We start from the raw sequence: 72,089 nt of genomic DNA on the forward strand, positions 1-72,089 counted from the left end.
ACTTGAACTGTATATGCGGCGTCCTGCGGGAACAGTGCCCATGCCATGAAACCCAGCTACAAGACCTGAACTTGACAGAAATGTGTACTTCTGCCCACATCAGTGAGAGTGACTTGAACGGTGTTGAATTAATCCCAGCGAAACCTGATGTAGTGGTGGATGAACATTACAAGGATGCTTCATGGACATACCTTACAGATGAAGCTGAGAAAGACTGTGCGCTTGAAAACATGGCTAGCTGTGGGCCTACAACTGTGTCACGACACGTCCATGGAAAAGGTCCGCTGACTCAGCGTCTTACAACAACAACCCTGGAATCTACGGTGATCGCCACAACATCCATTTGTGTTACGTGGCTGGCAACCCTGACCTCCACTAACTCTCCATGTGTCAGCTGGCTGGCATCAGCGACTATCGTCATGAGGCCGAAGCAGCGACCACGATATCACCTCAAGCGTAGACTGGCCAACTGGAAGAAGAGGAAGCGACGACCACGGAAAACTGTGCAGATGGCTTTGTGGACAACAGACACCCTAACGTCTGTGGTTCCCACCGATCGACCTCCACCTGAACTGTCAAAGCTCCACTGCACTGTTTCTTTTCGGAACGAAAAGTGCTAAGACGGGGGCAATGTTATGACTTTGTCATGCGCACCGCCATCCAAGATAGTGCAGAAAGAAGGTGCGCACTATCTGTGACTAAACAAGTCGGATGTTGACATTAGGGACTAACGATTTCCGCCCAAGTGGAGAGCCAATATGGAGATGCTGTACTCAATGCAGATGCCCTTTGTGTTTGTCATGTCTCTATGTAAATAAACGTCTATGTCCTCGTTGAGTCCCTCACTTAAGTTATTACAATATATATATATATATAAATATATAGATATATATCTAATATATATATTGTCTATTTATCATCTTCATTGTACATACACATGTATCAGTTTCATACAATTAAATTCATTTAATTTTTGTTAGTTAAACTATTCACATAGTTGGTAACTCTATGTATAACTGTGTGTGAGTGATGTCTTGTCCGGGGGGGGGGCCCGGGCCCTTAATTGTACACAGCTATTCTAAACCTGACACTGTCCTTGTCCAATAGTCCACTCGTACACCCCACAAACACCTGTCCTTGTCCAATAGTCCACTCGTACACCCCACAAGCACCTGTCCAAGGCATGACTACAAAAAATACTTTAACATAAAGGGTTTTTAGAATCACTGAAAAAAAGCAGGTGGAAAATGCGTCATGCTGTTTTGCTGTATCGGCTGCTTTTGCGGAAAACTCAAAGACTAATTTTAGCATTCGCTTCCGATTTCTTTACTCGGTAGATTACGTGGGTTTATAGACTCGACGTACACAAGTGCGTTCCTAGAATGCATAAACAGAGTGTTATAGTCATATAGTCACTGTGAACGATGTTACTAAGTGCGAAATTGTTAATAAAGATCGACCAAAACAAGTGGCTGCATTGTCACACCATCCCTCGTAAGTGTGCTAGTGAATTTACTTGTTTAGTGAGCGTACTAAAGATGAACTAAAAAAACAACTTTTGTTAATTGGGCAGTACTAGGACCAACTCCCCTGCTATGGGTCCTTTGCGCTTATCACGTGACAAAGTAATGCCGTCATCACCTAATTATCGGCGTGTATAAACATTGGCTGACAAAGTAGAAGTAGTTAGAATATAAAGCTAAAAGAATATTTCTGAAATGGAAACTATTGATCCACATAGACTAGTTTGAAAACAATGCAGTGTAGTAAGAAAATAATTTGAACACTCTGCCTTCCGTGTTTTTTTCAAACTAGTTTCTAGTCTTAGCGTCTAGAGCGCTAGATTCTGGAGAAAGAGCTAGAGTCACATAGATCAAGATATAGATCTATTATCAGATTACAAACTATAGTCACTATATGCCTACTAGAATCTTACTAGATCTACATTTAGACTTAGTATTTTATCTGGATCTATCTATACTATAGTGAAACAAAAATTATTGATATTTATTGATTTATAGCTCCTCCTTCGTGGTCGGAGCACATTTCTCATTTCCTATGGACTCTAAGATAACTGTAGAGCCCAATCCTCGCTTTAAATAGCCGGCGCATATGTGGCTTGGGTGGGTTAGGTCAGTTACAGATGGGCCTGCTTCTTCTCTCAGCTTTTTGTTGGTTCGGCGCTCTTTTGCCCTGGCCACTCTCCTTGCTTCAAATCACGAGACTCCGAGACTCACAGCTTCACGCCATGAGGAGCGATCGAGAGCTAGTGCTTCACAGCTGTGAATGTCGATATCGCATTCCTTGAAGGAACTCTTGGGATTGTCTTTATAGCGCTTGTATTGGCTGGCCTCCATGTGAGCGTTTTCCTGCACACAACTCCCCGTACAGATGTCGTTTGGGAAGGCGATTGTCTGGAATGCGGACTACATGTCCCGCCCATCGAAGTTAGGACCTTTTTTCAGTCGCATTGATACTGTACATGTTGGACAGCTTTAAGATTTCTGTGTCTGGTATGTGGTCGGATTAACGCACCTTATGAATACTCCTTAGATAGCGTAGGTGGAAGGAGTTTAGCTTTTTGTTGTGACGGGAATATAGGGTCCACTACTATGATGCATATAGGAGTAACGGGAGAACTACAGCACTGTATACATTAGTTTTGCGGATATGTTGATTCCTCTCCGTTACCACACTGAGCTGGGCTAATTTTATTGAGATAGACACCTAGCAGAACCTAAACCTATACGCTGCCTTTGTGGACCTTACCAAGGCTTAAGACACGGTCTGTCGCGATAGTTTGTTGAAGATTTTGGACAGGCTTGGACGCCCACCTACGTTCCTAACAATTCTTAAGCAGATTCATGTGGGATAAAAAAGGCCAGACCAGACACAATGTTGACCTGACTGATCATTTCACAATAGAAAATGGCGTGAAGCAGGGCTGTGTACTTGCTCCTACTCTATTCGCTATCTTCTTTGGCGTAATGCTGGGTCAAATGAGACAGTGATTGCACGAAGGCATCTACATCAGGTTTTGTTCGGAAGGCAATGTGTTCAATCTTCGACGTCTACTATCCCATACAAAAACAAAGGAGATGGTCATAACGGAGCTTCTCTATGCCGATGATTGCGCCCTGCTAGCTCCGAAAGAACATGACCTCCAAAACGGGGTCAAATGTTGCCACCTTTTTCGTTTTATTAATAAACCTCGGGAAAACAGAAGTCATGTACCAGAAGTCACCCAATAAAACCTACTCAAGGATCGAGGATCACCGTAAACGGACAGTCTCTTCACGTGGCAGACCACTTCACCTTGCCTTAGCTGACATAAAAGAGAGCACCTGGTTGCATGCGGCCTCACAACGAGACAGCTCGGGGTAACTCACAAAGGCCGCGGGATACACATTTGAGATTAAAAGATAATCCGCTACAGAGGACAGACGGAGACGGCGAAAAGAAAATCTAAATCGACCACGTTCGGACAATGGTTATGCTTGCCCTGGTTTTGGCAAAATATGTAGGTCACAGCTGGGACTGCGCAGCAACGGGAAATACTGCATTCCTCACTAATCTTCGAACTCATAGACAAGTCTTATTATCATTTCTTATTTAAATTAGCCATAGCCACATTTCATACACATGTGACGATTTTCTGTAATTAGACTTGATAATGAACAGGCTGTTATGCAAATAATGTATTAGTGTAAATTGAAACGGCAACACAGACAAATTGAGACATGACTGCAAACGATTGATCCAGATTTGTGTAATTATAGAGACATTTTTCGCTGCATCTGTATTAATGAGTTCAATAAACTATTTCTGTCTCCTACACATCTTCAACTTTGACTTTCATTGGAGTTTTGGCAAGTGAAAATGGAATGTTAAGTTTGGAAAGTTTGGTGTGTTAGCAAATGTTCTTTCACAAAATGATCACTTGCACTTGATCCTTGCAGTGACCTTTTTCATTGCGTTTTTGTAATTTTAGTAGCATTGTCCTCGTTATTAATATTCGACGATGAATCACAGAGTTTCGATGACTTTTGTCGACTCATTCTGTTGAAATTCAGACCAACATACATCAATACTTGGAGCACCATCTGTCCAGTCACCACTAATATTCTTAAAAATATTTTACACTTTTAAAAAAATGAACTAATTTTCTTTAACACGTACTAACGATGTCGTGGGTTGCAACAAGCTTGAAATGGCCAACAAGTATATGTCTAACTATTCCTCTAAACTACTGGGTATCCATGACGACACTTGTAAAAAGTAATATCAAGTATAATTATATAAACATTTGGAAAAGCGTAATGCAAGCATACTGATGAGTTCGGATGCTAGCTATCAAAATGACATTTCAGTTATTTCGGCTCCATAGACTTAAAGAACTTCGTTACAATTGACGTACTGGAGCTGTTCATTCTTCCTAATGGGTCAGACAGAGGAAACAGTGGCGCAGGTCTCACGAGAGTGTCCAAAAGCTGAGGGGAGATAACTGAAGGGTCACTTGAATTGTATGAGAGCTATGAGGCATTACGTTTAACAACAGTTTCTTATTAGAGCTCTACGGGAGGCCCATGCTGTCTTGTCCTGTTACCATCAGGAGTTCATGTTAGGTATTTCTATACAAAGTTTACGTATTAAAATTGAAATTTATGGATGCGTTATTCAACCTTTTTCAAAACATACACATTTTGGGTCACATATTACAGTTTCAACATGTTTGTTTCGACAAGATATAGACGCGGTGGAATTCAAACGGCGGACTTTATACTTAACAAATATCTTGACAAATTAGTCACTAATAATGTTGACTCCTGACCCTACAGACAACAATCCAATGCTGTACAACACGACCAGACGTAAAGAAACGTTATGCATTAATGCACATTAACTATTGAATATTTCTGCTGCGATAATTAAAATATTAGAAATGAATTCTGATTCGGTTGTCTGCAACATCTATCCTCGAATAAAAGTGAAAATAGTAAATTCCAAGGAAAAAAAACTTTGCATGTGTCAAGTTTTACATGTTAGAATTGACCCCCCAAAAATCCATATTTTCAAATGAACTTGAACGACCCCTGACAAATCTTCAATCGATCCATAGGTCGGGAGCCCCTGCTCTACATTGTGTGATACATTTCTATGAAGGATTATTACTTCTTACAGTCTTTTTATTCTTGAAGTTTTATAACATTCATAAAGTGGTGTTAGGATGTTGGCTATTTTATGAAATACATATATCATTATTTGTGCCTGCCATAAGAGGTGTTATTTGGTCATTCACAGTAGATGTATGAGAGTTTCAGATATATTCATCCTGATTATGACGTCACCATAACTCCATATTAATCATGAACTCAATGTCACCCAACATGATCATCTAAAATAACATGGTGACATTTTTTGTCAGAAGTGGGATTTAAATAAGTCAAGAATTGTTTTCGATCGGAGACATTTATTAGTGTCGAAGCTAGATTTCGATAAGTAAAATAAATAGTAGTGTAAAGTTATCTAAGAATGGGTGTGGGAGAAATAACGTGTACACACATTTTACCAGACAAAGAGATTTGTTAGAAGTTTGCGAAAAAAACATATCTTTTAAGGGGAAATAAATCTTCTTATAAAGCACTTTTGAAACTAATACATCTTCACTAGGGGAGACAACTGAATCTTCCTTTACAGCATTTCTGCAGTTCTTTGAGCATCACAAGTTGAAAACAGCGACTACAGCATAAAAAAGTCCATCTCATATCTCTGTGCATGCTAAACAAAAGTTGTTGACTTGGAGAGGATTCATCGAATAACAAACACGAAACAAAACAAGAAACTTTAACGTCGACAGTTTATTTCTCCATACATATGACCTTCACTATTGCGAAACATTGTATAGTTGTGTATGTTATATAGATAATGGGAATACGTTTTCAATAACCATACATGTATATCAATATGTAAACATTTGATCAACTATAAGCTAATCTACAAACAATCAAGAAATACTACAGTGTAAACGATACGTACATACCAGTACATACATGTAGGTAGTGAACTGCATTAAAGTGACGATTGAATTATAAAATACAGTTTCACGGGAAGAAATTTATTATTAGGAAATAATACTAAAATTTCTTGAAGAGTTATTTCCCTTTAAGTGTACATACATTTCTAAGCATTGTAATTGGCTTTTTTTGAAAATATATTCATTCATGAACAATACACAGTTTTGAATTATTTTAAAGAATTTTTTTTTGATTTTCCGAAAAACAAATATGATTTACATGACACTCCTGTACACAGATACAATATTACAATGAGATCTGGTTTTAACCTAATCTTTTAAGGTCATTGCGTACTTGCATAAACTGATTTGAACTTTAATATTTAATAATAAACTATTAATTTTGTTCTGGTAATTTTTTTTTTCCATTTCCAAAGATAAAAATTGAAACATTGTTAAAATGAATAGCTTTTCCATGAAGAAATGAGCTGTGGTTATAGCAGGAGCTGTGTCTGCTGTGAAGATATAGATTCCAGAATATTTTTTATTTGTAGAAAGATTTTTTGTAAAAATCTAGATTTGTTTTGCACATGCAAAGTAATTTTACGGTTGTTATTGTAACAAGTAAAGTAATAAGAAAGCAAAGACCCGATATCATAATCATGTCATACATTTTATTTGCTACATGCATTATAGTGACTTGAGCACTATTGCATTATCTATAGAAGGGCTTAGTTTGCTGAAATGTTATTTTAAAAAATTATAAAAGTAATTTAACTGGCTCCCTGCAAATCAATTACCTTAGCTCTGTATAGAATAATTATCTTAGTTTAATTGATTAGTTTAGTAGGACTTCATATGATGCAACTATTTTAGCCCTACAGCCTATCTTGACTTATAGATTATAGTTTCTGGTCTAGATTTATTACGCCCTACGAGTAGAGGCTTAAGCCTTATCATATAATGTATTTTCTTCAATCCATTCTCTGCTCTAATGGCGTTTGGCAGAAGAAGCACCTGTAGGAATTGGTCCTTGTTTATAGAAACATGACTATCCTTAGTTTTTGTCTTTCAGTGTTTTATTAGGTTGTGTTGAATTATGGTTCTTTGTTTTAGGAACAGTGCTACTTAATGTTTTAGTCTTCAGTCTCGAAATACCGTTTAGTTTTTGTTTATTTTACAAATGGTTTTATCTAACCAAACGGGAATATTTCTTTGTTAATATTTCTTTGTCAATAGCCGTTAGGCTTGGTTCTAATTTGTTGTTGTTTTTTTTTTTCATTGAAGGATCCCTAACAGAGGACGCATAATCTAATACTAGTCATACCAAAGTCAAGAAACATTTTAATTGTGTCTCCTTGTTGGACTGAACCAATGCTTTGTTTGATTTACTCAATAGTTCCATCAATATGAGGATTCCATGAAAGCTTTTTATTTATTACAACACTCAGGTCTAATTAGTTTTAGTTCACTGGTTTACCATGGACATATTTTCATTTCTTTTAGCTCTTTAGTTTATCTTTCTATGTGACATACAATAGAACAATTAGATAGGCTTGACATTCTTTGGGAATCTGTGGATTTGGTCCTAAATCAAAATAGTTTTAATATGTTTATTTAAAACAAAGAATTAAATGTCATTGAAAGACATTGCTCACTACTAGACCTAGACCTGTCCATGCGCATCTAGAACACGTGTAACAATTAAATGCAGAAGTGGTAGAGAGTAAAGTCATTTAAGGTCTAAAATGTTTTGAGGTTTCATTAGGAATTAAACAAAAAAAAATCAAACTTTATCAGACCATGGTCCAAGTATTGGAAGAGGATTAAATCATAAAGTCTACAAATAATTTAACAAAGATAAACGTTTACTTTCAGAAGTATTCCAGACGTTTTTATTTTGGAGAAAGGTTTCTGTGTATACAGAACAGAACAGCAAATATTATATGATATTGACAATCATGAGGGCTGAATGTTACAAATACATTCCATACAATTGAAACTGTTTCATTGTCAATATACGTGGCAGTTTAAAAGAGGCATAATTTTTGTGTGCTGCCAAGATACTGAGACCTACTTGCCTTGGCACATTGGAAAATGTGTTGCACCAGACTTTGGGACTTATGTTACCCAGACTTTGGGACTAGTGCTGTTAAAAACTTTGGGACTTATGTTACCCAGACTTTGGGACTAGTGCTGTTAAAAACTTTGGGACTTATGTTACCAGACTTGGGGACTAGTCCTGTTAAACAATTTAAACCTTGTGTTGCCCAAGACTTTGGGACAAGTCCTGCTAAAAACTTTGGGACTTATGATACCCAAACTTTGGGACTAGTGCTGCTAAAAACTTTGAACCTTGTGTTGCCCCAGACTTTGGGACTAGTCCTGCTAAAGACTTTGCACCTTGTGTTGCCCCAGACTTTGAGACTAGTCCTGCTTAAAACTTTGGGACTTATGTTACCCAGACTTTGGGACTAGTCCTGCTAAAGACTTTGAACCTTGTGTTGCCCCAAACTTTGGACCATGTGCTGTCTCAGACTTTCAGAGAGATAAAAAGAAAGTTTAAATTCATCGACATGAACCAATAGTCAAAATGTTTTCCTAAAGAACCTAAAAGGAACTCTTTTATGGCAAATTAAAATGAAATAAAAAAAGCGTATCAAACAAATTTTAAAGAAAAAGAGACACAGAAAGGTTCTCAATTCTAAACCTAATGAAAGTTTGATGACTTGAACACATGGCGACTTTGTTATCCACATTTGTAAGAGTCCTTACAACAAACTTTTTTCTTTTCAGGCAGCGATAGCATCCACCAGTTTCTGTTTCAACCATCCACATTTATAGTCGTGGTTGTATCGGATAATGGACAATCCTTTCAGCACATTTTTGATCTCTACATTTTTGTCAATCTGAACAGGGATAATGTTTCTCTTTCTGGCATCTGGACGAAATAGGGAATAAATATATACATATATGACATAGAATAAAATAAAGCAGAAAAGTCGAAAACATTTGTTTCCCTTGAGTAAAACATAAAAGAAACAATAGAACGTTGGGATATTATGTAGCACAGAAAATCTCTTTGTAACACTCCCCCCCCCCTTTGTAACAAATTGTAGAAAATCTTTGCACCCCCTCCCGAAAGAATATTGAATATTTTTATTTGTTTTGTTATGTAACAGATCTTCAGACCCCCCTACCCCTTGTAACTAATTGTAACCAATTCTTATACTCCCTCTCCCCGTAGTCATTACGTCATAGCCTCAATCGTCTGCAAATTGTTTTAATTAAATTAGATACATTTTAATCTTAAAAGAAATGCATACCTGATGTGTTTGTATATTGGGAAATGTTCAATAAACATAAAGCTATTACTTCAGACAAATATTGAATGAAAATAAAATAAAGATCTGTTTGAAAGCTTACCAGGATCTAAGACTCTGGCGAATGAAGTTAAAAAGGAACATTCTTCTGAAGCCTCATAGTTGACAGAGAGTATAACAATGATTTTACCATTACACCTGTGTAAGACACATTGTTTCTTACTAATAATGTTAACAAATATAAATATTAAAAAATATTTTAATGAACATTCTAAGAGACCTTGTATTCATAATTCAAAGAGACAAGAACAATCTTACTAACGATAAAACTATTGTTTTGAAGTATCCCTTGAATGGGTTTCAGAATGATTTACTGAGCATTAGCATTAGTAGTATTACGAACAAAACCTTCTTCTCTTAAATGATTGGAATTACGCAACGAATTTGAACAGTGAGTAAACATTTAACACTAGACCTATGTAGAAAACAAAGGTTTAGGGGAGACTCCATTATAATTTCAGTAGCCCGCAGTAGGAAAAAGCCGAAAGTGATTTCTGTGTTGTCTGAAAGTCTGTGTGTAAGGTTCAAATCTCAAAAAGCAAAAGTGTTATTGACAATTTCACCTCACCATCCTGGTTAAGCCAACCTACTGAAGATCTACTAGACTTTATAATATTCAAATGATAGGCCTTTAAATCTAGATTTCGAAGACGCTGTGCAAAATTTTCCTGAACATTAATTTAATAAATTAAACTCTTAAATTGTCCGTTCAAGATAACTATTTTCCTGTTCTCTAGCCAAATTTAAATGTATTTCTTTTTTTACTTTCAAAAACTATTTGAGCTGAACTAGAGTTTTTCCATTGTGGTCAATGAGCTAGAAATTCTTCTCCAAATGATAAATATTAACTGTCAAATAAATAAGAAAGTCGTAAGAGCCCTTTTCAAGATCCGTGTCCACCAAGAAGTTTTTTCCCAACCATATGGTTTTTCCTACTCAGAAGTTTCCATGAAGTTACGAGTTGAAAAGAGAGTTTGTAAACAAAAAGTCCAATTAAAAAAAAATCTATGTAGATTTTATTTGGCTAATAAAAAAACAAACAAAAAAACTACACAATTTGGGGATCATATCCATGAAAAACAGACCGGAGAGGTTTTATTTGTAAGTTGTTAAATCTTCAACTCAGAAAAGATTTTTTTCGAGCTATTGCATTAACAGAAAACACTAAATGACGCACCTCTCTTCCAGCGCCCTGGACATGTTGTCAAAGTTGCACCCTGTTAGTACAAGGTCTCTTGGGGGTAAAAATATTTTGAAGCCCCATTCCTCAAGCATGGAGTGAAAGGACAAGCCGAAATGCTGCAAGTCTTCAGGGGCGCAGCATAGGAAGGCTGAGTAGTACTGTCTGTATCCACTGGGTCCATCTGAGGGTAATAGAACCAAACATTATGTAGAAAGAATATTAACAAAATGTTTAAGCATTGATTTATTTGTAAAGACTTTATATTTCAACATAGATTGACATCTTAAGTTATCTTTGTACAGTCAATCTGGTTAATCGAGCCTCAGGTTAATTTTACCAGCTGCTTATGTGAACCGAATCCTAATTTATGAAATAAATCCTATTCTACATTTAAATCAGATTAACCGGATCACTATTAAAGGTACCACGGAGAAAGCACGAAGCAATGGTCGTCGAAATAAGGACTGGCTGGATAACATAAAGGAATAGACCAGCTTCTCACTTGATATCCTAAGAACAGCAGGTGACCGGGAAAGGGAGGAATTTGCTTAGGCGGACTGTCACAACACCTATACTACCTAAGTCCTGTCACAACACCTATACTACCTAAGTCAAGGAACAGATAAGAGTCGGATCTAAACGATCGCGTCCAGATGAGGTCCGATTTAAACCACAATATCCCGTATCAATGTATGCGAAACTATTTCTCTTTCACATCAACACAATAATAATTTTCAGGTCAGGCATACCATGTTTCGATAGATGAAAGTATGCAATAGTGAAGTGAGTCCTTGTGGAGTCTCACCAGCGAATTCTAATAACTCTTTCAAAAAAAATCCATATTTTCTCAATAGACACAAATGAGAAACTGGCCCCAGACATACTGTAGGACTGATCTGGAAATCGTTGCGCATTTGATCTTAGATAAAGAAATGTCTCACTAAAAGCTTCAACTTGAAAATGATGACAAGGAAGAAGAATCACTACTGATAGAATGTTGGTAAAAGAAACAGTTGAGGACATTCGGTTATGTATTGAAAGAATTTCTTTGGCAATACTATTGCTTTGGAGAGCAATCAACTCAGTCATCTCTATGCCGTATGCTATTATTACAATAAAAACAAAATCGTTCTTAATTCACTCCATTTGTGACTTTCATTTTGTTCGAAAGTTCCTCTTTACTTGTACTGACAAATACATTAGCTAATACTAGACGTGCTCTAGAGACCAGTGGTTCCCAGACATTTTGCTAAACGGAAAACTTCGCACATTGAGTATTTAACGGAACACTTTGTTGTTGTTGTATTTTAGACGGATTAACTTACGCGGTGACCTACTAGTTAATTAGTCCAGTAGTTTGTGGAACACTTGTTCAGGCCACGCGGAACACAGTTTGGGAAACACTGTGCTAGAGCAGCTAGACAAATAGGTCTTCCAAATGAAGTGTCAAACTTCTACAAGAAAAATCTCGTTCTCTTAAAGATATTCAGCTTTTTTTTAGTAACTGTATTTTACTATTGTGGTTCATGCTAGTCCCTACTCTATTCTAGGGGTCTCAAGGGGGGTGGGGGAACTTATAGAGCGACTATCAGAAACGAAGTGAATATAACTGGCTTGGGTCATGATATTCCGTTTCCTCGCTATACTACTGATACAATAACTGAATGTAATTTTCATTTTTCCCCTCTACCTTTGATGAGCCTGTAGTTCTTCGACACAAACTACAATGATAAAAAAAAGATCTAAGTACCCCCCCCCCCCTTTCAGACCTTACGATCTATGGTGCAGATGATGTAAAGGTCATGTGTTTCGGTGGCCCATGGTTAACGAGGGTGTCATGTGGCCAGCACAATGACCAACCGACTTCACTTTTGTTACAGGTCTGTCTGACGTGGCCACGAGCTAGTGAACTCCACTGCCCAAAGGTTGCGACCTCGCAGGTCAGTGTTGAAGCCTATTCTAACGAACTATCTCAGGCTGTGGGCTAAAACTGCTCGGCTTCCTCTCAATGGCGGTAATATTTTTATTTTTTTAAGAGCTGAGTTGTGTTTGCAGAGTGCCAGGAAATAGAGTATCCTATAGCTTACAAGAAGTCATAAGTAAAAGCAATTTAAATACAAATCAAAATTAATTTTTTTCTTTTACATATGTAGATTTTCTACGATCATTACCAAATATTGATAAGGCATCGTTAGCAGGTTCAGCAAAATTAATATCAGCTGGTTCATTTCTTTTGACTTGAACATCTTGTATGGTGGGATTTGTGTCTGAAAATGTACAAAAAAAAAAAGTCTCATTTATACAGGTTTAAAAAATACATGAAAAATGTCAGTGAGACCAAGGAATTATAAACTTATCATGTCTGAAGTATTGCAAAACAAAAATAGAACTTCCTTCGACTTTAATTGTAAGGATTAAGGCGAGGATACAAAGGATTACGTTTATAAATCTTTAGTTGATCGGCAATATAGATTTATATTGACAATGTTATTCTGAGTAAAAGAAAATAGCAACCCATTTATCATAAATAGCTATCTACCCAGTTATCATACAAAGCTATATACCCAGTTATCATACAAACCTTCTAAGTCTGTGTGTTTTTTGCCGGGTGAACTTGGCCTACTAGCAGGTGATTTGGATCTACTTTGGGGCGACTTCTGTCGAGTAGACGGTGACTTGGCTCGTCCAGAACTTGACCGAGGTCTAATAAACGGTAAACTGGGGTCAGCTTCTTGTATGTTTCCAAAAGATTCATATATCTCTTGCCTATCCTCCATCAGTCTACCAGATCCTCCTTGGGACGCCTGCCGGAAGTAGCTTTTTACAACTTTGTCAGTGAGTGTGACAGAGTCATTGTTAGAAGACGAAACACTACTGGTAGATTGATGAAACACTGACTTATTAAGACTTTTGGTAGAGCTACTAGAGGCGGGAATATTACTGGCAGAACAATGATCAAACGATTGACATAAAACTTTACTAAGATTAGCTTCAACTTTCGAAGACACGGATCTTGTTTTTCTATCAGATGCCTGGAATTGAGGATTTAATGAAGAAAGTGTTTCTTGCGTACATGCTAAATAATCTCTCTTTAAACTGTTCCTTAAATTGCTCCCACTTCCGCTCCGCACTCTGTTGGTCACAAATGGCAAAGAATTTGAATCTTTTTGATTTGAGTCCAATCTGCTTTCTCCACCGGGCAATTTAGCAAGCGCTTCCTGTGCACAAACAGAATCATCAAGAATACTTGGCTGAACAGTTTCTCCGCAGCTGCCATTTTCAGCCCAAAACCCCAACGAACTCAAACCTTCTTGGGACAAAGAAATTATTCTACTACATCCACCAAACCTTTTTGGCATTGCTTCCTGTGAAGAAAGAGAATCACCATTCAGGCTGTTCCGTAGAGTTTCTCCGAAACTGCTTGTCCGTCCTCTCTGGATCACAAAACCCAAAGAATTTAAACCTTCTTGCGATAAGGAGATCATTCTGTGTCCGCCACCAAAAGAAAAATTTTCTTCACACTGACCGGCTGTAAATCCCAAAGATGTTATTCCATTGTTTTCTAAATGGTAAGTTGTTAACACATGAGGTTGATCGCACGATGCCCTATTAGAGGACTCAATGCCATCACCACAAAAGTGAAATTCTTCGGACGCACTGCAAACAGAATGGGTTGATATGTCAGTACGCGTATTATAATTGATAAGTTCTCTGTTGAGTTCATGTGTATTGCACAGATCTGTGGGATAATACGAATCAAAATTATACGAATCGTAGGAATTACTATGATGGGATTCATAGACTGGGAACGATCTAGTATCGCCAGCGTGGACACTGTTAAAGCAAATACTAGCCTCAGCGGGTACACCTTGCAGTGGACCAAAGGAGCATAAAGAAGGAGCAATGTTTTCAGACAATGGAGCCAGTAGTGTTGAACTGCAAAATGTCAAATCTTCAATGTTCAATTTTGAGCAAGAATTATTGGTATTGTCTTCCTTTGAATTTCGGTAACGGTAAAAATCCTCGACAATACTATTCGGTTCTTGTTGATTAAGTAAGCTTGCACCCTGCTCGACAGTAAAGTTTCCCGTGTTGAAATCGTTATTTAACTGGACGTTAAAGTGACCAGACGTGTGGTCATATTCCAGTTTCCCGGCAGACACATTTTCTGCAGAGCCACAGCGCGACTGTTCTGGTGTTTCCCGAGTCATCTGATTCTCTTGATTGTGGGACATGACTAGGTCAACGTTCACCCATGTGATCACTTGCCCTTCAAGAAAATGAGCTGTAGGATAAGGAGGAGTTACATTGATATGGCATTCACTTTGCTCACTGGCATGGTTCACACCGAAACATCTCCTCACATTCTTTGCTGGCACTGGTGAGCTTTGCTTCTTTGGCTGTGTGGATGTTCTCGAGGAAGAAAGCTCGTTTTGCCCAACGCCATCTGTTAACTCAATAGAGCTTGGCTCCCCAGTCGCGATGTTAGCGGCTAGCTGAGACGTGGGCGATGGTCCTCGTTCTCGTAAAATGGGGTCTGAACCAGAGTAATTGTGATCGATGCTCCTCTGGCTCTGGAGGAAGGAATCTGTGGAGACTAGTGAGCTCTGCCTACTCCGTTGTTTGTTGATGAGTGAGACAGTGGGCACAGGGGCAATGTTCATGGAAATTGGTTCTGTGGCATTTCCCATCACGAGATTACCTCTGCAGATAGAATAATGCAGCATATTAGTTAAGGATGCCTCAAAGAGACACTCAATCCAATTGTGAAAAATGTAATACTATAAAACAGAGAGTGGATTTACTTCAATCTCATTGTAAACATAGTTATATCTAATACAATATAAGAAAGGGAGCCCAGATTTTAATTACTATTTTTGTTGTAACGGGACAGTATTTAAATAAAATTTTAATATGGAGCTAATGTTAAGTGCATCTTTGACCTAGTCCTAGACAATAATGACATCATATTCCCGAATCTTAGAATTATTTCGATCTAGGATTTTTTAAACATTATCTCAATGGAAACTATCAGGAAATGGCTTTGTTTCATAAATAAATTTGCTTAAATATATTTCTAAAGAAAATCCGAGAAATGATTTTGCATTATTTCTAAACTTTGAACACTAAAGATCATTTCTTATATAAGACAGAAAAGATTGATTGGGGCGACTTGCCTTACAGCTTGAAAAGGTGTTACGTACATAAAAAATCTATATAAATAGGTATGTGAATGGATCAATCGCAGATAGGAATTAGTTTCCGATTTCCAGTCTAGATATAATATATATTTAAGTCTATGATCTATATATTCGCTTAACCAGGATTTTCACTCTGAGTGGGAATGGGGAGGTGTAAAAAATGTTTAATTGCTTTTCAAACTAACATTTATAAGTAATGCAGAAAAAAACAATCTCTCTTACAGTTGTATAAAGGAAGTATAATCTTTTTAAACAGTATTTGTAATGTTTTTCTTGTTTTCTTAAGTCCAGAAAAAAGTACGTAAAGCGAGACTTATATCAAACTTCAGAATGTACGAGAAATTGACGTTACTCGAACGTTAGAATCAACAGAACGACTAAAACGAGAGATGTGCAGTCCGATTGCCTTGCGAGCGATGTCCCAGAATGAAACGGGTATTTTCCGAAGTAAACTGAATGCACCGTATTGATCGACTCTGAGGCGAAACATTTAATGGTGTGCTTATTACGTCGCTTGGTGAGTTTACAGAAAGGAAAATTACAATTCATAGTGACTGCCACATTGTACCATTGGAATCAATTAACCACTAAATGCTAGAACTTAACTTAACCTTGAACTTTGACCATTTATGACCTTAACCTTAAGGCCTTAGGCCTATATTTGATGGCAAAAACAAACATAAAAAAAATCGCTGAAATTATTTTTGGATCTAAAAATATATAATAATATTGGAGTATACAGCTATTAAAGGACGGTATAACGCTATACCTCGCTAACCAATGAAACAAGTTACTAGCCGTTTGATGTATATTAGGTATCTCTCTACAAAAGCATATAGCTAGCGCATTCGAAATGAATGCTACGTACTATACAAAAGTCACTGTACAGAGTTGAATAAGAAGATAATAATTCATTGGATTCATTCTTATAGGTCTATATATGCTCACACGACGCTATTTTTATCCTTCCTCGGGGTTAGGGAAATCACGTGACCTAATCAAACTTGGTAAGGTTATGGACTTTGTATTGTTTTTCGTAGACCTCGGTTGTCTGACTGAATACCATTGTTTTTTTAACATCCCTCTTTTTTTTTCCCTCCAGACAATACTCAGAATAACAGTCATGTCGAACTAATCTGGCTGATCCGTGAGTCTTGAAGTGCGGCTAAAAATAGAAGCAATATAATATTTAACCATTCGGCCAATGCCAACGATGTATCGTATCGGGAATATCCTATACATTTCCTAAGGTTCTATGTCATGGACGATATTTAAGAAAGAAAAAAAAAACAATTATCTGGCATCAATATGAATTATGTTAATGGTCTGAGGACAACAACGGGAAGGGGAGAGAATGTGTGGGTGATACGGTGTTAATAGTTATAGAAACATTTCAAGAACTTTAATTTTTTTACTTTTAAGAAACAGCTAGATAGTTTTTAAAAACAACAACAACAACAAAATAAAGCCAGGAATGATTCCGTTCATTATTTTTTAAAATATAACAAATATTTAATTTTTATGGTGTTTGCTCTAATGACATTAATTGGGAAAAAGTAAAGGCATTTGGTCGTAGTGCTGGCCACATGACACCCTCGTTAACCGTGGGCCATAGAAACAGATGACCTTTAACACAGTCTGCACCAAAGGTCTAAAAGGGGAACTTTATTTCACGACTGCATGCAGAGATGGGAACTGAGGCATCGGAAAAACAATCGAAGGGGGGAAAAACTCTCAAATATTTTAAGGGTGAAATTTTTTTCCGACGATCTATCTTGTCTACATCTGCAGTGCCATGATTCATCTGATTCTCTTCTCTCCGAGAAATACAAATTCAATCTAAGTGCCGTTATTCCAACCTCTTAAGGATAACCTGTTTCCGATATTTTCCGTGGATAATGACAGAAACTCAGTTCATCTTTAAGTCATAAATAAATCCACGAACAAATAACGCCATAAAAAAAAATAATTAGAGTAATATACAAATTCAAGCACTTTTATTTTTCTATTTTTTCATATAGGCCATCTTCTTTTATCTCAAATAATTAGATCTCTTATCTACGGCATTCAGTCCTCCTCAAATTCCTACTCTTATTTCGGACATTGAAGCCTTCTATCGTCACTGACATGAATTTCTCCTATAATTTCAAATGTCGAATCCAAATAGCCTATTATTTCACAAATGTAACCCTCCTCTTATTCTATACATTAAATCCTCCACTTATTATACGCATCTCTTATTTCACACATCCCATCCTCTTTAATATTTCACAAATCTAATTTTCCTCTTCTCACATATTCATTTTAACCATTGAAAAGAAAGCTTGTAAATATTGCTTCTTAAACGACAATTTCTAAGACAAAGTAGATAGCTCAGATATGTAGACCGTCACTTTTTAAGAGAATGTAGATAGCTCAGATAGGTAGACCGTCACTTTTTAAGAGAATGTAGATAGCTCAGATATGTAGACCGTCACTTTTTAAGAGAATGTAGATAGCTCAGATATGTAGACCGTCACTTTTTAAGAGAATGTAGATCGTTTAGATAGGTAGACCGTCACTTTTTAAGAGAATGTAGATAGTTCAGATATGTATACCGTAAGTTTTTAAAAGATTGTAGATAGCTCAGATAGGTAGACGGTCACTTTTTAAGAGAATGTAGATAGCTCAGATAGGTAGACGGTCACTTTTTAAGAGAATGTAGATCGTTTAGATAGGTAGACCGTCACTTTTTAAGAGAATGTAGATAGTTCAGATATGTATACCGTAAGTTTTTAAAAGATTGTAGATAGCTCAGATAGGTAGACGGTCACTTTTTAAGAGAATGTAGATAGCTCAGATAGGTAGACGGTCACTTTTTAAGAGAGTGTAGATAGCTCTGTTATGTAGACCGTTACTAATGATAAAAATCATTATTATTATTAATATTATTATTATTATTTCAAGTGCAATACTGATAACAACATGTCTTTGAGAAATTATCCTGCGAAGAAACAAGTAATAATATGCACTTAAAAAATTTAATTGAAAGCGTCGCATATTCGCCGGCACTACAACTAAGCAATGAATGGTCATTTTAGGAATTACATTTTAAATGACGAAATGCAAAACTGACAACGATGAAGTGTATTTACACTTGCGATAACCTCGAAAGTCATCTTAAGACACATGTATTTACAGTACTGAAACTTGACCCTTGGCCTTTGAATAGACATCAAATACAAAAAGTCTTTTGTGTTCGTATCATAGCGTCATTGTAACAAAGTTGTATCCGCCTGGTAAGTAGTTTTGTAGAGCTACATGAAATCACTTTGTTTTGATTCCGCAATATGCAATCTGGTCTGCACCACACATACCGGTGTTTATGACATTATCATGTGCTTTAAATTCAAGTAGATTTAGAAATTCAGTCGCAAATAAAACACTGAAGCAGTTGCAACTTTTTTTTAAAGTATGTCATCCCTGTATAAGTGTAACGCGATGTAACCTAAAAGCCAAAGCCTTAGTTGACAACTTCACTCCTTACAACTTCTCTCATTTGTGGGTGACAAAAATAATGCGACATTATAATTTGTTAATACTACCATGTACTAGGAACAACTAAGCGAACTTTCGAAAAAGACCTGCAGTTTTCCCCAATCGAAATTTCCATCATTTATTCGTCCTAATAATTTGTATAAATGTCAGATACCGTTTTTTTTGTGCTTTTTGTGTTATATGCTTTGAAGATTATTAAAGCTTAGCCCAAACCTCCTGTACAGCAGGGGATGGTGGCGGGCAGGGCTCGAACCCGGGACTAGCAAGACGACAGTCCAGAACGCATACCACACAACTGGGCAGCCACGCTAACCCAAAATGATGCTTCCTTGTTTTCCATTTCAATGCATTGCTCATTAAGGTTCGAAAAAATACGATTGCAATACCAAGTTTGTGCAATGATATGAAACTAGCCGAATATAACCCGCGGCCTGCGGGCCTTAGTTTGGGTATTACTGATCTAGTGGATTTGATCTATGTCAAACAAGGCGAATGTTCCCTTCATATTTTTTTTACCCGTTTTTTGAAAATGGATTTACCCGTTTAACCGACATATTCATATCAAATATAAAATACTGTGATACAGATTTGTTCAAAAGTGTCGTTCTTTAGTAGAAACAAATTTAGGTACTTTTTTTTTTATTTTTTAAGGCCCTCCGTTGTGGGAGATGCATTAAACGTATACTAAGGTCTTTGCCATGATCTAAGGAACATTTATGTCAAATTTTATCAAGATTGGTCAAACGGTTTTGATTTGTATGTGGGACATACATGCATACATACATATACCTAACATTCAGTTATATATATTAGATTATAAACTGAAATTCATCCATTTTAAAATGTGTAATTGCTAAATAACTTCTTTGATTAATGAATTCTAAAAGAGATTAAAATAGCGTAAACAACATTTTTCAATATGTCGGCTTTAAAAAAAAATGTGTCGAAATTGCGAAGATTTAAATGTAACCACTGAGGTGTCGATCATGAAAATATCTTAGTTATCTTAAATCCAAGGTAAGAAATGTCAAGTGATATCTTTGCAAATGTTTCGTCCAAAGCAAGTAGAAGAGTTAGCGATGATAGAAAAATCAGTCAGAGCCCTAGCGAAAATAGAATAAATTAGCAGCGTCTTACTTGTTTTTTTTTTGGATAAATACTTCATGCCAACTCCCATTTAACAGGTTTTCCCAATTAATTTATCTATTCGTCATATTCAACGCATGCGTTTTCCGAATCTAATTTTTTGCACCCATAAAACAAAATCTTGAAGTATCTGTGTCTGAATTTGCTAGAAATATTCTACATATAGACTACATTTTGAAAAACACAATACAAGTCATCGTATACCAGACACTTGTTCATTGTTTCACCATGGATTATCTAAATGACCTAAATCTATCTTTGTAATCATTTCCATATTATTTTATTTTTATTTTTTTTAGAATTTGACTAAGCGAGGTCCGGATTTCAGTAACACATGTTATAGCTTAGGGTCCCGCAAGAAGTATTTAGCACAGACATATATAAAGACCGCATATTTTAAATAACTTACAGCATTTATAAGTATAAATCTGGCACTGAGACCAACCCCTGTATACATAGTGTATGCATACCGTGGAATTTCTTTCATTAAAAAATAATGTTTATAATATTATTTGTTTTACTTAAATATCTTCTCCTTCAGAGCAGTAGAGAGGGGAAGTAAGCATAATGTTTGAGACAACTAGACATGTGAAGGCGAGACTTGTTTGTTCACAGACTGAACAGAATAATAATTCCGACCAAACGTACTACCCAGACTTTAGTGTGTCTGTGTGTGTGACACTATGCAATGTTCGTATATGTGTGTGTGTGTGTGTTTGTGGAAAGGACAAAGCTGTGACTATTAGTCAGACCCGTCGGATCTTTGTATTTTTAGTTCTTTCTATCTAGTAGTTAGAAGAGTCATTTAAATTCGTTTTACTAGTTGTTGTCCCTTATTGCTAATTAGTACATTATTTTTACTATAGGTAACATTTTGTACTTTGAATAATGTTTTTTTATCTGCGGGTGCGTGTTTACACCAAGGCTGAACAGTGACTGCTTCGACCTGACCGTGGATACAACTTAATAGGCTAGTTGTTATTTCGTATCACATTATCTTTTTTCTATTTTCTATTAAGCATTCGTATGATACATTAGGTATTCATATTTTAGATTGTTTTTTTTTATTATTATTTTATTCGTTGTCTCTCCTTGCTAATCTTTACATAATTATTACAAGTAGAATTAGTTTGCAAATAAAATAATTTAGATTTGTATTTCTATTCTACATCTGCTGTGTGTAATAAAGTGCTTACAGAAGATTCTCAACGTAATTGGCGACTTAACACCATTAAGTTATCATCCTTTCCATGGCATCAGACCAACAGAGGACGAATAAGCTCAGTTTTCTTTTAGTGTCTGTTGTACCGGGCATTCTAGGTAGAATCGTGCGGTACCTTACCAGTAAGGAAGTTATCTAATTTTAACCAGTCTTATTATTTAAATTAACATAGGTCAGTGATATTCCTAACTAACCTAGCCATTTTACATAGTTGTGTTAGTTATAACTGTTAGCATTTTTTTTTACTATAAGAGACCGTAGAAGCCAGTAAGGCTTAAACTGGAAGAGATTGTTTCCTTCCAGACTTTTATTATCATAGACATGTAATGTGTCATTTATTGTCCTACTATAGTTCTAACAAATTACATGTAAATCTCGAGACCAGTAGACCTATGTCAAACAGTCATTTTGTTGTTCTTGACACCTTTTTATTTTATGTTCATTATCATTCTTATTACATGATTGCTCTAGCTAGGCATAATTTTTTTTGTTAGCAATATGGGTTACTTTACATAAATGTTGATGCACTTTGATATATATATATATACAATAGGCACTACCCAATCTCCTGTTGTGGTGTTGGTTTATTTGAATACATATAGATATATGTGTGTGCATATAAGTGTAATATTTGTGTATGTATATGTATATAAGCATATATAAATCTATTTGAATGACTGTTATGGTATGGTAAGAGTGAATGTGTCATTTCTTTGTTACCATTGAAGTATGAAAGAGTTATATGCCTTTGTTTATTTTCCCCAGGCATAAATGTGAACAGTATATAAGTGATGTTTTTGAATGTGAGTGTTTTCTTGTATGATAGAGTGAAATTAGTAGGCAGTTGTTTTTCCTGGACTGATGCTTGTGTACATATATTTCTTGAGAGTGACTGTCATTTTTGTGCTCTATCGGTTATTAAAGTATTATTGTATTTCCATGGATATCTGGAGTTCAAGTTGAATTTAATCTACCATTACTTTATTGTTATTTAAGTAACCCCCTAACCAGCCAAGAAACCCGATATAGAACTTGCAAATAAATTGCATGTATTTTTTAGAAAAACATTAATAGATAATGGTGGACTCGGAATTTCACTTTTAGCTTTCTTAGATGACAGACGGACAGAGAGACAACACAGGCACAAAATGGATGTTTTATTCTAAACAAGAGCCGAACCAATACCACATAGATAAAAGTACAGGACCAGATTGTTATAGTCAATTCATACTTTCTTATAATTATTACTTTGAATTTAGGGTAAATGAAATATAAATGTTGAAACTACAGTCACTTAAAAAAGAAACTGAAATAAATAAATCCAAATTAATAAAAGAAAAAAAAAAGGTGCAAATGATTGTACAATGGTTTCTCTTTCCCTGCAGTCGAAAACAAAAGGACCACAACCATAAAAAGATGTTTTACGCAAACTCGTAGGCGGCTCCTGAGGGTCATAATTATTTTAACGTTGCACAGTGACATGTCAAAAAGAAGCTGCTAATCAATAGAAACCGCCTAAAATTAGGCTAAAATTATTTCCTTACAAAATATTGTATGCATGCGCTAAGCCAAAGTGCATGATTTTAGACACCTTAGTTAGCTAATCACACAAATCATCGTGATATTTAGATAACACACACACATATTGACATCTCTGTAGTCACACTGGTAAGATTATAACCCTTCTTTACAACAATCAATCATTGCACGGAGGTATTACTAAACAGAACATATTTGATAGTTTTAAGTTATTTGAAATCTTCTCCTTCAGAATATCATATGTAATCACATCAGAAGAACATAAGTATAAGTAGTTCTTGTACAAATGTTAAGCGCGATACTGATAATTAGTGAAATCGAATTTTCAAAATGCTATCAGACTGTTTTAGATCTAACTGACGGACACACGAATGGACATACAGGCTACACAAAATTAATTGCTGCATTTCCTAAAAAAAAAAAAAAGAAACAAAAACCTGCTCGTGTGTGTACGACAGAACTGCCTCTTCATGATTAACAAGTAGAAGTATTATTCGGAAATGTAGCTCAACTTTCAGAAATGTAGCTCAACTTTCAGAAATGTAGCTTAAATTTCAGAAATGTAGCTCAACTTTCAGAAATGTAGCTCAACTTTCAGAAATGTAGCTCAACTTTCAGAAATGTAGCTCAACTTTCAGAAATGTAGCTCAACTTTCAGAAATGTAGCTTAAATTTCAGAAATGTAGCTCAGCTTTCAGAAATGTAGCTTAAATTTCAGAAAAGTAGCTCAACTTTCAGAAATGTAGCTCAGCTTTCAAAAATGTAGCTCAGCTTTCAGAAATGTAGCTCAACTTTCAGAAATGTAGATCAGCTTTCAGAAATTTAGCTTAAATTTCAGAAATGTAGCTTAAATTTCAGAAATGTAGCTTAAATTTCAGAAATGTAGCTCAACTTTCAGAAATGTAGCTCAACTTTCAGAAATGTAGCTTAAATTTCAGAAATGTAGCTCAACTTTCAGAAATGTAGCTCAACTTTCAGAAATGTAGATTAAATTTCAGAAATGTAGCTGAACTTTCAGAAATGTAGCTGAACTTTCAGAAATGTAGCTGAACTTTCAGAAATGTAGCTGAACTTTCAGAAATGTAGCTGAACTTTCAGAAATGTAGCTCAACTTTCAGAAATGTAGCTCAACTTTCAGAAATGTAGCTGCTCAACTTTCAGAAATGTAGCTCAACTTTCAGAAATGTAGCTCAACTTTCAGAAATGTAGCTCAACTTTCAGAAATGTAGCTTAAATTTCAGAAATGTAGCTCAGCTTTAAAAAATGTAGCTCAACTTTCAGAAATGTAGCTTAAATTTCAGAAATGTAGCTTAAATTTCAGAAATGTAGCTTAAATTTCAGAAATCTAGCTCGTGTCACCGAAATGTAGCGCAACTTATGGAAGTGTGACGCAACTTTGAAAATGTAGACCCCCAAGACATGCAGCTTAGACCAATTAGTCTGTTTATTACAAAAAAACTACGGGAATTTCTAACTAAGCAATGTTCTACATCTAGCTTCCGCGTTTGTTTGTTATTTAAGTATTGAGATTATTTTTTTAAATGTTGTAATGATATTTCCAGACACAAATTGTAGTTTATTTGATATAAAAACAATGATCATCCAGAAGAGGCCACTGCTACATTACCTTAACACGACATATCCATGGAGAATTGAAAACGGCACAAAATAAAAAAACTATTTCCGTTAATTTCCGTTGAATATGACGTTTTGATTTAACGCACTACGTTATAATAGGCGCCCGTCAAGTTGACAGAAACTCCTTCTAGAATATCGTCTTGTGTTTTGGAAATGTGATTGTGTTTTGGAGATGTGATTGTGTTTTTTAGATGTGATTGTGTTTTGAAGGTAAGATTGTGTTTTGAAGACGTGATTGTGTTTAGCGTTAGTCTCCAGTCCAACGAGGAAATCAAACAGACGAGAGTACACACGACTAAAGTGGATCACTAAAACTATACTTCCAACACACCCAATACCATGGCCTACAAAATTAAATACAGGGGTTCCAACAAATGTATGTTTCACCACTATGTTTATAATACTAAGTTTTTAATAATATTAGAAGTTGCTTAAAATATCTTTGTAAACTGCTATACTAAGCATATGTGATTTATTTTAATTTACAGTAGAACTAGCAGTAATTTAAATTGAAAAGTAGATGTCAGATGTAAAAAAATGAAGATAATAGCTTATAAAGACCTTTTCAATATATATACATATATAAATAAATAAATATATATATATATATATATATATATATATATATATATATATATATATATATATATATATATATATAATATATACTATAAAGTAGAAAGTAAGGCGTATATATGTATGGGTGTAGGTCCTGCATAGAAATCACAATTGTTTCAATATCTTTGATAAAACTTGGCATAAATGGTCCTTGGGTACTAACTGAAAGCGTAACGATATAGTAGTCCTTAAACAAACTTAAGACCCTCAAGAAAAAAAAAGTTGCCCACTCTATGAAAGTATTACTATTTCATGGATCTAGGCCATGTTTACCATGTTTAGATCGAAACGATCTAGATCTAGATCTAATTTTTAAAACTACACTTTGCACAGATAGTTTTTCACTCTGACACCTGGAAATACAAAATATAGTCTATTGATTTCATTATTTAATAAAACTAACCTTCAAATTTGTGTTTCAAAAGCATTTTACATAAATTCGTTACTTATATCTGCAAATTTAGACGTCCTCACGTACTTTATATTCCCCTTCAATTTACAAATCGGGTAAACCCGTTTTAATTGTACTTTATATCCCATTCATCTCGTTCTACTTTCATTTTAATTGCTAAAGTTATCTCTATTCGCTTTTAAAAAATCGGGTAAATCGGTTTCCATAGTATTTTATATTTGATATGGATCTAAGCCCTTTTTCGCAAAACAACTTTTATTTTCGTGTCGAAAGAGAAAAACTTGAAAGGAACATTAACTAAGATTGACATAGATAGAACTCCAATCCACTAGATTAGAAATGCACAAACTAAGGCCCGCAGGCCGCGGGTAATGTCCGGCTAGTATATGTATATATATATTAACGACGAGGTTAAGCTTCCGTCGTCTCTATTAGTCAATAAACTTCTTCTCAACTGCTAGTCTCCCAAAGATGATCCGCTCTCTGCTCTTTCTGACAGTTGAAAGCACCTCAAAGACAAGAAGCTTCGGGACAATGCTTTAACATTAAAAGTGGTCTTACTGACAGGTAAAGAGCTGCATAGAACGTGATCATTCAGGCAGATTTAATTCGTCAGCTATATGGCGCTATTAATCTAGAAGAGAGGTTCCTGATTACAAACCCAAACTCCCGCTTCGTTTGGGTCTTATGCTTGTGAATTTGATCTCGAAAAATAGATCTCGAATAATGTTTGTATTATTTTGTACCCTCGATAGCGACTTTAATTGATGTCTCTTTATTAAATTTGTGCGTAACATTCTTGTGGTTCCCGTCAAAAGAGATGGTGACCATGACGCTTGGACATCCCAAGATTCCTTCATCTCTTTTGGCCCAGCGCTCTGGAGTATCGAGATCCAGCTTTTGTGATCACTTTGTTGCTCAAACTCAAAATTAAATCTTCAGTTCTTACAAATATTTTCAATAGCACAACGTCTTATTGAAAAAAAAAATTAATGTTTATTTATTACAAGAGATTCATTTTAAGAGCTAGAGAACCATTCAGATAGTCGACCAAACTACTTGAGGGTATCTTATACAAAAGGCTAACTGGTTTTGTCACTCTTGTTTTGTGTCGACTGAAATACTTCCGTTTAGAACGAATTAGCTTTGCGTTTTAGTGTGTTTCTGTCTGAGCTAATGCTAACATAATTTAGTTTTGGCGTGCAGTATTGAACAGTCACAAATCCATGAGTGTGTGTAGAAAGGTATCGGAACTGAGCACAGGAAGTTCTTATCAGGCATTCTAGGGGGGTTTTAATCTTAGTTCATTTCTGTCAATTATTTGAGCATCTACAAACATTATGTCTACGTAGGTCCTACTCAGCGTACTTAATGGCTCAAGAAGATGGGCAACCACTATAAAAAAATTGTTGCAAGAAGATCTCCACACTCTCTGCTCAAACACACACAAAAATGGAGGCTATAAATAAACACCTCCAAGACAGTCTATTCTCTGTTCACGCTCGGGACTGGCATTCTCAGGCAGACTTTCCGGCTCTCCCACAATGGAGTGACTATCGGCATGGAGAAGTTACCCAAGTACCTTGGGGTAACTTTAGATCACAAACTAAAAATGTCTGAACACATCCAGGAAGTTGCAAGAAAGGCCTCAGGGAAACTTTGCATTGTGCGAAAGCTGGCATCCACGGAGTGTGGAGCCCGAGCAGACATCCTTCGATCACTCTATTTAGGAGCATTTCGATCACAGATTTACTACAGTCTACCTGTGCAAATCTATGGCTCTAGGACAGTTCTTGAACAGCTTGATAAGATACAGTCCCAAGCACTAAGATTTATCTGTGGAACCTCTAGAACAGCCCAGTAAATGCAGCTGAAATAAAGAATTATATAGTTCCACTAAACCCTAGGATTAAACGGTCAATATTGACCTGCTTTGAGAACTATAAAAGGCTGGAAGAATACCTCCCAGCTAGAAAACTAGTGAATGGTTGGAGATTCAGAAGACCTATCAAGATGCAGTCTTTTATGCATCATGACACTAGACTATCCGATAAAGCTGGTCTCTCCACCAACCGACAAAACATTCAACGTTTTCATCGCCTTCCCCCTTGGTGTCGCCCAACGACCCTAGACATATGTTTGAAACTAGTAGACCCTAACACCACTATGCTAACTTATTCATCTAACGACCTTCAAATTCTAGCACTGGCGACCATTAATGCCTTCAAGTCCAGTGTCATTTTAGCATATAATGATGGATCGGCATCGATAGACTCTGGAAGAGTTTCTTGATATTTGGAACCAGTTGTAGTATTTACAGTTTTGTTGCGAGGCAGTCTGTGAAGCCTTAAAAGTCATTGATTCTCAATTCGGCGACGGACATTTGAGGGCAACACAGATTGTTGTGGTCACTGACTAAAAACCTGTACTATAAGCTTTGCAAAGTTCTGGACCATGGCCCCCAATATCGAAACTGTCATCATGGCTTCACACAACATAAAGCAACGCTATGGCACATCTGTAATAATGTAGTGGGTAACAGTCACAAAGATGTGATTGGCAACACCATTGCAGACTTCTTAGCCCACCAGTGAGGGCTAACATCAACCACCGGGCAGGCTGCGAGTTTTCATCATGCTTTGGATATAATCCACAAAAAAAAAAAGAAAAGGAAAAGTAGCTTGAGTGTTGAGACAAGTCCCTAAAAACCATGTGGAGTCTGGGAGCGCATGAGAGGTTTTTAATGTTGAAAAATTCTGGAGGGAAGTTTGAAACTCACCCCCGCCCCCCGGGTGACTGTCGTTTGCTTTATTTTTCGTTGTAGCCCGTTTAGGCTTTTCCAAATAAAGGTAATTTTTTTCAATAGGCATGAATTCCTGATCCAAGATCTGAAACGATGTCTTGATGTAGACTCCTGACATAAATAGAGAATGAAAATGGGTTTACCCGTTCAGCCAACATATTCATATCTAATATAAAATACGGTGAAAACGGGTTCACCCGATTTGTTTAAAACGTTTCGTCCTTTAATACAGATATAATTATGTTCTTTTTGTCTACTTTTAGGGCCTTCTGGTTGTGGGAGGGACATTAAACATAGACTACAGTCTTCGCCATCATCTAAGGAACATTTAAGCCAAGTTTTATTTAGGTTGATCAAACGGTTTTGACATAGCATACATACATACATACATGCATACATACATAAATACATACATTCATACATACATACATACATACATACATACATACATACATACATACATTCATACATACATACATACATGTATACATCCATACATGCCTTGTATTGTAGACTGAAACCACTATGTTAATCATTGACGTAGAATTTTCTTGTTAGTTTGTCGATATAATTAGATCTGGTAGATCGATATCAGCTGCATGGTCTGTTCATTCATTGACCACAGTGAAATCAATATCATTATCTAAATAACTGACTACATTTTAATCATACATCAGGTCAAATTTATTGAACACATATAAATTATTGATCATATCTTAATCATTGACCATTTCTTAATCATTGGCCTCTAAATCATTGACCATATCTTAATCATTGGCCATATCTAAATCATTGACAATATCTAAATCATTTACCATATCTTAATCATTGACCATATCTTAATCATTGATAATATATTAATCATTGATATTATATTAATCATTGACCATATCTTAAGATCCCTTTTGATCAGTGAATATATTTAAAAAATGACATATCTCCAGAATAACAAAGCCAAATGAGACGCCTGCATTATCAGAACAGGTTAATCAAGCAGCATGCACAATAGGCCAGGGAGGCAGCTTCGAGCTTGTGATACACACCCGCTCTTGTGCTTCACAGAAAAATTAAGTCACTAGTGTCGCGAAGTTTTTCGGGGGAAGATTTTAATAGTTATTTTTAAACTTTCATTCACAAACCGACTCTCTTGCTTATTATGCCAGCAAGGGGAACTAATCTGTTGCTTACTATGCCAGGAAAGGGAAATAATCAGCATGAAGTATTGAATTGACTACAGTTTAAGTTTAAACCCAATAAATTACACGCCCAGGATATGAAACTCGACTACGCAAGAAAACTTTCAGATGCAAAGACAAATGATTAGCAATAAAAATGTCACAGGAACTATCAAAACATCTCACGACCTGACGCTGACTCCAAGATGGTGTGTTTGAGGGGGGGGGGGGGAGGACGTGTGGGCGAGGAACAGAGGGGAAGGGCGTGTAGGTGTGGGGGCGTAGGAAAGGGACCCGAAATCCTACTAAAAGAAAAATATAATGACTACAACAAAAAGTCCTGAGATAGGAAATGAACATCGAATTTATGGATAACAATGAAATCACCTTCCTTGGGGGGCGGGGGGGGGGGGGGGTCGTGGACGAAGTGAAGGAATGGGTGAGGGTGTAAAATACTCATGAAACACGAGATGCATTCAAAAATGAAACCAAAAATAATCCTTGTTTTTGAAGATATATATCACCTTCAAATTGTGTGAGATACTGCATCTAGAGGACAACTTGACCATTAGGCGAATGGCAAAACGTAAGTAAGGCGCATAAGCTCAATACTAGTCAATACTAGGTATTATCAAAAGACAAGAGCTAAAAGTTAAACAAAAAAAAATTTTGCTAACTATAAATTTTTACTTGCTCAAGAAAAAAAATCCACAGCTATTTAAAAAAAAATACAAAAAATCCTTTTTTTTAGATAATAATAAATAATAATAATAATTTTATTTATAAAGCGCTGTTAACAAGCAAAATGTAGACTCAAGGCGCTGTGATAACATTACAAACATAAACACGGAGGCTAAAATGACAAACCAATCTAAAAAAGTTTTAAACAGGTAGGTCTAAATGTTCTTTTTGAAAGTGGTGTAGCATGTTGTCTGTCTGAGATCAATGGGGAGTGAGTTCCAAACCTTTTATCTGTGCACTGAAAACGCCAGCAGACCGTAGCTTTGGAGGATGAAACGCGGCACCACTAGAAGCGTTGAGTGCATTGAGCGCAGGGCTCTCTGAGGGACATATGGAGTGATCAGTTCGCTAAGATACAAGGGCGTCTCATTGTTGTAGATACACTGATGACAAAGTGTGGCCACCTTGTAGATACAGTGATGACAAAGTGTGGCCACCTTGTAGATACAGTGATGACAAAGTGTGGCCACCTTGTAGATACAGTGATGACAAAGTGTGGCCACCTTGTAGATACAGTGATGACAAAGTGTGGGCCACCTTGTAGATACAGTGATGACAAAGTGTGGGCCACCTTGTAGATACAGTGATGACAAAGTGTGGCCACCTTGTAGATACAGTGATGACAAAGTGTGGGCCACCTTGTAGATACAGTGATGACAAAGTGTGGGCCACCTTGTAGATACACTGATGACAAAGTGTGAGCCACCTTGTAGATACACTGATGACAAAGTGTGGGCCACGAGTCTCGCTGTCACAGGAAGCCAATGGAGCAATAGATAAACACAAAGCTTATCTAAGGGAATACTGTGAATACTGGAGGATTAGTCTCCCTTGTTGGTATCAATTAAAATAATATTAATAACTAATAACTAATTGACTAGTTGGTTAATGTTTTGAATTGATTCGTGTCTTGTCTACACCAAATGAATAATTGTGCAAATTTTCAATTTGAACTGAGAATGGGAGTCAGAGAAATAACGTGTACACAGTTTTGACCAGACAATAACTTACAGGTGCACGATATGTAACTCGACTACGCAAGAAAACTTTCAGATGCAAAGAAAAATGATTAGAAATAAAAATTCCCAGGATTATAAGCTTCGTAAAATTTTTAGCGTATATCATAATGTCAAAGGAGTGTGCTAGAAACACAAGTGAGTGGTGTGTTTATTGTTGTTCTATTTATATGACAGCTGTGGTTTTACATGTGCTAATTAAACATTTATGTAGTGTGTTGTGTTAAATGTGCTTGTTATATAACAAGTTGTTGCATAGTGTTGTGTTTAATGTACAAGTTAGACGAGATTTGTGAAGTATGTTCTATCAAATGTGCTAGCTATACGACATATGTGTAGTGTGTTGTATTCAATGAGCTAGTTAAACGACATATGTGTAGTGTGTTGTATCAAATGAGCTAGTTAAACGACATATGTGTAGTGTGTTGTATCAAATGAGCTAGTTAAACGACATTTGTGTAGTATGTTGTATTCAATGGTGTTAACCCATGTTACATCATTTGTGTTTGTGTAGTATGTTGTATTCAAATGAGCTAGTTAAAAGACAGTTGTTAGCGTGTTGTATCAAATGTGCTAGTTATACGACAGGTGTTAGTGTGTTGTTTCGAAAAAAAAATGTTTTTATGAGCAAGTGAGACCGTAGGGAAGTTTAACGAGACAGTCTCCTCTCAACAGGAATAAAAGAACGACTTAGGACATAGTCACGTCATGAGTCACCCTCTCACTCTCCTCGACATTTTAATTTTCCAAGAAGTCCACGCTACTTAACGTTTTTGGGTTTTTTATTTCGCGGTACAACGACTCAGGGGCGCGAAAATATTTCGGCGAGGAGTTAAAGGTAAAAATCCTAATACATTGTGAACTATAAAAAAAAATGTGTAATATATCACTTGAGAAATGTGCCTGTTTAAAAGTGGACGGAATGGTGAATCTTTAAATTACAATATCTTGATACTTCGGGACGAACTATAAACAATGCAATGGCTAACCTACGATAATGATCTTGAAGATTATCTGAATTGGGCTCGTTTTTTTTTTCTTATTTTAATTATAAAAAGTTTCATAAGTTCTTTAAAAAGTTATATTTTAATGATTACAGGCAATTACATGTAGTAGTGATGAGGGCTTCTTATTTCTTTCTTTAATATTTGAGGACTTGGGGTGTTACGTTACACAGGGAAATTCTAATCCTAGTTGAACTATTTTACAGCCTCTTAAGAAGCAATCGTCTTAATGTCACTTAATGAAATAAATGTTCCTCTACCTTACTAGTTACTAGCTTGTGTACATCGAAGTCTGCATCTTCTTGTGCCATGTTTGATCAAGTCATTGTAACCTCTCGACATAAGCACATCGAAGTCTACATCTTCTTGTGCCATGTTTGATCAAGTCATAGTAACCTCTCGGCATAAGCACATGCTAGCAAAAGTAAAGTCGCCTTCTCATATCATGAGATATATAGTGCAGATGATGTAAAGCTCATCTGTCTCTATGGCCAACTGTTAACTAGGGTGTCATGTGGCCAGCACGACGACCAACCGCCTTTATATTTCCAAACTTAAGTCAGGTGCCCATTAGAGTTGAGTGGACTTATGGCGCCCTAGAAATCCCGAAATTAAAAATCCCAGTCTTCACCGAGATTCGAACCCGGTACATCTCGTTTCGTAAGCCAAGCGCTTTAAAAAACATCAAAAAAAATCTATACTTACACAATCAGAGTGTACGGCGTTTAAAGTTGCTTTTAAATGCACGAAATGAAAAACACCAAAGGATCTTTTCATGAATGTATCATCCAAGATGTTGACACTGGACATTTAATAAGCCTGCATTGGATAGTGAACAGCACAGCTGTATGTGTTCAATACAGTCCGAGTGAACAGCACAGCTGTATATGTTCATTACAGTCCGAGTGAACAGCACAGCTGTATGTGTTCAATACAGTCCGAGTGAACAGCACAGCTGTATGTGTTCAATACAGTCCGAGTGAACAGCACAGCTGTATGTGTTCAATACAGTCAGAGTGAACAGCACAGCTGTATGTGTTCAATACAGTCAGAGTGAACAGCACAGCTGTATGTGTTCAATACAGTCCGAGTGAACAGCACAGCTGTATGTGTTCAATACAGTCAGAGTGAACAGCACAGCTGTATGTGTTCAATACAGTCCGAGTGAACAGCACAGCTGTATGTGTTCAATACAGTCCGAGTGAACAACACAGCTGTATGTGTTCAATACAGTCAGAGTGAACAGCACAGCTGTATGTGTTCAATACAGTCAGAGTGAACAGCACAGCTGTATGTGTTCAATACAGTCAGAGTGAACAGCACAGCTGTATGTGTTCAATACAGTCAGAGTGAACACGATAATTAAATAACTCACAGTTTTACATATTCGATACTAAAAGTATATTCATTACAATGTATTAGGTCAAAGCAAGATCTAATACAACAAGATCATTAAAGGCTTTGAGTAATTAGTCATCAGATCAATGTTTCGATTTGGCTCAAGAGTGTCCCGGTTTGTATTGAAGTAGATTCTTGTACAATAAACTAGATCTAGGAATCTTACTCTATTAATACAAGGCGGGAACAAGACAGCGGAAATGATACTTTCGAAACCTAAAGACTAAATGACCGCCACGTCCCAGTGAGCTGGAGACTTTTCTATAATTCACGACTTATGTAAAGACAACAAATGTTGTTCAACCATGTTGAACCAAATGGTGTTTAACTATTGTTCAACCATGTTGAACCAACTGGTGTTTAACTATTGTTCAACCATGTTGAACCAACTGGTGTTTAACTATTGTTCAATCATGATGAACCAACTGGTGTTCAACAATGTCGATACAGCTGGGGTTTAACCAAGTCACACCAACTATCGCTTCATCTGGTGTTCAAACATATAACATCAATTGGTGTTCTAAAATGTCACATCAAAATGTTTCCAAGAATGTCACGCCAAATGGTGTTGTCAACTGGTGTTCAACCACATCATATCAACTGTTTAACCATATAGCATCAATTGATATTCAATTATGGCAAATCAACTGGTGTTCAACACTATTACATCGATTGGTGTTCAATCACGTTACATCAATAGGTGTTCAATCACGTTACATCAATTGGTGTTCAATCACGTTACATCAATTGGTGTTCAATCACGTTACATCAATAGGTGTTCAATCACGTTACATCAATTGGTGTTCAATCACGTTACATCAATTGGTGTTCAATCACGTTACATCAATTGGTGTTAAATCACGTTACATCAATTGGTGTTAAATCACATCAATTGGTGACCTATATACTTTCATTGGCTTGCTTTCCTTTGCCCCTTTTCAATCCCCCCCCCCCAGAAAAAAAAAAACAAAAAAACATTCGTATGTAGATCTTCGTCCTAATGCAGGGGTCGGCAACCTTTTGAGTCGAAAGAGCCAAAAATTACAATGTACAAACTTTCAACGTTTTTAAAGAGCCACAAAAATGTCTTCTTCCAAACAATAAATAGTACTCGCATAAATAAAGTTTTTCGATTTAAAAAAACGAATCTATTTACTCATAAGAAAAAAGATCTAATTATCTTTATATCAATAGTGTTTTCACACGCCAACTTCTGACTGTAGTCATTTGGAAGACTATTCCATGCGAGGACTAAAAAGCTGTCCACTTTTGTGGCGTTACATTTCTGGACCTTCAACTCTTCCAAATGGATTTTCAACTCTGTACATTTTCCACTCCACACAACTTTACTTTTTAAATCAATCAATTGCGACTGTAGAGATCCAGTACCAATTCCAAATGGCTCAATGTGTATTTCGTAACTATTTGTGTTGAGAGGATTTTGTATAAAGGCGACAAATGTTTTGTTTGTTTCTCAAATCTGTCATCAAATTGTCTTTAATTTTTCTTTATAACTGTGCTGAAGTAACTCGTGTCAACAGTTGCACTGATTTTGTCGCAATATTGCTTTACAAATTGAAAATGAAGTAATTGACCGCTCTGAATATCTCCTGCAAAAAGAAATAATTTTTCTGCAAAACAAACGAATTCTTTTACCAAATTATAGTCTGTGTTTTCCTTTCTTTGCAGTTTTAGATTCAGCTCATTTCATTTCATTGTTATATCCACCATAAAGTAAAATGCTTGCAACCATTTGTCGTTCTCCTATTCAGAGTGATCAATGTTTTTTTTTCATTTAGAAATGTATTTATTTCATTCAAGCACAAAGCAAAACGTTTCAACACCTTATCTTTGGAAAGCCATCACACTTTATTGTAAAGAAGGAGGTCGAAATACCGAGTCTCCGTTTCGTTAAGAATTCTTTAAACTGACGATGTTAGAGTGCTTTTAACAAGATACTGATCATACTTTTGGCTCCATCAGTTGCTATTGAAACTATTTTATTATATCGATTATATTGTTTTCTATTATATTTTTGCACGACATTAGATGTATCGTCTCCTCTAATTTGTCATGAGAGCGGTATCGATCCTAGAGTTTCCTCTGTTAGACCTTCGGAAGACATTTACCTGACAACAAGTCAACTAATGCCGTGTGGTTTATGTCGCAAGACTCATCTATATCCAGTGATAAGGCAGAAGAAAGTTGCAAATATGTTACATTTCAAGACTCGGCGGAGGGGTGCGCTGAAAAGCGATTACAAGTGGCTGAGAGATCGGTGCTTAATACTCGTTAATCAAATCAGAATGATTTTTAAATGTTTTTTTTTTTCTTTTGATAAAATAAATAATTTTTGCGCATGAAATTAAAGAGCCGCAGCTTAATATCCAAAGAGCCGCGAGCCGCCGACCCCTGTCCTAATGAGATTTCTTACAGTAAAGGAAGCCTGCACCTCCCCGCCCCTTTTCAACATACACGCAACCAACTAATTGTAAACATTTTAAACTAAAGGTTCTCTATAGACTACCACTGAGCTTAATACAGTCATATCCATTTTCTTGTTCTTTTTCCTCTTCATTGCAATGTGCATATATAATGTGAATGGATCAACAACATTATGAAGTTACAAATCATGAGTGTTTTACAGCTTACGGCCACTTAGAATAAAATATGGTAAATGTACAAACACATAACTTAAAAAGTCTAATAGGTCACTTACCATCTCCTTATTACACATGTGAGATTGAAATGAACACGTCTGTCGTTACCACGTAAAGCCGCTCAGCAGGCCAACACTTCTCAGAATTCAACAACAGCACAGCAAGAAAAGAAAGAACTTATAACATAAGGGGACCAGCTCAACAAGCGGGAAAACCCGAATCTATATTTGGACATAGACACGTTCTTGACACAGCTTTGAATACAGCGTTTGGTGCACTTGTTGTTTTTTAGCGGCCCACAAAGGGAAAAAAACGATAGAAATTTTATGTTGTCTGTCTGTCCGTCTGACATGTTTAGGTCTCGGAAACTAAATAAAAAAATCAAATTTCATATTTCAACCACATTTATAACAAACAGCTCAACAACGAGAATGACACTCGTGGGTTTATGACATAAAAACACCGAACAAAAACCGTCAAGTGGTGTGTTTAATTTTCCTGAAAATTGTATGTAAGCCATGGTTCGCGTTTGTGTCAGAGTGTCAGAAGAGCAGGGAAATGTGGTTGGCCCTGGAGTTAGTATTTTCATGTGTGTCTCTTTCCACTTAATAAAGCTCATAGTTGCATCTGGACAATTCATCAATGAATGATCATTGATAATTAATCAACTAATGAGCTACCGCCCACCACCTTATTTTGTGTGATTTTATTAAATTGTTAGTCAACCAAAAGGGCTTTAAAAAAAACAGTATCTCTTTCAGCTCTATTGGGATAATGATGTAAAGGCCATATACCATGAACACTTATAAACGAGGGTGTCCAGTGACCAGCACAACGACCAACCGCCTTTAATTTGCTCAACTGATGTCATCCAAAAAACCTGAAATTCAAATCACAAACGAGATTCGAACCAGAGACTACTCATTTTCGGATGCTAAAGGCTTTGTACGGTAAAGCCTTCGGGGGATAAATAGAAGTGGCTTATACGGGTTCCAGCAGTGTTTCCCGAATTTTTTTTTCTAAACGGAACACCTAGCACATTCTGAGTATTAGGCGGAACACTTAGCTTATTTTCTTTTAGAGAGATTAATACACGTGGCGGCCTACTATATAATTATTCCAGTAGTTTATAGAACACCTATTCGGGCCTCTCGGAACGCTAGGGTACCGCGGAATACAGTTTGGGAGGCACTGTGTTAAAGAATAGATAACAAAGCGATTTTATGAGAGTTTGTGTTTTCGCAACAAAAAATAAAAAATAATAATAAAAATTCGGAGGCGATGTTAGTTTACTTTATCCCATTCCACCACTGAGTCAGTTTGGTAGCGATTATTTACCATTCTCAAATGTAAGTTGTTTTTTTTTTTCAATTGTCACGTGCTGAGCTTGAGCAGTAAGGGTAGACGGTATATATTGATTCACGTCACTCTAACGGATTCGTCCGCCTTCCAACGCTGTAGGCCTTTTGTTTTTATTTTGTTACAAAACATACTACCTTTAGTAAGTACTGCACTATTGGCCTTTCAACTACACAAACTCAAAGTGCTCTTCTTCAAGACTTTTGGATTTGATACGTCAAAAAAACTCAATGTAAAAGACATGGACATGTGGCTACCATCAAGCTTGCAGTTAAGTATGACGGACAAATATACCATCAAGCTTGTAGTTAAGGATGACAGACAAATATACCATCAAGCTTGTAGTTAAGGATGACAGACAAATATACCATCAAGCTTGCAGTTAAGTATGACAGACAAATATACCATCAAGCTTGTAGTTAAGGATGACAGACAAATATACCATCAAGCTTGCAGTTAAGGATGACAGACAAATATAACATCAAGCTTGCAGTTAAGGATGACAGACAAATATACCATCAAGCTTGCAGTTAAGGATGACAGACAAATATAACATCAAGCTTGCAGTTAAGGATGACAGACAAATATAACATCAAGCTTGCAGTTAAGGATGACAGACAAATATAACATCAAGCTTGCAGTTAAGGATGACGGACAAATATACCATCAGGTTCATAAGTTCATTTTGAATCCTACATCCGAGGTTCTGGTCGTGAGCCTAAGCGTTCTTAATTCGTCGAAGATGCTATTGCTGCATGGTTGGGTCGAATTTGTCAAGCATCTCAATCAAGCCTAAAAACTGGCCGTTGTTTGGCGCATAAAATCTCTGTTCTCCCACGTCATGCGCTGTTTTGTCTGTTTGTTTGTTTGTTTGTTTGTTTGTTTGGCAAAGTACTGAACGATAGCTAGAACTCTTGCCAAGACTTTTCTAAATTGTTCGTGCACCAAGTTAACTATAGCGCTACAATTGGAGATATTTGTTTCTACACTGAAACACAGGTTTTCCCACTCCGCCTGGTGTATATGCACAGTAGCTAATTGGAGAAAAATGAATACATCATCGTCAAACTTCTGGATGCTGATTGGCCCAAATAACTGTAGAGCAAATCAACTTTTAAAAAACGACAACTAAACTACAAATTAGGCCACAGTACCAAACAAGAAATCCTTCTCATACGTCACACGCCCTTGTCCCCTTTAGTTTTTCTATGATGCGGACTAAAGTAACATTATAGTCACTGTTTACGTGACAATTCTTTTTATACTGTAATGTGATAAAACAGTACTGTGCGACTCTTTACTTAAGAAATAAACGATTTTGATTGGTTGTTACTGGCTGTTTTGTTTTTCTTTTGATGCCAAGGTAAACTGTTAAGAAGTGATAGCAGCTTAGAGCGTACAGTTCATAGCACTGTCTTCATCGAAACTGAACGGTAGTTCGAAACCACAAAAGTCATGTTAAGAGCTGACGTGGTAATTGATATCATTGAGATGTCAGGAAATATTGAGCAACAAGTCATATTTTATGACAACTGGTCTGGTTTCGAACCTGACGATCACAAGAAAAACTATTGCGGGACCTCCCTCAGGCGCGGAGGATGGGGCGGTTGCGCCCTAATGCCGCTACTACCCTTCTGTGTTAATCGACTCAACCAATGCTGACCGGCTTTTTTTTTACTGGGGGGGGGGGGGGGGGGGGGGAGGAAAGGTGTTAATGGCGGAACAGGACCTCAATTTTACGTGTCCAATGTACATTTTTTGAGCCCTTTCATAGTAGTGCCCATAAGATAGATATAATTACCATATTATACAAATGTACAGCTTTCTTTTTTTCAGGACTTATTTCTTCAATCATTGCTAGCAAGCACTTTTTTGCATTCGCCATTCAAACTGGATTCGTGTCTCTACTTACAGTGTAAGAAGCAACTCTTTAGCTTGCTGGCTTTACAGCAGACTCATTTTCTTGTCTCTTTTTGGTACATATTTTCACCAATCCTTCACTGTAGGTGTAATCTAACAATTGCGTCTCAAACCAGGAATGCCGCCTTATTAGCGGTCCCCGAAATGGGAATAGACGCTATTAGTTTTATGTGGTATGTCTGTCCTTCCGTCCGTCCGTTTCGTTTAGATCTCGTAAACTAGAAAAAATATTGAAAATCCGACATCATGATATTTTAGAGCATTCAAAGTTGTGATGCAACTGCTATTTTTTTTTCTTTTCTGAAAGCGAACAATTTAAGTTTTTAAAATAAACCACGCAAGCAAATTTTTTCATAAAAAATACGCCATTTTTACAACTATTCACTATTAAAAGTAACAAAATAGGCAGGCTATTTAGTACGGGAGATGACAATTTACCATATTTTTAACTCATTTATGCAAACAGTTTTAGTTTTTTTTTTTTTGTGAATATTTTTCTTTTTTTACAATTGTATTACTAAGTTAGATTTAGATAAGTTTTGTCATACTAACTACTGCATTTAAAAAAAAAATATTATATTTTTAATTTTATTTTTAAAATCATTAGGGTTTATTAAAAGAAATTTCTATAGATCAAATAAGAACATACAATTACAATGTTATCTTACCATAGTTACGCAATAATAGAATATACAATACCAGTTAGCGACCCCACAACTCAAGAAGACTGAAAGAAACTAGAACAGACCTAAAATAGAGCAGTGAGATTCATAACAAACGAATATTCACTTTTAGTAACACCTTTATTAAAATCACTAAATTTATAAAGCCTTCAGGACAGAAGGCTCAAAAGTAAAGTAGCAATTAGGCACGAAACACTGAACCATAATCTTCAAATACAAAAACAAAATTTCATAAAATACTCAGAAAGACATAAAGATAAAAGTACATAGTGTTGTTTCATATGCTAGGACAAATTTGTACAAATGCTCCTTCTTCCCTTGTGCTATTAGAGCATGGAATGGGTTGCCTGAGCTAGCCAGGAAAACTAGTGACTTGGCAGAATTTAAGTCATTGGTTAATATGCATGACTAAATGCATGACGCGTAGGACGTAATCTTCTTTTTTGAAGTAACGTCTGTATTATATAAGATAAGAAGATAAGAAATATGTTTACCAATTGGGGAAGGCGGGGGAGAAAGAGAGAGAAAGAAAAGGTGACATCTGGGTTATCGCTATTTAAATGCATTTATAAATAAATAAAACTTAACGACCTGAATTCGAACTACTTAGCCTACTCAAGCCAATACATTTTCAGTGTGTGAAATCGTGATCCGAGATTGTCTGTGTGAGAAAACGTGTACAAGCCTTCTAACAGATGGACAGAGGAAGTTAATGTAAGCTTTAAAAATAAAAAAAAAAATAAAGAAAATACTTGTAAAAATAAGCTTATATTAAGTGTAATACTATTGATAAACATGGACCAGTCATGTAATTCTAGATACGACTGTCGTAGACATAATAGAGCTGTACTATTAGAAACATTCGTACCAGTTGTTTTTGTTTAGCATTGTGATGTTGCTTGTTCAGGTTGTCTTGAGGTCAACTATGGATGACTGTTGAATTTCAACCAATTACTCTGCAAGCGTTTGGGTGTAATTGTTCGGGTGTATTCCGTGTAGTTGATCAACAATCCAGACAAAACAAACACATCGGTTTTAACTAGTGAAGAGATGTAGTCAACGCTGATGAACAACTTCACATATATTTATTCTAATAAAAGGCCACAGTAAAAGTCTCTGTCACTAAACACGTCGTTACCCTGGAAGATTATATCGCTAACTGATTTTCCGGTCTCTAACCCAACATATCCCAAACGTCACTAGTCCCGTTCAATATGCGTCTTCTATGGTGCGTCGCTAAATAACTAAACTATAAATAAGGTGTCTAATAGATTCCTCCCCCCCTTGAAAAAAAAATATGTCAATATTTTTCCACTACTGTCAAGTCTTACAAGGGCATTTTCAATTTAAGGGGAAGACAACAAACATAAAATCTTGACATCTTCATCTTGGCTTGACAGTTCATCATGTTCATGTCAATGTTCATAACATTACACTGTTACTTCCAAAATTCCAGAATCATCTGTAAACAGTAACAGTTCATCATAGCAATGTGGCATCTCATGGGCACATCATACACTTCTCCCAAATGTTCTCCACTGGCAGTAGTCTGACAAAATACAATATTTTAAAAACAATTATAGACTTTATTTCCACATTCAATAAGCTTTTCCTTACTACCCTTTTATACGCTTTTGTCCATTTTTCTTTTATACTCACCCTTTTCCATCGAACTAACTTTCGTCAATGATATATGAAATGATTCACACAAAAAAAATATATCCATACTTACTTTTAAATGCTTAACATCAAATTTATATATCTCCCTTTTCCATAACATATAAATTGTGCCAATATATTAATATATATTACATAATCAATATAATCATAGTTTATTTACAAAATTATTTCATTTCAATGTCATTCTAGACAGTAGATCAGCTACAATATTCACAGATCCACTAATAGCTTTCACTTCAAATTTATATTCCTGTAGTGCTAAGAACCATCTATAAACACGACTGTTTTTCATGCTCTTTTGCTGTATATACTGAATAGGTTTATGATCAGTTAATAATATGAATTTCCTTCCTATTAGATAACTCTCTAGCTTAGTAATTACCCATATTACAGCTAATGCTTCTCGTTCAATGACACTATATTTTTTCTCTGCCTCTGATAATTTTCTACTTACATATAATATAGGATGTAAGTTATCATAGTTCTGCATTAGACAACCACCAATAGCACTACCAGACGCATCAGTTGTGACATAAAATATTTTGTCTTTATCGGGTAGTCTTAATATTAATTCATGACTAAAAACATCTTTAATTCTGTCAATAGCTTTCACACATTCCTCATTACAGACTACTTTTTGAGGTTTTCCTTTTTTAAGTAAGTCATTTAATGGATTCACTATTTCTGCTAAGTTCTTTATGAATTTTCTGTAATAATTTACTATTCCTAATATGCTTTTAATTTGTCTTTTTGTTGTAGGTATTTTAATATTAAGTACTTTCTTTATGTTATCTTCAATAGGGCTAATCATGTTGTTATTTACTTTATGTCCTAAAAAAAATTATTTCCTCCAATCCTATTTCTACTTTTTCTGCCTGAATTGTAAGTCCACTTTCTTTTATTATTTTGAACACTTCTTTTACTTCTACCAAATGTTCCTCCCAACTATTATTAAAAATACATATGTCATCCAAATAACAAATAACATTTTCTTTGTTTCCAATTATCATATTCATCATTCTATTAAATGTGGCAGTTGCATTTACTAATCCAAAACTCATATAATTCCATTGAAAAATACCATATGGTGTTACAAATGCTGTGTAAGGTTTTGCATTTTCTGTTAAAGGTATTTGCCAATAACCTTTAGTTAAATCCAATTTAGTAAAAAATTTTGCTCCATTTAATTTATGTAAAATATCCTCTATATTTGGCATTGGATATGGGTCAAATTCTGTGATGTTGTTAAGTTTCCTATAATCAATACATAACCGTATATCTCCATTTTTCTTTTTGGCTATCACAATTGGTGAAGCATAAGGAGATGTTGATGGTTCAATTATACCTGATTCTAGTAAATTGTCTATTTCTTTTTTTACTTTGTCTTGTAAATATAGCGGTATTCTATATGGCTTAAGCTTGATAGGTTTTGGGTCTTTTACTTTAATGTCATGTTTAATAATATTTGTTTTTCCTGGTATGCTGGAAAAAATTTCTTTGTATTCCTGTATTATTTTAGTTATATCTTTTGACTTTTCCTTAGTTAAATTATTAAGATTAATCTTTTGCCAAGTTTGATTCTCTTTTGTTTCTATTACAGGTATTTCCTTAATATCATTTTCATTGTGATTTTCATTTGTTATTATCATCAAGCATTCTTCTCTTTCTGAAAATTTATTTTCTCTTTCCTCCTGAATGTTTTGTATCAACTCATCTTCTCTATCATGAAACAGTTTCAAATTATTTATGTGATATGTTTTTTAATTTTCCCATTTATTTCAATTTGATAATTCACATCACTAATTTGCTTTATCACCTTAAATGGACCTTTCCATTGTTTACCAATTTTATTTTTCAGGTCATTTATTAATATTAATACATTGTTTCCTACTTCTAGTGTTTTCAATTGTCTTTTCTTATTTATATTCTCATGAGCACTTTGTTTGTACTTCTTATTGTTGTTATATGCTTGAGTCCATATTTCTTTCAATTCTGTTGTGATTGTTGTTTCACTGTCATTATTTAATTTATTCTCATTGTCTATTAGATTTTCTTTAAAAACATCTAATTCATCTCTGGGTTTTCTTCCATGTATTATTTCATATGGTGAAAATTGTGTTGCTTCATGGATGTTGTTTCTATGAGCAAATAGTACATAGTTAATGTAATAATGGTAAACTGAAGAGTATATGTGTTGTATATTATATTGTTTAGTCCATTTCTTAAATTGTTCTGACTTAAACTGAGATCCCTGGTCACTCAATATAATTTTAGGTATACCATGTCTTGTAATTACTTTTTGAGTTATGGCATTAATGATATTTTCTGCACTTGTATTTGATAATGGGATTGCTTCTGGGTATCTACCAAACATGTCTATTACTGTTAGAATGTATTTATTATTATTTTCAGTTTGAATTAAAGGACCTATTAAATCAATAGATACTTTCTGAAATGGTTCTGTAGGTTCATCCATTTCTTGAATGGGTGCTTTATTCACTAAACTTTTGTTAGATCTCTTTTGACATATGTCACATGAGTTTATGTATTTGTTGATTGTTGCTTTCATTTTGGGCCAAAATACTTGTTTTGACAAATTCCTATAACATTTCTTTACTCCCCTAAATTATTATCATGTGTCATGATTAAAACATCTTTCCAATATTTCTGTGGTAAGACAAGTTGTTTTATTTTTTTGTTATCATTACTTGTTTGTCTAAATAATATTTTATTCTCTATACAAAATTTCTCCATTGAATTATTATTGTTTTTATCTGATATTCTTGAATATATTTTCCCAATAATATTGTCATTCATTTGTTCTAATGCAAATGTGGGTGTTGTTTTTTTTTTCACTTTGACTTTGAGATATTTGTGTTTCAAGACTATTTTGTGTTTCATTTTCTATCTCTCTTTCCTTAACATCTGTATTTTCTATTTGTATTACATTACTGGTTTCTTTTTCTTCATCATTACTTATTACATTTATTGTATTTTCCTGTTTCTCATCTTGTTTATCCATTGATCTTGTTATTACCATACTTGTTATATTTTGTGTTTCTATGTTTTCATGATTTTGTCTTATGTTTTTGTATTTGTTTTGCCAGTCTGCTAATTCTTTTCTTGAACATTCTTTTAATCCTTTTATGTTTCCTACTAACATATCATATCTCATTTCTGGTATTGCAATGCCATCACAATATCCAGTGAAAAATGGAGTTTCAATGTATACCCTTATAGCTTTAAATTCCCTTACGGTGCCATCTGCTAATTCTACTTTCCTAGTAAACCCTTTATACCAATGAGGTTTGACAAATTTAGTTTTTACTGCCAAAGTGTTACAACCTGAATCCCTGATTAATTCCACCGGAATTCTATCTACAAACCCTGGGTACACTGCAAAATTGTTCCTATTTCCTTCCATGAAATAAATCCTATCTGTACCTTTATTTTTGTATTCCCTACTGTAACTCCTATTTCTATAATTTCCCCTGTCATTCCTATCTCTACTCCTATATCTACTGTTATTTTGTTCAGTGTATCTATTTCTACTTCCAGACCTACTATTCCCTCTTCTACAGTTAGCTGCTATATGACCTTTTCCTTGACATTTAAAACAGGTTATTTCACTATATTTTCTATTTCCACTATTTGATCTGCTTCTATTTCTACTTCTATCAACATTTTCTTTGGTGTATCCTATTAAATCTATTTTGCTCTTATCCCTATCAGAAAATGGTTTATTTGGATAGGCATTTTTGTATACTCTCATTATCTCTGTTATTTCATCTATAGTTTTGGGGTTTCTTTCTCTAATAAAAGATTGTAATTGAGGATTACATTTATTTACAAAGTTGTCCACTAGAATAAATTTTTTTAATCCCTCATAAGAGTTTATTACTTTTTCTAATTTTACCCACTTATTGAAAAAATCCTTTTCCATATTAATAGTAGTTTGGGGTTCTATTCCTAATGATGGTATATTGTCAAAGTATTTCTTTCTGAAAGTTGTAGCATTATGACCATAGGCATTCAACAACTCTCTTTTCAAAACTTGATAGCTATCATCAATATGTTGGTCATGATTTTGGCATATTGTTAGAGCTTGACCATGAACGAAGTCTATCAGTATTTCAGCCCATTCTTCTTCTGGCATATTAAATGTAGACATTTTTGCCTCATATCTTTTCAGAAAATCACCAATGTCATCCTTCTATTCATCAAAACTTTGTATCTTTCTCTTTAGCCATGTTTGCAAATTAGGGTTGTCTCTTTGTGTGGTAATATTATTTGAGTTATTTGTGTTATTTCTTTGAGTTGTCTGTTCAGTTTGAGCTCTAGCTTGTGCTGCATCCAATCTCATCTTCTCCATTTTAGCTTCATGCTCTCTCTGCCTTTCTTGGTCCTCTTTTTGCTTCTCATATTCTTCCTTTCTGATCCTATCTTGTCTCTCTATCTCTTGTCTTTGACGTTCTTCTTGTTTTTCTATCTCTTCTTTTTCCCTTCTTATTTTATCTTGCCGTTCCATTTCTTCCCTCACAACTTGCTGTACATAAGCTGCTAAGTCCTTTCCTTTTAACTCCATGGCCTTTCCATCCTGCATAGCTGTTTCCTTAACCTCCTTAAGGTCCACATATGATGATGTAGCCATTGTATTTTATTTTCACCCAATTTTATATATTTTTACTTAGCCTATATTAGTTATGGCTATACCTTAAACTTATTTTATATTTAAGTTTTTACAAACTTTTATACAAGTTTTAAGTGTTATGTCTCTATAGATTCAGTAAATGTGTAAATCTAGTCTGAGTTATATTCAAATCTGTATATTAATATCACACAAATTTAAATCTAGTATATTATAGTATATATAATAGTACCATTTAGATCTACAGTTATCAAGAGCACTATGACTATTAGATCTAGTATGAATAACTATGATCAATTTTAAAATTTGATGTGACTGAAGTGTCTAGAGTAGATAAGATAGATCTAGATCCAATCCAGAAATTATGGTTCTATTTAACCATATGAAATAAATATGTTTATACAATGTCAAATATATCTATAACAAGATATATACATCTAGAATGTACTACCTTCATTCATCTTTCAATTAATAATAATATTCCAAATTAGAGTCTAGATGATTAAATGTACCAACGAGATATCCAAAAATTTGTGGATCTAAAATTAGCCAGACGACAATGTTTGACTACAATGCCAGTTTCGGCATTATTCTCATGGCAAAATCATATTTGATTTTAACCGCTCAAACTAAAATGTATTTTAGTCTGATTCACAATAAAAGAATCCTACCTGTACTTTCTATCATTAAGTGAAAAAAATACAGATCTAATTAAATTAATAAAAATAAATAATTTAAAATAATATACACAAATGAAAAAATTAAATGAGACTATCACTATGGGTTGGGATATGACAATATGGCACACATTAATAACGTCACGAAGTAACCAAGCAACAACGGATATGACGTTTACACAAACAAAACAATCACTATCCTAAACGTATAATATAGCTTTTCATCTAAATTACGTCTTCTACCCCGACGGGTTTTAAGGCGCACCACCTTATTTTACTACTCAGGCTAACGTACCAAATTTAGACAAAATCTATTTCTAAGGGCAATCTAAACATATACTAATAAGAAAATGGCACTTAGCTTTTGATAAGAAAGATCCCCTTTGTTCGGATTCCCGAATATGATAGATCACAACAAATTCCACTGCCTCTCTTCCAGTTCTGACTCTGTTCTCCGGTGCTACCAGTGGATACAATCCGTGTCGAGTATCCCACGTAATGCCACAGATGTCTTGATATGCCACAGCAAAATGTTTCAGTTTCTTCGACGACTGTTGATGACCGTATGTGTAGTTCCGACGACTTTGTGTACACAGTTACTGACGAATAGTTTAACGGTTCTCCTGGCGACGACTTGATTTGCGTAGACGACTACTGACAAATAACAGTCTCTTGGCGGCAACTCGATCTAGACGACTGACGAATAACGAATTTCTTGACGATGACTTGATCTGGGCTGACGAATAACGACTTTCTTGACGATGACTTGATCTGGGCTGACAAATAACGGTTCTCTAAAATAGTTCACTGCTTCTGCTGCTACTCTGGTAGTACGACGAAGTTTGCTGTTGTACGTTGCTTCACTAGATCAAAATGTCCAATGTAGACTAGGTGAGACCAAGGTCACCTCCGACGACGTTCCGTTATACGATTAACGGTTTTCAACAAAATTAAGTGGATGTATCTGTTTCCACAACTTCAATATCAACAAGTCTAGATATGGTCTAGACCAACGTATAATAAATATATCAATGTCCAGCAACGACAAATACGATTTCACTAACCTTCCAAAGGTTAAACACAGTGACCGTTATAAAAGTGGCAAGCAACCGGTTCAATGAGCAAACTGCTCCACAAGAATCTCTCAAAGGGTAAGACGACAGAGCGATTTAGTTAGTTACCAAACTTGTAGTACTCACAATACTTCTGACAGCGGGCAAACTGTCCTCAAAACTGACGAGGTAAAACTTGATACTCGATGTGGCTCCTACGACTGTTTTCTCAAGCGAAGAAAAAAATATGTCCAACAGGTTCACTGACAAACTCTCACCCGTTATGAATGAACGGTTCCTCTGGCTGTAGGTCGATTCAGCATACGAAGATCAGGCGTTTATAATATAAGTGTTGAATAGACCAGACGTTGCGATGATTACTGTCCTGACGAAGGTCACCCTGAGTTAACGGCTCGTTGAACGTACGATCAAGCAGGCGACGACTGCATGTAGATCTAGAACAAAGTCACTCTGCGATGATGCTGTGTTCAGCCGTACTCCGATGAAACTTTATATCTTCGAGTGCACAACCCTTACCTGAGTAAACGTTCAGCTTCGATGTCCGGTTCAATGTTCGGCTTCGAGGTTCGGGTTAATCCGGGCTTCGGGCGTCGGGGTCGCCACTGTGATGTTGCTTGTTCAGGCTGTCTTGAGGTCAACTATGGATGACTGTTGAATTTCAACCAATTACTCTGCAAGCGTTTGGGTGTAATTGTTCGGGTGTATTCCGTGTAGTTGATCAACAATCCAGACAAAACAAACACATCGGTTTTAACTAGTGAAGAGATGTAGTCATCGCTGATGAACAACTTCACATATATTTATTCTAATAAAAGGCCACAGTAAAAGTCTCTGTCACTAAACACGTCGTTACCCTGGAAGATTATATCGCTAACTGATTTTCCGGTCTCTAACCCAACATATCCCAAACGTCACTAGTCCCGTTCAATATGCGTCTTCTATGGTGCGTCGCTAAATAACTAAACTATAAATAAGGTGTCTAACAGCATTTAGCTTTAGCTTATCTGGTCTAGTTGCGTTCAAGAGTCCTCAAGGGAACTAATTCTACTTATACCACCACATCAAGTACGATTTGAGATACCAAACAAAATAATTAATTACTAAAAAACTTCTTAATTTATTTATTCTTGCGATGTCAGCTAAAAGAAATAATTGTGTGTGGCAAAAATAATTTATACACATTTTTTTTGCCAGATAGACTGACAGTCACAGTGAGTTGAAATGAGCTTTGCGAGGACTTTATAGGCTACTTTCGACTTCAGTTTTGCATTTTTCTTACATATTATTTAAAAATGTATTTATAGTTTTTTAACTCGCTAAGAAACTCAATCCATATGTAATTAAAACATTTTTTTCAATCAATTATGTTGCCCACTATAGCTCTGTTTATTATTACACTTGTTATTTGTAGTCTATAATCCAATTTAGATAAAATTGAACAGTAAGATATTAATGTATCTAAGGGAGATAATATAATATTAGTTACTTTTCATATTCTCTACCCAATTATCTTCTCTTGTTTAGTTCTACGTACTCTGTTATAGTATGTATAAGATTCAACTCTAGACTTTCAACAATATAAAACAATACTATTAATTAGTTAACGGCACTGTCGCTGTCATTTGTGTTACTTACTTGAGGTTCTACAATACACTACATATCTAGAATGTTCTGAAAATTGATATTTCCAAAACGGTTACCTTCAATGATGTCCAGTTGGGAATCGGCACCGTTGGTCGTTAGAGAGGCTTTTATCCAACAACCAGGCCTGGATTTTTCATCCCATGTCCTGTCTGAGGGCTCCCAGCAGTAGACGGTCATATCTATTGAATGTGCCAGACCGGGCCGTGCCGCGTTCACAGGGCACCCTCTTCGTTACTTAAAAGGGTAACCAGACTTTTTGGCCAAAAAAAGAGAGCATTAAGTTTTTTTTGTGTTTTTTTTTTTATGGAAAGGGGCTTCACTGCGGCTTCACAGGCATTCCCATAACGTGTAATAATACACAACGCCTTTCTGTCAATTACATTCTATCCATCAATCGCATTTGATGTAGAGCTGCAGGTCTTTGAAATAACAAACATGAGATCAGCTAACACGCCTTGGTCATTGATATCTGTGATAACTCACCTTTTTCTGATAGCATGCCATGCACTCTGGTCTGTTATTCGATGTTCCCACCGCCGGTACGAGATATCCTGTTGGAGGTTTGGGCTAGTAAGTATTTACCTTCAAATCTGAATAAACATCATAATTACCAGACCTATTCCGTGTTTTTGTTTGTTTGTTCAGCCACAATACATATACTTTACATTTCACTACATTAATTGATTGTTTAACAACTATAAAATGAGTGTCAATTAAACTTTAAAATTCAGTTGTTACAACTTATACATAGTTCAATTTTGCAACAATGCAACCTTAAGTAGATTACAGTGTTTTTTTCTCTTTTTGGATTTAAAACTTGAAAACTTATAAATCATATTAAAATTATGTCTTTAACAATTTATTTTAAATAAATTTGCCCGTTGTTTTATTAGCCACCACTTTATCAATAGTTTAGAGGTAGGCCTACTTTTATGTATCTTTTGCCTTCTTCCCCTAAAAAAAACAACAAAGATATGTAAAATAAAAGACATCTGGCAACAGATATTAAGCTGCACCCCTAAAGGTTGTAATTTTAGAACAAAAAAATTATTTACCGTTGTATCACAAATTTTAGGAAAGAAGCATTTTCTGAAAAAGAATGTTGACCACATAGATTAAATGAATGTTGTACACATCTGTTAAATAGCTTTTCTGTTGGTTCTTTCAATTTCCTGTACTCCTCTATGGCTCCATACACCGAAACTAAACAAAAAAAAAGAACCGCATCCAGACTTCGTGGTCTATGGGGCAGATGGCGTAATGGTCATCTGTTTCTGTAGCCAACGGTTAACGAGGGTGACATGTGGCCAGCACAACGACCAACCGCCTTTACTTTTCCGCAACTAATGTCAGGTACCCATTAGAGCCGGGTGGACTCGGAGGCGCCCTAAAATCCCGAAATTGAAACTCCCGGTCTTCGAACCCAGAATCCTCGGTTCGGAAGCCAAAGCGCTTTACCACTCAGTCACCGCGCCTCCATACACCGTAGCTGCATTTTTTTTATATTTCTGATCTCGACATATCGTTAATTCAAGCTCATTCCTTTTTATTCATTTTAAGATAGTAAGTATATCTCACCATCTTTTTCTCACTTAAAATCTTATAACGTATGAATCTGATCAGTGTGTAGGCCTTTTAACTCTTTCTCTCCGTAATTATTTACCACTATCTGGTGGAATCAACGTTGGGATCGTCAGTTAGGAGAGAAAGGGTTAAATCAGATGTGCTCTCAAACAAATTACAGTAATTATGACTCTTCTAAGTATATCTTTTATGTAGTTTTCTAAAACATTTATAAACTTTTCAACATTATAGATACACTTTCAATTATGGGTTTTATCTACAAAACATTCTTATGTTAGTGCCGATTTTGAAGAGCTTTATGTCGCGTTTGCATACATAAGTATACCTTAGCAGTGAACGACCAGCGAATCACCATACAGAATGTCTTGTCGACCTTGTGGCATTCATATTAACTATAGCTATGTGCAAATATAAACAAATCGTCACGACTAACATGCTAGAGAATATGTGACATCCTTTATAGAGCAAAGAATTGCAAGCCTAGAATAAATCGTAAATGGTCGGACATGAACTACAGATTTGTCCATTCTAGTTACAATAATAGCATATCTGTACAACTGTACTTCCGTGGAAGCACCACTTGTTAAGTGACTACACTTTATAATATTCCAATGGTAAGCCTTTAGATTTAGACTTAGAAGACGATGCGCAAAATGTTTCTTAACATTAATTTATTAAACTCTTGAATCAATAAGGCCTGGACACCCGCAGGGGGGGGGGTACATTGTGGTCACTTGCACCCCCCTGGATTCTGACTAAATCTACATCTACGTAATAAAAAAAAAACAGATCTGGAAGAATTATTCCATTATGGTTGGCCAACCATTCCATACGCCTGGGTAATCTACTTATGTCTACTACTACATGAACCAGTGGAAGCACTACTTGGTCAGTTGCTACTTAGAAGTGAATTGATTTAATGGTTCGAAAAAATGACTAGAATGTGGCTACCTAGAATCCAGGGGGGGGGGGGGAGCAAGAGCACCCCCTTGCACCACCCTGCGGGCGCCCATGCTCCCCGCCATTGCCAGCAAGGGGGTCTGGGGGGACGCTAGGAGCTCCCCAAGAGCGGGGTAGAGCCCCGCCGACTAGCACTATTTCTGGTATTGTACGCCAACAAAATGCATATTCTGAGGTATCTACAGTCTGAGGTATCTACAGTCTGAGGTATCTACAGTCTGAGGTATCTACAGTCTGAGGTATCTACAGTCTGAGGTATCTACAGTCTGAGGTATCTACAGTCTGAGGTATCTACAGTCTGAGGTATCTACAGTCTGAGGTATCTACAGTGCGTTTTCCTGCTATTGAAAAGTTTTATTTCAAAAACCTAATGTGCTATTCTTACTAACGTAGACCCTACCGCGCCGTTCGGCGCATTCGCCGTCAAGCTGTTTCCACAAAAATATGTCACTGGTAATGTCTAAAGCCTTTTCCCACCTGCTCTGAGGACCTCCATGAATGTGTGGCGCCAAGTTGTACTAGGATGTCATCGCAATTCTTATTATGCGTAATTCATTTTGTCGGAGAACACGTCAGCAAACCTCATGCGTCGCTCTGTCACAATCTTACTAAGGGGTCAACTCCCAGTTCGGCATAGGATTTCCTTGATTTAGACACGATCTCTATAACTGACTCCTAAAATATGTCTTAGCCATCTTTGTTGAGCCACATTTAGTGTTTTTCAATTTCGGCAGGTGACTTTTCACTGCACTTTATAAATGAAGCCCCGTCACTAGTATAAATGTGTAACCTCTCCTGAATACGCTCTTGGAGTTTGTAGTTTGCTTTAGATTTCATATCGTCAAAATCATCTGTTGATGTTGTTGTTGTTTTTTTATTCAAAACCCCATTTACCTACGGTCATAGAATTTGGTAACTGTAGTTTGCTTTAAACTTATATTAAAGATAGAGGTTTTCCACCTCAAAACGTTCTGTAGGGGGATTTTAAACTCAAAACCATCTGAAGGGGTTTTAAACTTTAAAAAAAGCCATCTGTAGGAGAGGGGTTTAAACTCAAAACCCCCAATAGGCTTGGCTACGCTCAAATAATTTTAGTGTGCAATTTGCTTATTTATATTGAAGAGGTATGTATTTTTTTTAGCATCAAACCCCCCTGAAGGGGGGCTTAAAATCAAAACCCCTTTTGGCAACGCTCATAGCATTTTGAGTGCATAATTTGCTTTTTTTTTTACATTGAAGATGTACTTTTTAGCTTCAAACGCCAATGGCGGGGGGGGGGGGGGGGTTTATACTCAAAACCCATTTGGCTACGCCCAAAGATTTTAGAAGTGTAGTTTGCTTTTTTTATAATGAAGAGGTATTTTCTAGCTTCAAACTCCACTGGAGGGGAGTTTAAACTCAAAACCCCTGTTACTACACTCATAGAATTTTGAGTGTATAATTTGCTTTGTTTTTAATATTAAAGAAGTATTTTTTTATTTTCAAATCCCGCAGAAAAGGAGGGGGGGTAAACTCAAAACCGAATCAAAACCCATTTAGCTACGCTCATAACATTTTGATTGCATAATTTGCTTTTTTTTTCATATTGAAGAGGTTTTTTTAACTTCAAACCCTACTGAAGGGGGTGGGGGGGGGGCTAAACCCTAACCTTAACCCCTAACCCTAACCTTAACCCTAACCCTTGGTAACGCTCATAGAATTTTGAGTGTGTAAATTGCTTTTTGTATATTGAAGAGGGGGTTTAGCGTAAATTTTGAAGGAGGGTTTAAAATCAAAATGTTCCTTAACTGTGATCTTGGAATTTGGGGATTTGCATTTTTTTTTCTTTTGTTTTATAGAAGAGGGGGATTTAACTGCAAAAAATCCTGGTAGGGTTTTTTTAACTCAAAACCCCCTTGGCTGCGCTGGGGTGAATGATGGTTTAAAATCTAACGTAAAATAAAGAAAATCAAAGCGAAAGTCAGTCACAACCCCCACCTTCCTGGCTACGCCCGCACATGGAATACATTTGTCAAATATAGCAAGCCATAGGAATCATATTAATGAATCTAATCTTTATTGAATTTCTTTTTTTTTTATTTGTTTTATCAAAATGTTTTTGCTGCTACATTTTCTTCTCTATTCTTTTTTTTTTTAATCTTTATAGATTTAGTTTTATTTTCCATTAATGAAAATAAAAAAGGTGAAATAAAAAAAACTAATGGTTCAGCTGGGGGTCGAACCCAGGACCTTTCGCGTGTGAGGCGAACGTGATAACCACTACACTACTGAACCCTGTGACCTACACGGCAAAAGTAAGTTTGGCATGCGAGATATCACAACTCGGTGCGAGACTTACTAGATATATATCTAATTAATAGCTTTACAGGTGTATTCGTAGGACTTTTTAAAGTGGTCATTTTTTTTAATTGAAGAAACGTTCTGTAGCCTAGTTTGACCTAGATTTTATATTGAGCCTTTTTTTAGATTCAGTCTAGCATAACTTATTGCTTTGCTTCGCATGGAGGCTTTTTAATGGATACAGATACAGGCTAGCACACGTTATATTTTATATAAATATAACTGAGACTTTACTGAGTAGCCTAGAGATAAACATGTTTCAATAATAGGCATAATTATTTTAAAAACTCTAAAAGTGTTATCTAAAACGCTCTAATAAAAGTGTATTGTTAATTTCATCTACAATGATTCATTTTATCTATTCTATAATACAAAGTATAATAAAGCATAAAGTAAGCCATAGTAAGGCGTAGGCCTATGTATGTCTCGAAACCACTTGACCGATCTTGATAAAACTTATCATAAATGTTCCTTGGATACTAACTGGAACAGTAATGTATGTAAAGAAGCCCCAAAAGAAGCTTAATAAGACCCTCAAATAGAAACATTTTTTGCCCAACTCTATGAAAGTATTACTATATCATGGATTTAGGTCATACAGCCATGTTTACAGGAGACAAGACAGAAAGGATCTAGATCTAATTTTAAAAACTACACTTTGCAAAGATAGTTGTTTTTTTTACTTTAACACATGAAAAACAAAATATAGGCCATTGATTTCATCATTTATGAAAATTAACCTTCAAATGTTTGTTTCAAAAGCAATTTTACATAAATTCATTCCTTGTATCTGTGAATTTAGACGTCCTGACGTACATTATATCCATTCATAGCTCGCTTCTTTCATTAGACAAGACCGAAAGGTTACGCATGCGCAGAACTTAAAATCTCTCGAACTCTATATTTAATAATTTTTACTTTAACGCATGAACGTACAAAGTATAGTCTATTCATTTCATATATAATAAAATTAACCCCCAAATGTGTGATTCAAAAAACATTTTGACATAAATTCGATCTCTATAGCTGCGACTTTAGCTGCGTTGACATACATTTTAATAGTCCCGTTCATGTGTCGCGCTAATCTAACATGCACTGTGTAAACACACTTTGATTGGACATGCAAGATGAGGCCCTATATGGGGATATTAAATATACTAAAAAAAAACAATAATTAATAAGCTTATTGAGCCCTTGAATTCACTCTTGTAATATACAGATCTACATCTATTATAATAGTATCTAGACCAGCAGTTCTTAACCTTTTTAGTTCCGCGACCCCTGATTATTCTCCACTAGGCGGCGACCCCCAACCATATTTTTCTTTCGTTCATTGGCTTCTTGAAGTGATTAGATCTTTTCCCTAGCAATGTTTCATCCAGCAATGGCGTTACGACGCATTTGATGGACAGTAATTTCAGTTGTTGAAAAAGTATTGTGCAACAACGAAGATGTGATCTGCAACAAATATTTTCAAATAAACAAGATTACAAAGAGAGTTTGTGTTACACAAACTCAGAGGCGGTCCCCGTCGAAGTCAGATCCCTGTCGGTTCTGCATATTCGCAAATAATATTCAAGAGGTGATTTAATATTGATGGTCAAAAGTAATAATGTTTCAAAGATTCATTTGCCGTAAATTTAAATTTAAATTAAATAAAAAATAGTAGATTAGTTTTAGTATATTAAAACATTACAATATTGATCAAAACGTTTGGAAATGAAAATCTACACTTTTTTTTTACACTTTAAGTTTAGAAATTGAAATTCTACATCTTTATCTAGTCTATTTTAGTCTAAACTAGATCTAGAAATTCTAGATCTAGACTCTAAAATAATTTTAATTAGAATATAAATCCAGATCTAGATAAACTGTAATAAAAATCTAGATCTAGTTTAAAAAATCTAGATTAGAGCTAAATCAAGATATCATTCCTTTTTTAAACGCGAGTCACATAACGAGGCTTAATAAACATTACTACCGAGTTCTTTTTTCATTTCATTTCAAAAATTAATTCCATATGACGTCAAAGTAAAAAAAAAACACTACGTCACACCGCCTAGCTAGACTAAAAATCGCCTTCATCGATACGAGCCATTTATCGAGTGTTCATAGACTTTGGTGCACCGAGTGCGTTCTTTAAGCATTTCATTTAAAGAATTCACTCCATATGACGTCAAAAAAAAAACAACACTACGTCACACGGCCTAGCTAGAATAAAAATCGCCTTCATCATTACGAGCCATTTATCGAGTGTTCATAGACATTGGTGCACCGAGTGCGTTCTTTTAGCATTTCTTTTAAAGAATTCATTCCATATGACGTCAAAGGAAAAAAAAAACACTACGTCACACGGCCTAGCTAGACTAAAAATCACCTTCATCAATACGAGCCATTTATCGAGTGTTCATAGACATTGGTGCACCGAGTGCGTTCTTTTAGCATTTCATTTAAATAATTCATTCCATATGACGTCAAAGGAAAAAAAAAACACTACGTCACACGGCTTAGTTAGACTAAAATATGTTTTCATTAATACGAGCAATTTTTCGAGGGTTAATAGACATTGGTGCACCGAGTGCGTTCTTTTAACATTACATTTAAAGAGTCCATTCATATGACGTCAAAGAAACAAAATTCCATTACCTCACAATAGGCTAGTACCGGTACCATAAAAAAAATGTCTTTATTTACACGAGATATTTAACGAGGGTTCATAGACATTGGTGCACTGAGTTCTAATAGAATTTATTTAAAAAGGATCAAAGCCGCATTGTTTTTGCGTTTTGTCTGTCAGTCGGTCTGTCCGTCATCTTGATATAAACAAAAACAACAACTAAAAGTTATTAAAAATTGATTAACCTTTATTTTACGTTTCAAAACATCGTAATAATTTTTGGTATGAACACAATTGAAAAGTTTATATAATAGATTGTTCCGGATGTTTGTATAAATAGTAAAAGAAAAAGAGAATTTCAGATAAATGAAATACCGTTAATTAAATTTTTTGGATGGTCTCGTATAAAAATTAGATATACTACAGCCATGTGGAGAGATTTTCATACCTTACTTTTTTAAATTGAATGTATTATAAATTAGAAGAGCAAACAAACATTTGTTGGGGTTGATTAGTTTTGCACAAAAAAATCCGGAACAATCAATTTTTAGATACTTAAAACTATTGAGATGTTACGGGAGGAACATTAAATTGTAAATCAGATTTTCAATAGCTTTTAGAGTTCTAGTTACTTTAATCTAATCGTGACGGACAGACCGACCAACAGACAAAACGCACAAAAATAATCTTCTTTTATTCGGATGGGGGCACTAAACAAAAAATAAATAAAATCTGATTTTTTTAAAAAGTTTAAGGAATTGGTTTAGCACCTGATCATGTAGCGACGTTACGCTACTGCACGAAAATCGCTGCATAAAAAGTCCATTAAAAAAAATGTGAGTGATATTTACATACAAAATGCATTATTAGCCTTTATAAACAAACAGAAATGTTTTCTTTTAATTTTAGCAGCTAGTTGACCAGAAAAAACATCTTTAACTATTATTTATATTTGTTGTAAACATTTCCTGTACATTTTTAAAATATATTTGACTTGGTGATACTGAAAATACACAAAAGGTACCCATCTCTGTAAGCATATTGTAACATTGCCTCCATTACATTTACGTAATTGTTTTAGAATTGGTGTATTTTTATGAAAAAATCGCTTGCATAATTAATTTTATAAATTAAACGGTTTGCTTTTAGAAAACCAAAAGTAGCCGTTGCACCTAAACTTTTCAAGCCGCATTTAATGATGAAATAATATTTTTCTTATCTCTTCTAGTTTTTGAGATCTGAGTGTGACAGACGGACAGACGGACAGACGGACATTTTGCACAAACCTAATAGCGGCTTTTTCCCCTTACGGGGGCCGCTAAAAATTTATAAAAAAAAAGAAGTAACTACCAATAAAAATCAAGACTCCGTTTAATGATGATACATTCACTTAAAGTGTCATTCGTATCCCCTCGATATAAGTCCATATTCTCAGATCTATCTTTTTTATACCCACTTTTTTTTTATTTTATTGATACTTGACGATCGTTTCATAATTTGTGTCATAATATTGTAATCTGAATAACTTTCTAATGTATGATTCATAAAATATAAATGTATATCGACAATAGTACAAATATGCTCGTTACAACTCGTTAGAGACAAACAAAATTTAAATATAAAAATATTTCCTATTAAAAATAGCCCCCACAAAAATATCAATTTTCCGATGGTCCTAGGCAACCCCTCGCAAATAGTCATTCGACCCCAAATGGGTCGCGACTCACAGGTTAAGAACCCCCGATCTAGGCTCTAGATCAAGATTTAAATATAAATAGGCCTACAAGCAATTCTAATATATATAGCAGAAAATAAGACGTATGTATGTATATATGTCCCAAATAATAATCGAAATCATTTGACTCATCTTGATAAAACATGGCAGAAGTAGGCCCTATTTCATAGATCATTGCGAAGACCGTAGTATATGTTCCTTCCTCAAACTGGGGGTCCTAGAAATAGGACAAAATACGTAATTGTATCTCTTTAAAAAAAAAGAAACTTTTTAACAAATCGGGTAAACCCTTTTTTGACAGTAGTTTTATAATTGATATGAATATGTCGGCTGAACGGTAAACCCATTTTCACACTCTGCTTTTATTTTCGTGGCAAAATAAAACAAGGTTACAAAGACATTTTGTCGGGAAACACAAACTCAAAATCGGCCCCCGAAGTGGTACACCCAGGAAGGTAAAAAGGCAGGTTTCAATATTTACAGAAGAATATTAGAATGAAATTCTATCAAAGACAAATGACAGAGAAGAATGGAGAAAGTAGGTTGACAGATCCTGTGTGGTCCCCAACGGTCCAGCAGACAAAGGGATAGGTGAAAATGAATGTGAAGTTAGATGTGAACCTGGCCTAACTGATGTCTTATAATATGTATCTAATTGATCTAATTGTTTTGTAATGGGTCAATCTCTTATTCAGAGCCTCTGTATAAAATTTTTCATTAAAAAAAATTCATTTAGTTTAGTGTTCCGTGGTGGTGCTGTTGCTGTTCAGGTTCACGCGATAATATGAAAAACTACTAACTAATTGTTGTTTTAAAATATGTTCCACTTATATGCATACTAAATAGATTTTTTCTCTTTTAAAATAAAAGTAAACGTTTTTTGTAAATGTAGTAGTTATTATGACGGAACTACATAACTTAGCAATACAATTGTAAAAAAATATTTTTTGATTAAAAATCTAATACCATTAGTGACCATTAGCATAAATGTGTTTAAACTATGATGAATAGTTGCATGCCTTACTAAAAAGCCTCCCGTGTTTGTTACTATTAATAGTGAATAGTTGTAAAAGTGGTGTATTTTTATGAAAAAACTGCTTGCATTAGAATTAGAATTTTTGCTTTCAGAAAAGAAAAAAAGTAGCCGTCACATCAGAACTTTGAATGGTCTAAAATATTATGATGGATTTTCACTGCCTTTTCTAGTTTACAACGGACGGACGGACGGACAGACACTCCACACAAAACTAATAGCGTCTTTTCCCCTTTCGGGGGCCGATGAAAAGTGTTAAGGGAACATTCTACATGTTTAATGTAGATATAAATTCTATCCAGTAGATCAGAAATACCCAAACTAAGGCCTACAGGCCGAGGGTTATATCCGGTTAGTTTTATAAAAAACAAAATGGATTTAGATCGATTAGCTATTTTAATAACCCCATTCATACTATTTTTACAGGCACATTCGCTGTACTTATAACATTATTATTTTGTTAAATTGTTTCTTATACATTATATCAGTGACTAGTTATAAGCAAATTTAGACCCGCGTTCCGCGGGTAATATATGGCTAGTAACATATATATAGTGTTTAATATTGATTAATTTTACCAACCTCCTATCAATATCACGCTGACACAGGACACGTAGACGCTAATTCTCTAACTTCCAATTCTCGGCTATCCAGTTAAATCTTTGTACAACTTTTCATTGTCGATGACAGCACGTGAATCAATAATAAAAAAAATGTGTGAATAATTTTGTAGTAGTTCATTAAATTGGTTTTATATAGAAAAAAAATATAACTCTTGCAGTATTGAGACATATGAGACATCTGGCAGCAGATAGTTAAAGGTTTGTTGTTTTTTTTTTTTTTTGCTTCTTTAACATGTGACCGCAGCTGCGTATCAAGGATTGGCCTCTTCAGTCACGTGAGAAGTTGTAAAGGAAAACGATGGTCTCTCGAGATGTTCAGTGCCACAGACTCACAGATTGTCTCTCGAGATGTTCAGTGCCACAGACTCACAGATTGTCTCTCGAGATGTTCAGTGCCACAGACTCACAGATCGTCTCTTGAGATGTTCAGTGCCACAGACTCACAGATTGTCTCTCGAGATGTTCAGTGCCACAGACTCACAGATTGTCTCTCGAGATGTTCAGTGCCACAGACTCACAGATTGTCTCTCGAGATGTTCAGTGCCACAGACTCACAGATCGTCTCTTGAGATGTTCAGTGCCACAGACTCACAGATTGTCTCTCGAGATGTTCAGTGCCACAGACTCACAGATTGTCTCTTGAGATGTTAAGTGCCACAGACTCACAGATCGTCTCTCGAGATGTTAAGTGCCACAGATTCACAGATTGTCTCTCGAGATGTTAAGTGCCACAGACTCACAGATCGTCTCTCGAGATGTAAAGTGCCACAGATTCACAGACTGTTGTTTGTTTTATCATTTAAAATATATTTTATGATTGTAATTAAATGAATAACAAAGAGCATAATTAAAATAAAACCAACAAACAAAAAATGTGCGATTTTTTTTAGAAAACTCTAATATTCATTTTAATGAAATTAACACCGGCAATTATCCTCAATATATTATCTCATAACATTTTTTTTTAATTTATACAACTGAATTGAAATAATATTTATAAATGTAAATAAATTTAATGTACACATTTTCAATCAAGAACAGTTATTTATGTACACAAAAGGCACACATGAACATGCAAAACAGGTACACACTTACACACACATTCAGTAACAGAATACCAGAATTATTGACATAATGTTATGTTTGTTATTTTAATTGAAATCAAATCCATAATGCTCTGCCGTTTTAATAATCTTTAACTTGTGATATTAGCAGGGAGTACCAGCAGCCGCGGCACTGCCTTGCCAACATTGGTCATGTGTGTTAGTTGGGATTAGTTCAGTACACACGACAATATGGACCCATTTCAAAAGGACAGAGCAAAAAAAAATAATAACAAATAAATTCTATTATGATATTCCAAAAAAAAAAAATTATAGAAGAAAACAACTAATCTCAAACCTATTAAAATATTACAAGGTTTCATATCAAAATAGTAATACACTATTTGGAATATGTAATACAAATTTATAAAGAAAGCGTAAATTGAGTGATATAAAAATTCTTTTGAAACACAATTAGGTAGAATACTTATTTTGAAATGGAATTCTTTAAATTCAAGGCACAATAGTTTGTTTCTAAAACATATGAAACATTGTAATTGATGTTAGATCTTCACAAAAAACACATGGATTAAAGGAGGATAATCCTGTCCACAACCCACTTGTCATTATATCATTGTGTTAGCTCTCTTTGTGTTGGACCTCCACAGTGTGCGATTAGAAATAACAAAATAAATAGAATGTACAGAATAATTTACAATTGTCAAAAATACACAACCCACGTGATAAACAAAAAATGAATCAAAAAACAAAAAAACAACAAAAAAACAACAACCAAAAAAAAAACAACAATCAATGGAAAACAAAAGAAATCAAGGGAGAGCATTGACTACGCCATGTTACATAAGGGCAAAGTAGTATCTCTTTCTTGAAAGGCCAAAAGATCTGTGATGTACCATTATAGGCCAGCTTTCGATCCTAGACTAAGCTAAATAAAAATGGATTAAAGTTAACTTGGGTAGACAGGTTCCAAATGGTAACTTTGTTAGTGAATCAGTTTCAAAGTACCACTGCTTTCAGGTTACGTCGACATCCTTATACCACTGCCCGCTATATACATCAGCAATATCATTGCACACAAAAGGGTCCGATAACCTTGCAATAAATCGCCCATAAAAGTAAAGTGTCCCCCCTTCAGACTTTGTGAACAATAGGGCAGATGTTTCACTAGCCGAAGGTTAACGAGGGTGTCATGTGGCCAGCACAACAACCCACCGCCTTTACTTTTCCCCAACTAATGTCAGCTACCTATTAGAGTTGGATGGACTTACAGGCGAACTAAATATACCGAAATTCAAATTTCCAGTCTTCGCCGTGATTCGAACCCGAGTCCACACGGTTCGGAAGCCAATCACTTCACCACTCACCCAGCATGCCTCCTCAATATATATATAGAGCCCTAATTTTAACAGCAGGGAATTTGTTTTATACTTCAAGAGGTTAACATGATTAAAAAAAAAATCCCACATTGAGTCCGAGGACACACAAGGAAGAAAAGAAGGTTGCGTACAATGCGAGGGATGTAATGAAGGCCCAAGGCAGGTTTTTAACATTTGTTAGGAATAAATCAAATTATTTTTTGTTTGTATGAGCGCGTCTTACAGTTACAAGGCACTAGGAAAGTGAATAACATTTATAATTAGAAAAAAAAAAATGTACATAAATAGCAAGTTATCCCATAATACTTCATTATTGGATAGCCCTCAGTGCAAAAGTATGTGACATGTGACAGCTATGACACTCATTAACTAAGGACACAACAAATATCGAAAGACAAATTTTGAAATATGTTAAGAAATAACACAAAATGTCTCCAATATGTAGCTTTACAACGAATGAGAAGCTTCTAAACTTAGTATTCAGCTCACTGAATATTGGTGGAATATTTAAACCTTGAGCATTGTTTCAATCATGCAAGTTTGCACATTCTTAATATTCAGCGGAACAATTTGCTTATTTTTTTTTTTATAGATTAATTCATGTGGTGGCCTACTAGTTTATTATTACACAGAACATTAGGTATTGGGAAACACTGGTGTAAGGAACGGAAGTTCATTAGCTCTCTGAACTCACACTCACTATTATGAACAAGAGTTGTTGTTTTTTTTTGTACGCTGAAGAAGAAGAAAGAGAAATGATTATATTAAAAAATAGAAAAAAAAAATCTATTAAAATAGACCGCTGTTTCTAGTTTTCGTTGAATCGAAGGTCAAATAAGATAATTTAACTCTTTCACTCAGTAAATATCTTTTACGTTACGAAGTAATTATTATTTTTTGTCATTTTGTAGATCATTACCCTGATATGATCGATCTTCATTAACCTTTTGTTTAGTTTGTTATCAGAAAATGTTTGATGCAGAAAGAGGGAATACATGCTCGTTGTAGGTAACAAACAAATTGAAGTTTATAAAACCAAAAATCAGTTAAGTTTAATGTGTCAAACCCACGATGGTGTCGTCAATTAGGAGAGAAAGAGTTAAATAAAATGTCGTATTAAAATATTTGATTTCGTTAAGCTCATTGTAGAAAGCATGTTAGTGAGAAAACAAGAGCTCATACGTGAAGTTCATCGAACAGAGAACACACACACGTTTCAGTAAAAGTGCATGTATCAGCATGTATCAGCATGTATCAGCATGTATCAGTTTCATAGTATTCTCAGACCCTAACTAATCGATCAGAATGTGTTATTCGTAACATTTATTTTGTAACCATTGTTACTTCGTTGGTGAACCGGAAATCCTAGTTTTGAGTGACGACTTAACGAACTCATCTTTATGAAATAAAATAATTGAATCCTTCAACAAGAAAAGATTGAACACACACTTCATATCAAGCAATAATGCAATTTATAACTCAAATTTAATAATACATTCATACTAATAGGTATAGACTTTAAATGAAGCTTGAAACAGACTGATTTGTTTTACTAAATTTTACTCTTTTTTTTAAAACCGAAAGTTAAATATTCCCTTATCATTGATTTCTTACTGAGTTGAAACTGAAAGCTAATAGAATAACTTCCTGTTTACATTTCGGTGGCAAACTCGACGCGTAAACCACGTGACATTCCAGTCTCGAGTTATTGCTAAAACGTTGTTTTCAGTGAGTAGAAGTCAACGTTCTATGTAATGCTATGAAGGTGAACTGCAGTAAAAGCTACAATAAACAAATTGAGTAAAAAAATGTTGCCAATTCTACAATATCTACTTTCGAGTTAAATCCTGCACTTACTGGAATACTTTAAATGTGAGTGTAAAATCAACTTGGAAGAACAAGGTGAAATGAGATCCTTTCAAGAGCTGAGATCATGGAGAACAGCACACCCAATTATTACTGGACAATAATTATAATATTAGATGGGTACTTTGTTTTCTCTGGTTCGTAAAAGCTTCTTTGAAAACGTTATTTCAAACATTTTGTAACAGATTTGTTTTTAAAGATCACATTAATAATAATAATAATAACAAATTGTATTGGAAAGGTTAGAGTGTAAGCTAAACGAACATTAAATTTATCTATTTATTAAACGTATGAATATGTTTTAGTTTCGGTACATTTAGCTTGAATATTCATTTTCAATGTCAAGATACACTTCATCAACAAACAATAAGACAACCAAAACAGCACAATTTATACTTAACTGTGTATAATAACAAAAAGATTCCCAGAAAATAAATTATGTCTTTCAAAGAACTGAAAGAATCTGAATCTTCATGCGAATAATCCCAACACTGTGAGTGAAATGTTTGAAGTGAATAATTTAAATAAAATCCTACAGTGGCTGAATCTGGATTCAGTAGTCATGAAATACATTTCCCTTTTTAAGCAAAGTGTGTAAGAACTCGGGACACTCGTATCCGAAGAGAGTATAGTCTGCAGAATAAACTTTGTACAGATTGTTTAAATCTTGCGGGTTGAGCTGGCTGTAAGCATTGGTGATGTCTTTTTGGGAGAGAGGCTTGCTGTCCCAGACATACGGAGGCTTAAGCAAATTCTTAGCCTTGACTTTTTCTAGAACATGGTCAGTGTCCTTCTCCACGTCCTCATACGTTCCTACAAAGTCGTAGTCCACAAGGCATGGGTGGCACTGCTTGTAGTACTGCTGCCAGTGCTCGTTGAGGCTGACCACGCCCTCCCTCTCATTGTCCAGGATGTACTTGGTGAACTCCGCAAAGGTGACGCTGCTGCCGTCCTTGATGTCTTTCTCTTTGGGGTTTTTGCGGTATTTTCTGATGATCTGAGACCCGAAGGCCTTGTGAAAGTATTTGGAAGACTTGGCGTTGAGCTTGACTCTAAACGCGTTGTAGAGCCGCTCCAAGGGTTCCCTCACGAAGACTACTTTATAGTAGGAGGTCAGCATCTCTGCTCGCTTTTTGTCGTCATACTCAGAGAGTCTTTTGGCTTTGGTGGCGTATTTCCCGTACACGTCGCCACCAGAGATGGAACCCGTGGAGGTCGTGTTGACCACGCCGCTGAGAATGAGCAAGATTTTCCTCCAGTCGTTTAGCGCTACACCCGGAAGCTGGCAAAAGAGAAGCTTGTGCCTCTCGTCCACCAGTATCGATGTCAGCTTGGATTTGGAAACCTGGTCAAAGGGCGTCTTATGCGGGTGCTGCTGCTTGCACCACTGACGGAGGTTAGTCACCCGGGTATCTGCCGGATCTAAAGCTCGGGCCTCTTTTTCAAGGTGTTCCGGAGCTGATGGTGCGTGTTGATCTTTCAGAGCTGCCGACTGAACACCAGAGGCTTTTTCAGCAGGTCCTGGAGCAATCTGTTGAAGATGTTTAAAGGACAAGTCAGAAATTATATAAGTCGTTACTGATTGTAAAAGCTATTTCTAATCTGTTCAATTGTGTTCTTTATTAGCTTGAGTACAGCTTGAGACACCTATAATTTGATGTAAACGTGTCTCAAAACAAAAGTAAAAGTAGTATATCGACAAAAACCAACAGGCACGCGACTCAAAGGCAGACCACGAACTGACGATGCAGAATTCGGGCATGAGACGAAAGCTTCAGAAAGATCTGAATGGAAGAGTGTTCTGAAGAAGCCCTAGACATCCATGTGCTGTAGCGCCATTGGAATGGAGGGATGGATGCATCTTAAAACAAATTTTTGTTAAAAGTGATACCCAACTACAATGAACAAGCAAAAAGTAAAAAAAAACTGGGCCCAATTGATTTAACATATGAACTTCTTCTTTGTGCTTGTTGAACTTAGACGAACAAAACTTACCGGCATTATTACTGATGATAAGTTACTGTTGGTCAAAGCTGGAAAAAAAAAAAGAAAAGAATTAGACCTTGATACAACAATGATCAAAGCGTTACTTGTTATATAGGTCTACATTCGAACTTTAAAATATAAGAAGGTCCCATGCACCTAGTCTATTTTAATACGTAGCGCTTGGCTTTCGAGCCGAGGGGTCACTGGTTCAAATCTGGGTGAAGAATGGAAGTTTAAATTTCGGGATTTTTATGACGCCTTTAAGTCCACCCGACTTTACTAGGTACCGGACATAGATGGTCAAAGTAACGGTAGTTGGTCGATGAGCTGGCCACGCGAAACCCTCGTCAACCTTCAGCACTAGAAACAGTTGGCTTTTACACTATCTACCCTATATATCGCGAGGTCTGAAAGGTTTCTTATTTTTCTACTTACCTCAACTATTATGTAGACATTAATTACGTAATACTATCTCATCTATGTGAAAATATATGTATAACTAATATCTACAAAACCATCAAAATATTAATTGACAACAGTCTTAGTGTAGCATAGAGCAAAACCTGCCCGATGCTTCGATAAATTGTAATCCATTTCAGGCCAAACAGTTCTCTTCTATTCTTAATTTGGACTTCATTAGTCTTATTTTATCTGCAAAAATGGTTTTATATATATATATGGGAAATGAAAGATGGCCAGAAAACAAAAACTGGACCCAATAGAGAATGAATGGATCCACGATGAACATTTTCGTATTTTCTGCTAATTAGACAACCACGTTAATTTTTTTGTTCATCACACGCTACGCTAAAAGATGGTGGTAAATAGCTAGAGATCATCACAAGGAGCCCATAATGACGCTGTGTTGCTTAGCAACGAGACTTACGTAATCTCCTGTCTGTGTCCTTTAGGCCCCGAGATACGATCAGGTGAGAGTTGTCGTACCTGACATCTGGAGAGTTGGAGTCAAATACACGCCAGTGACCTGTGAATAACGACATACTGACTTGAAGATGTATATTTAAATAGTGTGTTTTTCTTCTCTTACACTCTCAAGTAACACACCTGAAAGAGAGAGAGAGAGAGATAGAGAGAGGGAGAGAGAGACAGAGATACAGAGAGAGACGGAGAAGCAGAAAGAGAGACAGAGAGAGGGAGAGACAGGGAGAGAAAGATAGAGAGAGACTGAGAAAGAGACAGAGAGAGAGACAGAGAGAGAAAAAGTGAGAGAGAAAGACAGAGAGAGAGACAATGAGAGAGAAGGACAGAGAGAGAGAGAAAAAAAGAAAGCAGAAAGGGGGAGTAAAAAGGATTCAAATATCCTCCCTATTCCTTGTTCTATTCTTCCATTGAATGCCAGGTGCCCATTCCATTAATTACACCTCTAGGCCTACAAACACAAATATTTGTCTTGCTTCGATACTTTATAACCCTGGATGGCGGATGGTTTAGTCATTGGATGCAACGAGATCATGATGGGTTGGAATAAAATGAATCTATTAATGAAAAAGTTCTAGTCTACAAACTTCGTGACTTGAAGGTCACATGAATAGACCAGGATGGAAAATGCAGTTTGTAATTAGCCCGATCTTAATATCTGTTGTATCTAATAGCATGACGTTCTCAATTAGCGTGGTGTGTTTATTTGTCAGATTCGAAGTTGTCACTTGGTATGACGTATCCTACATACATAAACATTTTAAATATAACTTGTACACTCATACATTGGTTCTTGAACATAATTCTTTCAAGAACCTTTTATGAATGGATATAGGAACGATATAGGCGGGGTGGCTGGATGGTAGAGATCTTGGCTTCCGAACCAGGTAGTCCCGAGTTCGAATCCTGATGAAGACTGGGATTTTAATTTCAGCTCTAATGGGTACCTGACATTAGTCCGGAAAAGTAAAGTTAGTCGTTGTGCTGGCCACATGACACTCTCGTTAACCATGGGCCACAGATAGATAGCAAGGTCTGAAAGGGGAACTTTAACTTTTTTTCTCTTGAGTATGAATCTAGTGGGTATTGTATTTAAACTCACAATAACTAAAGAGCACACGTTTCATTTGGATAAAAAGCTAAGTATAGAATCCTTATCGGCTATTGCGTTTTCAAATGAGCCAATACAAATTGTCTGTTTGGCTGGTCTACACATTGCTCTATCTACCGCTCTCAGGCTACTGCAGAGGAGAGGGCAGGAATGTATGGGTTGGTGAACTAAGTCACATGACCGGAAAGAAAAAAAGTTGGCGTAAAAGTCTTTTTTAAACAAACCAATGGATCTCATTTAAGTCAGTGTTATTTCACATCAACGTGACGATGACTTTTCCAGTTCGTAAGATGATGAGTAATTATATTTTATGTTAATTTATGTATTTTATGTTATTTTACATTGTTGTAGAGCTCTATGAAATGATGGAGTTAGTATATCTATCCTGACAAAATAGAGAAACGGCAATTCACACAGGGTCTGGCTACAATAGTGTGTTTCATTCCGGGATCATACAGGCCTCGCTAATCACATGCGGAGACTCATTTATCCAAAGCCATGACCTTTGTCCGCCCTCCCCTGTCTTCATAGAACTGCAATGGGCGAAGCTGAATTTTAATTAGAACTGAGAGCGTTTTTCTTTCCGTAATTGTCCTAAAGTTGAGTCTAGGCCTATGGAATCTTTGTCTCCATTAGCCTGTCCAAGCAGATATAAATTATTTTATCCCTATTACCGATGGCTCATCCCAAGAAGTATGGATTATAATCGAGGCCAAAGGCTGAGCACAACTGGGAAATCCCCCCACATTCCCTTTCTGTATTAACTGAATGACATGTGTCCGCCATAAAAAAAACGGCCCCTTGAGAAAAGGTGTGTAAAAACTGACATATATATTGGGGCGCTCTTCCCTCCGCGCTAGTGCAATGAAATCGGTCCTTAGGCACCTCAACGGAGGATCTTTTATTTCTTCCTTATTGGCCTAACCGTCTCCTCTAGAGACCGTTTCCACCCGAGTGCTACGGTGAGGCTGAGAAGCATTGCCCGGAGGCTGAGAGCATAAGTGAAAGAAGATCTAGTTCCTGGTCCAAGCTGATAACTAGCCATCCAGTACGACACGACAAAACAAAACTGTGTCACCGCAATCCAATCTGTGTGCTCATTTTGTCACAAGGCCTGTCTGCTTGAAGTGTCATTGAACTAGAGCAGTTGTAATGTAATCTGATTCTCATACAAAGAGGGAGAGTGGAGTCAAATGGGGGATATTTCGGTTAAAAACGATTTTGAAAGAGACAATGTTGACCGAGAGAATCTGCTGTGACATGGAACCAACGTGCTAAAATACTTGACTCTAGTGGTTTTGGAAAAGTGGCCTTGATAGAAGTTAATCCTTGAAAATAGGTTGTTGTTTTTTAAAGACTTTTTCATTTATTTATATTGACTATGCCAAAAAGAAAACGCCAATGAATAGTTTTAAGAAATATTTGCATATGTACATGATAGAATAGACTATAATGGCTCGTACGTCTTGTCTTCTTTTACTAAGCTTTTACAAAAATGTATAATTAGTTACTATGGCAACAAGAAAAAAAAAACAAGCTGTATTATTATACCGATTTTTCTCTGAAAATCGGAGAACTATTGCATTGTGTGTTTATGTTTTTTTTTGTTTTTTTTTCCTTTGTGGCGTTTTGTCTTTGGGGCGTTTGGTTTGTTTAGGGTTGTTTTTGTCTTTGGGGCTTTTTTGGGGTGGGGGCGTTCTGGTCTTTGTTCTAGCGCAGTGATGCCCAAAATACGCCCGCGAGTCAGATACGTCAGCGACGTGGTTCCATCCGGCCCGCCGAAATGTCGACACCTCTTTCCAAATACAAACAAACAACAGTTTGACTTGGCCCTCAATTTTTCTTTACTTAATTGGTACCATTACCTTTAACATTAATTTGTTTATCAAATGAGAATCTACCAGAAAAAAGAGCATGGATCTGAACTCTTTTTTGTGGAGCATGATAATAAGCCAAAATATTTTATTTGTAAAAAAGTGTAGCTGTTTCGAAAAAGAACAACCTATAAACGTCATTATAAAACAAATATGACGGCATTCTTGGTTTACGAATGAAAAGATTGTTAAACTACGCCTGGAGATTGCTGAATAGATGGAAATATTTAGCAAAATGAGTCGGTAGTAAAGCGAGCCACAATGCTGCTCTTATTTTAAGTAGGGAAATTAAGACGGTTTCAGACGCGTGAAAAACAAAACCACTTCAGATATCCAATTCCTTAATGTAAGTACTAGATCCACGGGTTTCTAATCAAATAGTTTCAAATTCAGGTAAATTTTTTTTTATGTACATTTTTGCTCATGTGGCCCGCGACACACGTGTCAGAAATTAAAATGGCCCGCAGGTCGAATTAGGTTGGGCATCTCTGGTCTAGAGCATATCGGTCTTTGGAAAATATTGGTCTTTGAGGCTTTTTTGGTCTTTTGGGGAATTTTGGGTGTAGGGGCGTTTTGGGTTTTCAGTTTCAGTAAACTTGTGGCTGTGG

At 35.7% G+C, this 72,089-nt stretch overlaps 2 protein-coding genes, 1 long non-coding RNA gene and 1 other non-coding gene across 11 annotated transcripts in view; all 4 read right to left on the bottom strand.

The window, feature by feature from the left end:
* Positions 1-7,219: 7,219 nt before the first annotated feature.
* LOC106068863 (uncharacterized) lies at positions 7,220-37,120 on the bottom strand. Of its 3 annotated transcripts, XM_056003600.1 has the most exons (7): positions 36,749-37,120; positions 33,337-33,450; positions 13,161-15,283; positions 12,751-12,846; positions 10,574-10,760; positions 9,440-9,534; positions 7,220-8,954 (listed from the first exon to the last, which is right to left on the bottom strand). In XM_056003600.1, exons 3-7 carry the CDS (start codon positions 15,268-15,270, stop codon positions 8,806-8,808), a joined length of 2,637 nt encoding a protein of 878 aa, XP_055859575.1. In that variant the 5' UTR covers positions 15,271-15,283; positions 33,337-33,450; positions 36,749-37,120; the 3' UTR covers positions 7,220-8,805. The 3 variants fall into 3 exon arrangements, with proteins under 3 accessions (XP_055859575.1, XP_013083821.2, XP_013083822.2); XM_013228367.2 differs by lacking the exon at positions 33,337-33,450 and having other exon boundaries at positions 36,749-37,119; XM_013228368.2 differs by lacking the exons at positions 33,337-33,450; positions 36,749-37,120 and adding an exon at positions 24,852-25,166.
* Positions 37,121-41,719: 4,599 nt separating this feature from the next.
* Positions 41,720-49,734, bottom strand: LOC129921802 (uncharacterized). Its single transcript, XR_008773782.1, has 2 exons — positions 47,431-49,734; positions 41,720-42,200 (listed from the first exon to the last, which is right to left on the bottom strand). It is a non-coding gene; the product is annotated as an uncharacterized LOC129921802 (long non-coding RNA).
* A 5,384-nt stretch (positions 49,735-55,118) lies between these two features.
* On the bottom strand, positions 55,119-55,191 carry Trnav-cac (transfer RNA valine (anticodon CAC)). Its single transcript has one exon. It is a non-coding gene; the product is annotated as a tRNA-Val (tRNA).
* An 8,589-nt stretch (positions 55,192-63,780) lies between these two features.
* Positions 63,781-72,089, bottom strand: part of LOC106065209 (carbohydrate sulfotransferase 11-like) — an 84,682-nt gene continuing 76,373 nt past the window's right edge. For all 6 annotated transcript variants that reach the window (XM_056003475.1, XM_056003480.1, XM_056003476.1 and 3 more), the window contains 3 exons: positions 68,444-68,542; positions 67,567-67,604; positions 63,781-67,102 (listed from right to left, as the gene is read on the bottom strand). In XM_056003475.1, coding sequence (XP_055859450.1) covers positions 66,125-67,102; positions 67,567-67,604; positions 68,444-68,542 — 1,115 coding nt within the window. In that variant the 3' untranslated portion in view covers positions 63,781-66,124. The remainder of the gene's footprint in view (positions 67,103-67,566; positions 67,605-68,443; positions 68,543-72,089) is intronic.

Source organism: Biomphalaria glabrata, chromosome 11 (assembly GCF_947242115.1).
Source record: "Biomphalaria glabrata chromosome 11, xgBioGlab47.1, whole genome shotgun sequence".
Taxonomy (NCBI): domain Eukaryota; kingdom Metazoa; phylum Mollusca; class Gastropoda; family Planorbidae; genus Biomphalaria; species Biomphalaria glabrata.

Bases quoted from the DNA above. Each gene is read 5' to 3' on its own strand.
- LOC106068863 (XM_056003600.1), bottom strand. From the start codon at position 15,270: ATGGGAAATGCCACAGAACCAATTTCCATGAACATTGCCCCTGTGCCC. The intron at 12,847-13,160 runs GTTTGTATGATA...GTACATTTTCAG, and splicing joins AAAACACACAGACTTAGAAG to ACACAAATCCCACCATACAA. The intron at 10,761-12,750 runs GTAATGATCGTA...TATTACCCTCAG, and splicing joins CGATGCCTTATCAATATTTG to ATGGACCCAGTGGATACAGA.